This window comes from Apteryx rowi, unplaced genomic scaffold (genome assembly GCF_003343035.1).
Source record: "Apteryx rowi isolate R43461 unplaced genomic scaffold, aptRow1 scaffold_28, whole genome shotgun sequence".
Lineage (NCBI taxonomy): Eukaryota > Metazoa > Chordata > Aves > Apterygiformes > Apterygidae > Apteryx > Apteryx rowi.
Genome location: NW_020449196.1, coordinates 3,655,361 through 3,727,449, shown reverse-complemented (window position 1 = coordinate 3,727,449; position 72,089 = coordinate 3,655,361).

Below are 72,089 nucleotides of genomic sequence, written 5' to 3'. Positions count from 1 at the left end.
TTTTATTGTGTGGAGCTGCTGAAAAAATTATGGTGTACAAGATCTTGTGTGGCAATTTGTGTGACTCTGATTGTTCTCTGGTAAGAGTAGTAAAGACAAGGCCATGACAGTGGGTCACTACCATACAGCTATGTCCCAGTCACTTGCAGAAGTTCCAGGTGTACAATGTGCTCTACATTTGCAAACACTATTAAAAAAAAGGTATTATTAAGATCATTAAAGCCTCCCCCAGAACTCAGCAGAAAACTGACTTTTGTTGTAATGCAGAATTTGAAACTACTATTACTACTTTAAATGATACTAGTATTTTGAACAATTTCCTGAATATATTCTAAGATAAAAAAATATGGTCCAAATATTTGAAAGGAAGAAAGAACAAAAAGATAAAAAGGCTAAGAACATTAAGGTAAACTTACATTCAAATAAATCCTTCCCAGTACATCACTGAACAGCCATTATTCTAAACACAGTACACTTTAGATCACTACTACAATATAAAGATACTCCTTGGCAAGTTCATTACTGTATACACCTATAACCAGACTATCTAGGGCTAAATCTGAACACAGAAATCAGACACTCCATAGCATTTGATGTTTAGAAAATCCTTTGCCCTTGTAGTATTCATCATCCTATTATGTTAAATTTAGCTGGTCAAATTCTGCTCTTACTCAAACTTCACATCTGTCAACAGAGAGTGTACGAGGCATACATCAAGGCAGCATTTAAGCTCAGCATAGGGAGAGATTTGATATTTGAAATACATTTTATCTTTTGCAAGCCATACGTTCTTCCAATAATAAATGTTGAAAAAAGGTTCCCCAGGGTCAGGCAATTTGTGTTCTTTCCTACTCAGCCAAAGACGATACTAAGGAGCTAAAATAAAGAGAAATATTGTCATTTGGTTATAGCAGCGTAATGTGGTTGATATCATTCTTCTGACACTTTGGACACTTTGTTTAACAAGGAATTCAACATGAGCAGACGAGCTGCTGAGTACTTCCAGGTTGAGAGCTTGTGACAGGACTGGATTGTCAGCTCAAAGGCTGTGTCACCAAGCTGATAAACACGCACTCTCTATAGAGCGATGGAGAGAACTGGCTGCCTGGTGAATGGTAGACCTTTAGCAGCTGATAAAACAGCAGCACTGCAGGCAGCTGCTAGCCTTATTTGGCAGACAACAGCTGCAGACATCAAAGAGGATAAAAGAGGAAAAGGAAGGTGGAAAAACTGAGGCAAAAAAGGAATGTAATCTGTACTGCGTTTATGAAGTAGATGCGTTACTTATTTAATGATATAAATATATTCTAATGTTATCAGTTTCCCTAACTTTTAAAAATAAATATTAAAAAAAGCCTGCAAACATTGGTGCCTGGAGCGCTATTTCCTCAAGCATCCTATTGGGAGAGCCAGAGGGTAAATCCCATTAAAAATACTGGATTCTATTGAAACAGATGCTCCAAAAATCTCAGGTGAAATTTTAAAGTGACTTTTGCTCAAGTAAGCATAAAACTTTGGAGCAAGTAAAAACACTATAAGCAGTATTTACTCTGTCATTACAATGTGCTATCTCTTCTATAATATGCACGGAAATAGAAATCACAGCTGCTCAGAGTGTCCAAGATGAGAGAAGTCATCTTGTAAGGTGATTTAATTTCTTCTCTGGCCCTTTACAGAGGTGACCCAAAATAGAATACGTAGGGGTAAAATATGCTAGTTCATGCCTATAACATACACTGGGTATGTGTTCTGGAGTGGCGCAAATACAGTAGTTTCTTTTGGCTTTGTAGCAGAGAGCACAAGTTACTAACCATATAGTAACCGCTTCCATCAGCTGAGATGCTGAAAGACATAATGACTGTAGGGTGTCAGATGAGAGTAGTGTTGAAATTCAGTTTCAAATAGTCAATCATTGAGTAAGCAATGAAGGAATGGTGCATATTCTTTGCCCAATTTTCAAATATACACACAAAAGGCCCAAATTAGGTCTTTTGAACTGGCTAAATATACACTTATTCAGAAAAATTCCAATCATTTTATTTGAAGCACTTTAAAACATTCAGTTTCAAAATTTGCTGCCGTTCTTCAAAACTTTCAGTACAGAAACAAGCAGATGGGAATAACAGAGCTAGCTGCATTTCAACTTCGTGATCCCATTGTCTATAGATAAACTTTAAAAAAACTTTATTTAGCAACAAAACGGAACTTGGTGAAGTGTTTCACTGTCACATACGTTTACTATTGGAAGCATTTTTATTTTAAAAAGTACTGGAAAATGGAGTCAGATTTCCTTTATAGTTATTTTAGTCCACATAACTATCCCCATAGCTACCTGTTCACTTAAATCACAAGCACTTGCACACCTGAACTTGCTCTGTACTTGTTTGATAATTTATCTCTTTATTATTTTGTTTTATTCAAAGATATTGTCCCCCATCAAGTAAAGCAACTAAATAGGTGTTTGAGCAATTCCATTGCGATCAACATGATTTTATGCACAAGTTTAGGGATATTATATTTCAGTCTTTTGAAGCTGTTCAAAAGCACTAGTCTTGGTGTGTCCAAAGCTATCAGTTGAAACATTGAGATTTAAATTTTAAGGGCTTTGAAAACACAGGTGAAAATACTAGGATAATTTTAGCAGCTGTAATACTGGAGTGTGCGTGCATACAGCATTATATACAATGTCAGACTGAGATTCTGACAATTGTCAGAAAATGTCAGATGGTATATACAATGGCTTGTTTCCCATCTTGATTCTCACAACTACCTCAACCWAAAATCCTAGGTCTATTTTTTCCACTTTGTACTTTTGCATTTCTAATTGTTTCCAATTCTTCATAGCAGCACTTTCCATTCAACCATCTAATACAATGTAGTATACATAATATTTTATAAGAGACAGCTTCTGCAGAGCAACTACCTTTAGGCTCTGGAACTTGACTTCACAATGGTTTTGATTTATTAGAAGATAAACCTTTTCCAATGCTTTTTCTTTTTAAATAATGAACTGTAAATAACCAATCCAATATGAAAAATGCTAAATAGCTCCTTTGAAATTCTAATGGAGACTGGCTGCACTTACGATATCATTCACTGCAGAATCTTTGTGTTGATGCTTTACCTGCATATGTTGAATATATGCATGTATATTTCTACGTTGGACTGCTGGGACACAGAAATTTGGGTTGGGTGCAGCTAACATGTTAAAGTTGGATTTAGAAACGTGAGATAAGATTATTTTGTAATATTCCAGCCTTACAGTTTTTACTTGAATATTCAATTACACGTTTGCTGTTAAATGTAATTCAACTAATAGTTTTCCCTCTGTCATCTTCTCCCTGTCTTTTCTCTTATTGGCAAATCTCTAATTATTTCAATTCTGTAGTCTTGCTGGTTCACTCTTCCTGACCATCAAATCATCACTGAAGAAGCCTTGCTGCAGAACTTGACTCCATCCAGTCGTCCTTCCCCACCTGCAATAGCACTCTCTGCCTACATTTACACTGTATGGCCTGTAAATATCATAACATCCCCTGAAGGCAGCAGCCTCATCCAGATGGAGCCAGGACTGACTGGGACACAACCCTGGATCCTCAGGCTTAGACGTCTAGCTCTAACTCAGTATTAAACTCAACTCCAAAGCCACTTAGCCTTCCTGATTCCTCAACTGTTTTCTCTGTTTCCCTCCAGGCTCCATCTCTACTCCATTCTACCATTGAGCAAGCTTTGCTCCATCAGGCTTTATCCTATAGGCTATGATCAGGGCATGTAGCAGAGCTCAGAATCTCTTTTCTCCCTGGCAGCCTTCCCCAAATCACTTTTCCAGGCTTGCTGTTCCTCAGAACCCTGCCCAGCTTTGCTATCACCAACCACCATTTCCAGAACGCAGTTAAGTGCTTATCACTTAAAACTTTAAGTGCTAATTGCTTAGTAATGAAAACTTTAATTGCTGGGAGATTAAACCTTTAATTGCTAAGTGGCTGGCGGAGTTCCAGTCCATAACAACGAAGATTCACCAATATAACATTTTTCTAAATGCCCTTTCTATGAAAACTACCCTATATCCAAGTGTGTGCAGGCCTAGACAGTTGCAAGAGGGTTTTGTTAAGTATTTCCAGGACTGAGAAAAAAAAATGCGGCTGAATTATCAGGAGGTATTACATAAGCAATGGATAATTTGGGATTAAATAATATCTTAACGTTCATTTTAGAAATGTCTAGATTATCAAAAACAATTCCTCCCTTTATTTCACCTGCATGTGTTCTCAGGTAAACTGATCCCTCTAAAAAAATGCATGTATCAAGAGAAACATACTCAGGTTCATCCTGACCTAAGGATGGAGACTTTGTTGTGTTCTCACTGATAGACCTACTACTGATTGCCAGAATTACTGTGTAGCTTAAAGAACCTTTCTCACCTTCTAGAACAGTATTGCCATCTTGATTTTCATAACTTCAGAGGAAATACTGCCAGGAATGAAGCAGATCATCCCCTGTAGACCATATATTCTGCTCTTTTACTGCAGGTGGTGGTGGAGCTAAGTAAAGGTTATACTTATACTGGATTCTGAAAAGGGTAAGGGGATACAGGCAAACTGATAAGAGTCTCATTAGCTGCTGAACTAGAAATTGGATTGGATTGAATTCTTCAGTCTGCTTCCTAGTTTCTAGAATCTAGGGAAGAAGCATCATGAAAATAAGTAAAACAGAACATTAACATGTATTCTTTAACATCCTGTCTTTGTTTTTAGGCCGTGTTCAAAATTCCCACCCATTTCTTTTAGGTCTTTTTCATGTCACAAGAGCTTTGCAGGGGGCTTGAACAGCGTTCCCAAACACAAAACAAGGATAGTGTYTCTTGCTTTTACCTTGAGAGCCACAATATGAGAAGCTCCTGGCACTCTGATGTTGTGTCAGTTTTTAATGCAAACTCTGGAAGTTCATGGAAACGACGCTCCACAATCTGAAGAAGATAAATCACAGTTACTTCAAGCCATCTGACAGCAGTTTAAGCAGCTGCAATCATCAACCACCAAGGGAGTTTCTTCTTTTATCTTACTAAATGCAAAAGTATACCAGGAACTGGTAATATCACTGGACTATCAGGAGTCCTGCTTTTACATAAATATCAGCAAGCGGTAAGTAAATTCTGTTGACGAAATGTAATAAAACAAAGACGGTTTCAAATATGACCATTCCCTGATGCATTCTGTAGCCCCGTCTTACTCACTTATTGCATGCTGCTGAGATTATAAGGTTTGCTTTTATCTGTCAGAAATCAATATTTCAAACATCGGATAAAAGAGGAAATTGAACTGGGAATAGGCTGAAGTGCTGTAAAAACTACAAAGCACAATTATCAAAAAGCACTTAAAGTACTTAATAGGACACACATATAAAAATGCTCAAATTAATGTCAGGGAACTATAATGAGAACTTTTTCTATGCTTTTTGATCCAAATGCAATGTAATTCGAGTGCAGCCTGGTCAGTCAATACAGTTTTCAATTTATATGAAACCCTAAGGATTTCTAGCAATCCATTTGCTAGAACTGAACCATTACATATGATTGGTTAATATTTCAATTTATTGAAAATACATTATTTTGTGTAAAGTGTTTAAGTTGTTGAGGTTCAACCATTATAAACAGTTATGATAAAAATAGATCTTTGGGTAAACAAAGACTTTACAGTCAAGCTTTTAATAAACACTAGTATAACTAGAAAATTGGATTTTAAGAGGAGTAGACATCATAAGGAAAAACTGCAGATATGGGGTGGTGAGATGGGAGGGAAATGTAGTATATAACTGATGTTTATCAGCATGCATTAAGCTGAGAAGGGACATCTTTGTAAAATGTTGGAAGTAATGGTTATTTTATGCAAAAAAGTTCACTATTAACTTCGATACTTTCCCCTTAGATTTATATTTTCATTTATCATCTTTAATGCTATTGAGCTGGAGGTCCTTACAAAATATCTATGCCAGATCAGAGAACACTGCAGACTATGTACATGGCTGAGTGCACATATTAGCATTTACAGAAAATAGACTGTGTGGCCTTACATATTTTGGTATGAAATATGAAGAACTGCAATACACATAGGAGTTACAGCTGGGATTTGAGCAACAAAGGCCCATACTAACTAAACAGTTGTATTAAACTGTATCACTCTCTTCTCTAACCTATACCACATATTTTAGTACGGATAAACAAGAGTTTCTTAGGAAATCGTTCTTTGTGAAAAGTTATTCTTAACACAGACTTCACTTTTATACTTCAACCACAACACTTTACTTTTTTCATAAGAGGGATTTAGCCCAATCACAATTAAAATGGACTTCTTTCTTATTGGAACTACATATAACTCCTACTAACCCCCTGTGCTTTGGATCAGACTACGATTGCCATTAACAGACAAAATGTTCTATCAGCCCAACATCTTCCCACTACTTCCTCATCACAGTTTTCGGCCTAATCCAGTGCAACTTCTTGGTTAAGAAGTCTGACTACTTTCTCTCTTTTGCTTCTTTCACCCAGGCTAAGTCCAAGCTTTCTTTCTTCTTCCATTTCTAAGATGCAAATTTTAATTTCAGTCCTTAAAATCCTGGTTTGGGCCATAATCTACTGCTTTAAATTCCTCTTCCTCATCCTCTACAGTTCCTCATATGTCTTACCTTTTCCTTCTTTTCTCCTCAGCAGCCTTTTGTTTTGCTCTGTTCTTTTACTCTGCAAACAATGCCACCCCAGCACGCCATTTCATTTGTTTCTTATATGCCATTTCCCTGTTTTTCTCCTGTTTATTTTGTATGTGTTGGCCTTCATAAGTCAGTCTGTAAGCTTGCTACCTTTCAATATTTCACAGCTTTCCTAAAACTTGCTTTTAGTCTAATGCCAGCAAGAAATTCCATGAGCTACAAGGACTAAGTGGGTATGCAAATGAAAAAAAAGTAATAATTTTTCACACAAAATATTATTTCTATCTTTTGTTGACCAACATTTTAAACACACATAACCAACCACAAAGTATGCTTGCAGTCATGCAAAGATAATCTATTTGCATACACAAAAAGGTAACTGAACACAGAGCCAGAAACGTTTCCATATGAGATGCAATATGTGGTTTACTATCTGCCAATGTGGCCTTTATATTTTCACACAGCGTTACAATTACATAAACCATGTAACTGCTCGCTACCCACGAAGCTGGATAAGGCAAAAATAATATGGGCCAAATCCTRTAATCCAAACTCTGGTTGATGACATAGAAGTTTTGTTTGGATAACAGAAAAAGAAAGGCTGGGAGTTGGGATAAGTGTATCTGTATTAATTCCAGACAGCTGTTCTTTAACCTGTTCCTGCAGATCTCCAAAGACAGAGACTTCACAACATCCCAGGTAATGTATTTCAGTGCTTTATTATATTACTATTATAAAAGGTTTTTTTTAATGTCTAATCTGAATCCTTGCTACTGTAATTTAAGCCCTACTTCTTGGCCTGTCTTTTGTAATGAAGAACGGGTATTACTATTCCCTTTTGCAGAAGACTGTTGAGTATGTGCAGACAGCCATCACACTTTCATTCCAATCCCATTCTTTCTGCCCTTCCTCATATACCATTTCCAGAAAAGGACTCACAGATCTGGAATTTCATTACAGACAGGAAGAAGAATGGCTTGGGGTTATCACACTGAGTGAAGATTCCTCTCTCTGCCCAAGACATCTTCTGCAACTTCAGAGAAATTACTCCCTCATTCTCTGAAATGGGTGTAAAGTTTCTGTTGCTTCAGATTATGTGGTTTTAGGTTTTTTCAGGCCATAAAGCTTTTTTTGGAGCATACAGGCTATGTGAATAATACAATTAGGCTCTGATCTTGACAGTTAATGATATATGCAACTCAACAAATAAAAAAAGAATAAAGAATCTCTTTTAGTTAAACTGCACGATATATAGCCAAAATCTGTTTTCTATAATTCTGGTCTTGTGCAAATTAAGCAAAATGTAACACTTAGAGTTAAACTGGGGGAACTGGGAAAGAAATCCTCCCACCCCCCAAAACTGAGTTTTGACATCCAAAATGCAATGTTAACAAGACTAAAAATCAGTCAATCACTTCAGCTGGATACCATATTCACTTGAATTCCTTCTGGTGGGTGTCTTCATTTTTCAGATTTTCTGAATCAACAGTGTATAATCTTTTCCAAATAATAAATATTTCCAAATAACAAAGTAATAAAGAAATATTTTGTTTAAAAACAGTCTGAGTGGAAACCATAATATGATCTGCTAAGGCAATTGTAGTTATGGCAGTTGTAAGTTATTGCATAATGTATTTCACAGAAGCTTCCTCTATTGGACCTTATTGTATTTTTCCTTCAATTATTAAATGTAGAGGCTTAACCTCAAAAGCAAATGCACTTGTCTTTACATGCACATGAATTGTTACTGCCATTTAAAACTAATCAATGTTTTCTTTAGTACCATAATAGCTTGTTTGCAAAGCACCTCTTTTAGAAATATTTGCACTGTATTCAAGAGGAAAATGTGTTTCACATTCTAAGAAAAACTCCACATAAGGAGAAAGGGCTTGATTCTTTTCTCAAAGTTTAGTTTAACTAAATTAACTTCAAGAGCTGAAAAAATTGTGCATAAAGGGAGTTGCTACTAGAGCACACCATTGTGCTCATATCTATTACACGGAGAAATAATGTGCTGTACACTATGCTTACATCCCTAGAGAAGTCAAGGAAATAAATTTGAAAGGGTTCAACAAGTGAATATTAGGTTCTAGAATATATTAGGTATATGACTATTTTAGCCCAGTTTACTTTCATTAATGGTAACAGGGGAAAAAAATGGTTAAAATCTTATGATTACCAATGTTTAAATACACATTCTTTGGAAATATTATACCATTCGTAACTTGGATGTTCAACTGCATAAAACTCATAGGACACTAAGGTCCCATTCAGTGGTGGAAATACCAAGCTACTCCAGTAAAGTCAATATATGCACTCAGATGCAGTTTGGCACAAACAGGAATGTCTGCACCACTTTCCTCTAGGAATATAATGGAGGTTTCTAAATTAGTCTCCCTAGACTCCTTTAGAAAGAGGTCAGAAAAACAAAGTTAAGCAATGCAAGCACTCTTAAAATCTCAAATTCTGCAGCTGTTCAACAAACAGAAGTCTTAATGAAGGAAAAATGAAGTTGCATAACACTCACAAGCAGGTTTTCTTCATTTCCAAATATAAATATCTACTACTTGAATAAACAGATCAACTCCAGTTCCAGCTATGCTTGTACTTATCCACATACAAATCCATTGTTTCCAGTAGGGTGGCAAGTGTATCACTAGGAAGAAAGTTATAAAAACTAGTTAGTAAGAATTATAATAATTGAACATTTGTAAATAGAAAAACTATTAAAATGCCTATGATTAGAACTGAGAAGTTGATAAGGTTTGTCCCAGGCATCTTTTTTGGCTTTATGATGATATCTGTCCATATAGGTCTGCAAAATATTTGTTTCATTCCTGTGTGGAACACAGGCTTCTCCAGAATAAAGGTTCTGTCTCATGCCACACCTTCTGCCTAGGCTTCCAAACCCTCTACTCCTACCTTGATCTATGCACTGTTCTCAGTTGATTGGTAACATTAATAGCGGCAGCAGGTGATTTATTTTCCAGTATTAGACATGGGAAAGATGCAGTGCAGGGCAGCTCTTCAAAACTTTGCAGGTTTGCAGATGCGTTCAAATCATGCAAGGAGCTGAGTGTCTTAACTAGCATAGCTGCAGTGCAAACTAGGTAACTGCATGCAGAGACAAATACAATCAGCAGTTGAAGAAATTAAAGGTCTGTTAGGCAAACAATTGCCTGTCTAACATAAACCAAGCTGGGAAGCAAGATTATTTATTCCCCTCCTCCTCTACATACAGCATATTTTTGAAAATCTGACTCTGTTACAAAATTAATGAGCAAACTGACAAATTTAAAAGTAAGGATGCAGACTTTGAACCTCAAGGACAGGATCACCTGAACAGACAGAATTGCTCACCTATGAAAATTATGGGGTTCAAAAATATGTGCATTTCAAAATGAAACAAGAAATAGACATAAAGGAATTAACCCCCCCCCCAAAAAAAATCAAAAGTTTCAACTAATAATATAAATGGATTGAGGAATACAGAGTGCCAATCCTTACCAAAGAAAAAGAAATAGAATTATAACACAAAGCATTGGACACAGTGAATTTCCACAAAGTAATGAGACACTATGCCAAAGCATTTGCCACCGATTTATTTGCTACTGAAGACTGAGGAGACTGCAGTCTTGCTCCTTTGCTAAATTACATGTTTCAGAATTAATCCTGTAGCCTGCAGCAGGTAGCAGATGCTTTATAGGGCAACTTACAGCCGACAGTCACCTACTACTGCTCATTATTTAATAGCACTGCTTTAACTCTACTGTGATTGCCTTCACCGTTGGATAGTTTCTCTTACAGGTTCATGTTTTCACAGTTCTCTTCCAGGGCTTTCTGATGAGATTCACACCTGCTTCCAGAGTGTAATATTGACTCCAGTTGGTCTGGTATATAACAAGCAGCAGTTAGGTGAAACTTCCCGTATGGTTTATCCTAGATGAACATAAACTATAAGCATGGATTTCTTATTATCTAATGATCATAAGATCACAGTTAACAAATGTATTCATGTTTTCAGTATTATTTACTGTCAATTGCATGCAGTACAAAAGGAAAATATGTAACTTATGACCAAAAAGCTAACAGATTCCAAGATATAACTAAATCATTGTTATGTAACGGATAAACTAATCATGTTTCTAAATTCAAAAACAGGTAAAAGTAGCAATGTAGGGCAAAGTTTTACAGATGCCAGCAGAAAGGACAGAGATTACAAATTTTCTGTGTATTTACTGTATCTAGAAACGGACACATTGCAGAGAAATTGCCACACCAGTGATTCATGCATTATCGTATCTTTGTCATTGATTTTAATCAGATGCTTAAGTCAACGGTTATATCATAACTTATTTCTCTCTAATCCACTTATCCTATTAATTTATTTATGGTTTAGGTTTTCTCTGCTGAACTTTGGAGGTTCTGGTAATCATTATTATACATATTTTGAGATGAACCCTTCTTTCAGTCCCTGTTTCCTACTGGATCCATTCAGGGAACAGTCTAAACAGTATGATGGGACTTTAAAAAATTTTAAAACTCTTTCTCATATTAATATTAACAGAGGATGCATTTTGTATCCTTTCTTTCTAATAATAATTTAGCAGTGAAAAAAAGCCGAGGCAAAGCCTCATGCAATTAGAATTTACTTTTTTTTTCTGAGCTTAATTTCTTCTTTAATAATAATAGATTTTTTTTCCTTTTCAGTGACTCTCAGTATTTCTGTGAACATGATTTTGATTTGCTTCATCTCTGTGTATTTACAGAGATCTCTGGAATGGGAAAGCTCATCTGTTTCATCAAATTTGAGGAACTCCACTGAATTCAGTAAAGTTATCCCATTTTTCATTCTAACTGGCAACAGATCTTGGTCCAGATTCTTTTACAGTATCAAAAATCTGTTAAGGTAACAGCTGTCATGTTATGTATAATATTAATTCCTGCAGAAGTTTTAAATCATATTGTTCAATATACTTGCATGCATAAATTGGTAATCTATTAATCTTTTTATCATCTAGAATGCATGGCCAATATTTTGCATTTGCAATTTTGAAACTAATTTAGTAGGGGGTAGCAGAACAGTGTTGCATTTTATCAGTATACTGTATCTAAATGTTGATGATTTATAGACCATACCACAGTGAGAATTCTGGTTTGGCTTGGCTTACATATGGTTGGTTACATATGTATCTCATAAAGAGTCCTGTACAATTTTATCTCGGTATTTCATTCTTAGCATTTAATCAGTATCATCGTTAGGTTGTGTAAAAAATAGGACAAATTGAGAATAGGCAAAAATCAAAATTGTCCTGGACATCATATATACATGGAAATGGGTCTGCGATGCTCTACTGAATTACACTCCTGATCTGGGACCTCGCCTAAACGCATGAGCAAACCTGACCTTCTTGCAAGCTCCGTGTGAAACATCTTCTCCTACACGGAAACAAAGATTAACAAAGCTAACCACTCCCCGAAGCAGCCATTGCACAGCAGTGTACATTACAGAAATCAGTTCATCCCCTGATTTCCTTTTATTCTCCAAGATTATCTTTCCAGCTGRCCTTTAATTAAATATTTCATTAAGGATCATTAAGGAATTGTACATACATACTTCATAGTTCCTGTTGTTAATCATAGACACTTCACTCACAAGTAGCAATGAATCTGAATTTTACCTTCCAGTTTTACTACAAAGCCTTTTTAGAATAAATATAGAAATAAAGAAAACATCTCCATTTACAAAAGATAATTTTCTAATTATATTCATTTAAAATAATCAGGCATTTCCGGCAATTAAGAGAATTTAAATGAAGTGACTGAGAAATGAATCCAAGCATTTTTCCATTTTTCTCCACTCTGGCTAAAATAAAGACAATTCAAAAGCATAGATTATTTGCTCTCTTTAAACAAGGTAGAAGGTAGTGAGACAGTGCTGGGTACTTGCATAGTAGTAATGGGTTATGCAGACTTTCTCTCCTGGGTCACTGGTATGAATCCGATCTGAGATAGCAGTGACAAAATGTCAATGTCTTTTTATGGCTCTTTGCATGAAATCCTGACCCTGYTAGGTCAATGGCAAAATACCAGTAGTGCCAGGATTTTCACCTTTCAAGTCTCTAGTGTGCAAAAGGAATTAGAGCCTGACTCAGCATCCATTGACTTTAATTGGAGTTATATTAAGTTCAAGGTCTAGATTTTTAAAAGGCTTTAGGTACTGCTTCGCTTTGAGCTTAACAGCTGGATCTTTCAGGTGATTTAAGCACTTAAAACCCTAGTGTTAAAACTATAAACTTTTATCCTTAAAGTGGAATGCTCTGATGGGTAAGATAATACAGTGATGCTAAACATACACAATATCAAACAATATCCACATGCTGACTGCATRCCCTGCTATCACTCCCGTGGCCCAGCATTAGCATAGCCCCACAGTGCTTCTGTCCAAGCTCCCACTTCCCACAATTTCTCTTTCCTCTTCTAAGATCTGAGAAAACATTTAAGACCTGCAGGGCTTCTCTGCTCCAGGAGTGAGGAGACCAAGGGGTTGGTGGACACTGTACTACCAGTGCTTTCTCCTCTCTGGCCAGCAAAATGCATTTTTGTGGAGGGGGCTGTTATTGGGAACAATTCCTATACTGACGTGTTAAAAGGTGTTGCCCACCACAAGCATAAGCCACATCTGGTCCAACCTGGGCTCCCTCTCAGTGCACAAGGAGAGCTGAGCATCTCAGAGGTGATCCACAGCAGCTGCCTGCTGAGCCAGCCAGTGTCAGCATGGTCCAAAGGCCCCTGCCTAAAGCTGTAAGCAAGGAAACACCAAGGGAAGAAGCAAGCCTTTAAATCCAGTTCCTTTCAGGAGCAAAACAGGCTCTCTCAGCCACTTGGAAGCCATGGTTTGAGATTTTCATGAACAGAGGCCTATGGCTTATCCATAATTGAGTAGAGCTCAGTTTTTAAATTTGCAACTGGAGAATTTGTTGGCAAATTCTCTGCCATATGTGATGCCAAACTATCTTTTTATTTAGTGATTTTACCAGCCAGAGGAAGTGCAAGACATCATTGTTTTTTTTCCCTCCGTTGCCTGATGACACAGATCCCCTCCCTTCACTGTCTGGATTAATCCACTCCACCAGGCTGAGTGAAGGATAAGGGCCGCTTTCACCAAATTTATTCACTTCTCTTGCTTCCTTCTCTCAAAGCAAAATTCTTGTCCCATACGACAAGCAATACAAAACCTCTCAGATTACCATGTTTGTGGCCCTTGAGAAATTTAGTGCAGATTCTGGCTTGTATCCCTGCATTCAGCCTAGTTTGACTCAGCAGGAAGTGAGCATTCCCAGGAAGTTCATTACCAGAGAATTTGAGGTCTCTGTAGTACAGGAATAGTAACTCTTCCTTTGTATCAAAATGACTAAACTAACAAAACAGGAGAAGTCACCAAATATCCCTTCTTGAGTGATTAATTCAAACAAAATACTTACTGAATCCCTGAAAGAAGGCAGAGGTGGCTTCTGATTTCGTTTCATTCCCTTCGTTGGAAGTTGTTTTGTAGAAAGGATGTTACAAGGTGTTTTTAACCAGCAGTTGCAGGACACTAACTCTCAAGTATTGCAATTTTGCTTGCTTGAAAGTATTTGAGTCTGAAAAGGCAGCCAAAATAGAATCCCAATGAGCAGTCAGACTTTGAGCATTTAACCAAAATGAAACCAAACTCCCAATATTATGCCTTACCAAAATATTAAGGTACACAAATGTAAAAACTATGTCTGGCTGTAATGCACACTTTCCAGTGGTATTTCACTTGTACAAATGCACAGTTCAGGCATGTGTTCTTTAAAGTATTTAGCTATGCTGAAAACCACCCAGGAATTAAACTGGATGAAAGCATGCTTAAGATGTTGTTGGAGGTTTAATTACCTTTGCCTTTTTTCTCTTTAGTGGGAGTTCTGAATTCTGGAGGAGTAAAACTCCAGTCTCTACTGTATTGAAATGATATTTTTTTAGCACTCCAATCATTCTCTCTACTTGACTAAGACATTTCTGTGCTAAAGCAGGTGCATTTACTTTTCAAGTATTATTTTACTAATCAATTGAAAAATTACCTCCATGAATGACAGAAGTGCAGACCTTTGGAGTATTTCATTAAAAGGAGCAAACATTAATTACAAATCCAGCCCAACCTTTTGCAGACATAAATTATGGGACAGATCTATTTTCTCCATGCTTAACTGCAGGCAGTGACTAGCTCTTTAAATTATTATCTCCAAGGCATGAATGAAATTAGAATGGATTTGATGATACTCTCAAGATGTATTTGTATCTAAATAACTTGGCCATGTACTATCTGGTGATATAAGAAAAGTAGGTGAAACACCTTTGAGCCACCAAACGGTGGCTGAGATGACCATGAAAGATGTGGGAATTGCAAAATGGAACTGGAACCATCAAGTCTTTACAGAGAGGATATTCTATCTGCAGAAGTAACAAGGAATAGTCAATACTGCCCAAGCATTTTTATTCTAATCTAAAATCTTTAGTTGCTCATAACTTCGTAGAATATTCATGTTTCAGATAGAATATTCCAGGCAATATCCTTACTGGAAGGTAATATTTAAATTTTAATAAAACAACTATTTTTCTAGAGAAGTAAAACATCCTTCCCACAGAATATAAAAGGTAGAAATTTTAATTTAGGGACAGCTACAGTGCTGACATATTTGTGATCAAATTGAAATCTGCCAGGAAAATAGATGAGTAAAATGCCTTTGACTGTTCTGCTGAAAACCAATTTTGATTTAGCCATGTTTGTAGATAAAAAGTAGAATTTAAAAGACATTCAGCAATGGCCAAATGTTCAACTGTTCGTTTTTCCCCACTAATGCATGTTTTTGAGCATGTTCTTTGCTTGATTTTTTGTCTTTGAAATACCAAGAACCTGTAAAATCTTGTCTTTGTTTGTGTTAGTGTACTCCAAAACTCAAGTGAACGATGAGGCTATTTTTCCCAAGCCTTTGTCAGTAGTTTAAGTCATAAACACTGAAAACAACCTCCCCTAATGTTAAAATAGGCTTTACTAAAACTCTCTCTTTACTGAGCTCTGCTCTAACTATACCAGTTTTACAACTCCACCTGTTTTGCAGAAACAGGAACTATTCAATAAATAATGCTGATCATGGGAATGACATATTATTATTATTATTATTATTATCATCATCATTATTATTATTATATAATAAAACTCCCTTTCATTTCTAAGAACCTCTCAGCTCAGTGTGTTACAAAGAGAAGGTGCAAAATAAAATTAAGAATTGAACATACCTAAGACTCAGATAAACTACCACAAATCTATCTGATCAGCTCAAGTGTGAGGCAAAACCTATCTTGAAGTTTCAGGATATTTAAGATTTGGAGATCTTCCAGTCTTTCTCAGATCTGTTTCCAAGAAGTTAAATTATCATTGCCACAGTATGTAAGCAATACTGTACATATGTAGATGAGAGTAGATGCAGCTAACTGTGACAAGAGGTGAGGAATAGATGTAAAATAAAAGGACTATTTTTAACACAAATAAAAACAAATAAAAATATTGCATGGAATCATTAATTATGTAATTAGAATAATTTTATGTAAAGAAAGTTCCCCAAAGGAAAAAAAAAATGTTTTGGAAATAGCAAACCTTCCTCTGTAAGAATTGTGACTCTTCTGTACCATACAGCACGGACAAAAAAGTTTGAACAAAGAATCCGAATGGGTACTGCCTGCCCCACGTTTTTACTCTCCTTCCACCAAAGAAGTTAATCATTTGGCACTGCATACTTAAAAAAACAGATAATGACTTGCTTGGAATATAATTTACTTGTGTCATGATACGATAAATACCAAACTGAATTCTCACAGTATTAATTATTAACCTAGGATAGGGCATTAGCTTAAAATGCATTCCTTCATCTTTGAAATATTTCATGAACATATTTGTAGGTATTTTAACAACATTTTCAGATATGCTGAAGTGATAAACAAGTCCAAGGTCCCTCAAAAGCCAAGCTTTTTGGCACCTTTTAACTTTTGGAGATAATACAACCACCCATCTCCATTGCCAGGATTAAGTTTTTTTTCCAAGTTTTCCATTCTGACAGACCTATCAGCCCATGGCACAAAGTTCCTGGTGCTGAGTTGAAGACTCTGCAACTGCATTAGAATATTACCCGAAAAAATAATATTCTCTACTGGAAGGCTAGAGACTGATTCAAAGAAGTAGAAATAACTGATTCAGCACATAGAAGAATTCACGGGCTTCATAACTGTAAGCAACTCATTTAGAAGAAGGAAGACTGAGGAATCCTTCCTATTTGCTCTGATTTTGGAAGTAGTTGTGTTCCCTTTTTTTCTCCTTAGAATTTCAACCTAATTTAGAAGTGAGGAGTTAAAGATTGATTTGGAGCTTGGGAAAAGCACTCAAGCAGAGGACCASTGGGGACAGAGTGAACCCTTTAACCATATTGCCTGAGAAAGTCAGTGCTTGGCAATCCATTCTTAGGAATGATAATATCATAGGTAATCTATTTGCTTTGGAATCAAAACCACAGCACTACATTTAAACTACTTGCATCTAAAATGAAGGTAAATGTTGCAGGGGATCTTCTCACCTGAATGCAGTGAATCATTTTTTACAGACCTGGGCAATCTCCTCAATCTTAATAATATACCACTTAAATGATAACAAAAATTAAACAAGTGTGGTGACTATCTTTATTTTCCCTAAAACCATCCAATCTTAAAATCTGATCTAGACCTAGTCATTAAACAACATGCTCTTTATACTTCTTTAGAAAGAAAAACATCACCAATAAACAGAATTATTGGTTTTAACACCTTGCAACTTAGTATATATAGTAGAAAGAAACATCTTAAGAACAGTGTGAATCTAACACCAACATAGTTTGTAAAATGTGATAAGCTTGGAGTAGAGAAGTCACAATATTGGTTTAATGTGAAGCTTGAAAAATAAGATTTTTTGTTTATCGGGGCATGAAAAGAATATGCAGGAAGGAAGAGTATGTACTTTTAATCAACTGATACTTTTTTTTTTCTGAAGACAGAATTTCTGAGAGAACTTTAAGAAAAGTTTCACAGATTATTAACAGAAATGTTAAGAAATCATGATTTCCATCTAAGTATTAAACACTGGTCTAGTGCCTGGTKCCTGTTTTATAGTGTAAATCTAGGGAAATGTTTATTCAAACACTGCTATAAACTAAACCAACATGCATTAATTATAGCTGAGAAATAGTGTGAACAAAGACTGCTGTGAGCTAAATGCAAAGTCGCAAAGCACGCAGGTATAGTCCAGCAGTGTAGTCTGTCTGACCCGTGGATGCTACAGCATTTGTAACATGGGCTGCAGCACTTCATGCAGTGGACCATACCACACTAAGGGGTGAAAGTCTCAGAGCAGCATAGAGCAACAGAGAGTATGACAGCAAGGACAACTACATGTGAGTAATGAGCAGTGATCCTACATCAGGACTACAACATGAGTCCATTTCACTAGAGGATCCAGGATGACTGGTGCAAAGATGGGCTGCAACCTGAGTTCACAGCAGGAGAAGTCCCCAAGGCAGATCAGCTCATCTGCAATCTGGTTTTAGCGCACTCCAACAGGTCACTGTGCCTGGACAATAAAGGGATGGGGACAATGGAGCTTCCCAGGGCGTGCTTCTGCCCCACAGCATGGACACAGACTAGGTGATCAGTAACAAGACTGTGGTGATGCAAGACCTGCTAAGCAACTGCAATTTTTGGCTGTGGGAAAGATGAACTAGTTTGCGTCATCAAGGCTAGCATAGCTGGGTTGCCCACACCCTAGCATGACCCATCCCATACAGTACCGGAGAAGCCCCTGCAGAGAGGTGTCCAGGTAGGTGGTGTGCAGCCCATGGCCATCAGCCATGCTGAGATTTCAGCACGCAGCTTGCAGGATCAGGAAGGCTGGTCACTCTGATCAGTGGTAGTCAACACATACAGAGTTATGGACACACAGAGCTGACAGAGGTGTGAATGAGTATCACACTGTGGGCCACAAAACACAACAGTACGTTCTTGTAAATTATGAGTAGTTCTCCTTCTGCTCTTTGCTCCTTTCTTTCTTCAGCAAGTTCTGAAATAACATATAAGAGTAACATCAATACTAGATCCTCACAGATGAGAGAACAAAATGTGTTTGGAACAGGGAGATGCATCTGTTTAGTGATTTTGAAACATGTTGACTCCTGGCTGTGTCACCAGTCTACCTTATCTTCCTTCACTTTAGCTTGTTTTGGGGTATTTACTTGAAATATGACACAGGAGAACAAAATATTATTATAATTATCATTATCATTATTATTATTAATGATCCATTTGAGCTATTCCAACAATTTATATATTCAGCCAGTTGTAAATTATGAACAACCTTGTTGCACTTTGTGTAATCACTGCAGGTTGAATGCTTGTAGGATAAAGGCTCAACATGGTTCAAATAGTTGTTGATCTGTCTTTTTCTGACAGCAGAATATGAATAACAATTAATTTTGGCTAAAACAAGCAATTTGGGGTAAATTTATGTCCTTCGTGGGATATCTGCCATCACAAACAAGAAGGGGATGTAGTTATAAGTATCAGTACGTTCTAGTCAGAAGTAGAATATCTTAAATCAAAAGTTACAGTAGGCTGAAAGGTTGCTGCTAAGCCCCTCTATAAAATCTTCATAATAAAGTGACAAGTTAGAACTCATGTCTTTTGCTTTATTAAAAAGGGGGCAACCACTAGGATAAAATAATATTGAGAAATAAAATTTACCTTGGATTAGTTTCATGTAAACATAAAAAAATCAACTTCTCAGAACTCACATGAAAAACATAATGTAGTTAATATTAAATACAATGATTATGCAACCTATTACTTTTACAGTTTGTGCTCCTGTGTCCTTGATTTCAGCCCTGTTTTGCTTATGATTAATGAATGACTCACCTTCAGTACTCTTTCATTTATTTCATACCTCCTTATGAATTTGGAAAGGCCATTTGTTATTTGAAAATAGCAAACAAAACCTGCATACAAGCTGAACAGTGCTCATAAACACAAATTACGTATTTTTATAAATAAATTACTATTGCCCAGTAATATATCTTTTTAATAATTTATATTTTCAAACTGCTTCTGATATAATTCCAAAGAGTGTACATGACATGATTCTTATTCCCACAGAGTACCAGGTGATAATTTGTGCATATGTTCTATATGAACATCAGGAGTATCTGTGCACTATCCAGTCGTTCTCACACACAAATCCTAAAACGGCACCTGGTGTACTTCACTGTTTTCTGTTTCAACTATTCAAAAACCTACCCTACAATTTCCTATGCTTTCTCCTTTATTTTGTTTGGAATTTCTTTAGCAGGGTTTGATACTTCATGATGTTATGCAATTATACTGTTAACATTCAAGTAGGAATAAAACCTTGGCTAGAAGAGTTAATAGAAGTTTTGTGTATATTAAACTCATAATTGTTAAAGAAAAAACACTAAATTATTTACACAAAAAGAAACAAAGTTGCATACCACAGTTCATAGTAATTTATTCATTTTGTTATATCCTTTTTCTTTTTTGGTAATTACTTTCAGCAACAGCATTTGGTAGTTGCAAAACATTTTCTTGAGCAGAAAAATTTGGCTTAGGTGACATCTATCCTTAATCAGATTCTCTGGAACTGTCAAAGGCATAAACCAAAAAGTCCATCTTTTCTCTTAGTTTACTGGAAGTAAATCCATAAATCACTCGTGCATTGCTGCCATAAGAAGACAGGCATCAACCATATGAAAATACCTGTGATAAACTGGTAGTTTGAGGAGTAGATTATGATATCTGCAGAAGCTCATGGTAATGCCATTCAACAGAGTCACTGCCATCGCTGGGGTGCTGGCCTGGGGAACTTCTCAGTGGCACAGAAATCTCCTTTTGAACAGGGGGCAATTAATATTATTCAGTGTTCACCTCTAGGACTATGCAACAACAGGGCCTGTTTACAGAGCAGAGGCCTATGGACTACACTACAGACCATGCAGATATGCCCTGGCTGACTTCGAACTGGCTGATTTATGGCAGTGTGGCTGAAGCTATACATACTTCAGTGGGGGCTAACAGTGCACCTCCAGAAGACTGCACAGTCTGCTCTTCACTCACCATGGCAGCTACCTTGTCTGCAGGAACAAGTGGAGTTTAAAGCCATGCAAAAGGGACTTTTCTGTATAAAGGCATTACTTCTTAACTCCCCAGTGACAGGTGCACCCAGCCACCTCTGCAGAAGATAGTCTCTCTTTATGCCTTACCCTTTTTGGAGTCTGGCTCATAATGTGTAAGCAGCAGTATCTGCCTCTACTATTTTTGCCCTGTCATATTTGCAGCTGCATTATGGCTGTGAGGTTTATTCAGGTGAGGTTTATTCAGGCTGGATGCAGAAGCTATGTTTGACTGAGAGTAAACCAGAGTCCATGGACTTTATAAACAGAAATGTAAAAATCAACCACAACCAATTGCATACTTCTTCCCCCTGCACAATATGCATGGCTGTGTGTGGTGCCAAGTTCAATAGCTTAAATGTTGTGTCATCACTAACAATAATATAACTCTGAGCATGGTTAGTAACTGCAGGCTGACCTTCAGCCTTGGCTTTGCTTAATATTGCAGCTTTATGTTTTCCCCTAATTTGTTCAGAACTCTTTGTACCACGGATTATTAATCTATAACTAAACATTGTCCTTGGTGTTCATCTAGCTGACGATATCTGGAACTAAAGCAAATGTATTATCTTTTCTTTGAATTTTGTAAGCATGTTCATTCCAGCCCTTTATTCAGCTTCCTCTTCCTACAAATTTCAGTGCAAACTGTACAAGAAAAAAAGTGATTGCTTATTTAGGATTGTTGCTTAAAATCACATCCCTCCTATGATGCACTTTAAAGTTCTGTGAAAAGGTTCTCCTTAAAATTAACAAAATCAAAGTACTGATCCCAAAACTGTACCCTTATTTCTGCCAAGCAGTATAGTAATTTTCAGTGTGAATAAAGGAGGGTAAATCTCGACAAATGTTACTAGGTAATATTAAATGGTAAATCTGACATCAGTTAGGAAGTATGTTTTACTAGTGAAAAAAATCAAAATTCCTGATGCTGTAAGAAAACCTGAGTTTCAGAAAAAATGAAGCTATAAGAAAAAATTGTGGCCATGGCAGAGATCAGAGAAAACCACACAAAGAAGGTCTGAATATGTTACTACAATGTTTGAGTATCATCACCAGTATAAAGCCTTTGAAACCAAAGCATATACACCATGGAAGAACAGAAGTTATGCAATGAAGGATTTCAGCTTTAGTAAGTGGCTTCCTATTTAAGCAATGGGATAACCTATTTTCCTTACTTTCTAGAATGAGAATTTACTTCCCAAAATGAATGCTTAGAGATAACTATAGACAGCCTTAAACTTGCAGGCATGACTTCTGTTACTTGCAGAAATGCAACTATTTTTAAGTACCATTTATTCCTTCTTCAGAATAAAAATGCCAAGAAAGATTTTCAGAAACTATCCAGTCTTTATTTTGACACAAAACACTCAAAATGGCTTAACTGGATGCTTATGCTAGCATTTTTATACAGGTTTGAAACTAGAACCTATGGTAACTCATTAGCCTAGCATTTCTACACAGAATTGTGAGTTAGCCATTCTCCCACAAGTCCGTGAAAAGACTGAGCAAATAGAAGCAGGTAATTTTCTGCTGTTTGCAAATCCCTAGAGAATGAAAACAAGTCTCCTCAGACTATCAAGAGCACTACATGTTTTTGCTTTACTGTTAACATAACAAATACAATTTTCCCAAAGCACTCTTAAAAAAAATTCTCCATCTTATATTTCCTCTGTAGAAAAACAATGTGTGTATAAACATAGTGAGAAGGGATGATTGCTTCTTTCAAGTGATAAAATCATACAGTAGCAATATTATGACCCTCAAATATTGGGATATTTCTTCTAAATTGCATTTCTGTGCTTACTATGGTCCCACAAAACAGATGGTATAAAGAAAACAGCCTTTTAAAAAAATTAATCCACTTATCAGCATCTGGAAACATGAAGTGCAAAACTAAGGCTGAAAGAATCTTAACTCCCTCCTTGCCTTTCCTTCCCTCATCTCCACCATGGACACTGATTTTCATGTGTGCAGGTAACACGTCAGAAAGCCTCTGAGGGAATCACAGTCATAGTTTGGAGCCCTAGGAACAAGAACACTAGCTCTTGTTTTACAAAGCTCTGAATCACTGAGTTCTTTAAGTGAGATGTGTGGTGATCCCCGCACTGCTGTCTTGTTCTGTGGCTACAGACTCAGTGTTTGCTTCCCTCATGAGCTCAACACTGCAGAGAGATTTACTTTTGGAAAACATATTCCTGCATATTCCAGAAACCAACAATGTTTTCATGCCGCAGCAACTGACATAGGTAGTTACAGAAGAAACATTAGAATACATAAAATTAAGAGAGGAGAGGAGAGGAGAGGCAGAGTGACCACTGCCACCTACTCCTATCAGGCACACATTTACATTGCAGGCTACTGCTTATTGACACCCACCGGGCTCCCACAGCATTAGGGCAGCCCAAGCAGAACATGGGTTATATAGACTTAACAAGGTGAAAACATCAAACTGTCATAAACATCATAATTGTTAACTGCAAAAATGACAGAGGGCCAGATTCCTCCCTAAAGCTCTAGTGGGGCAAATTCACCAGTGGTGTGACTTCAGGCCCAAACTTAAATTTGAATGTGTAAATCATATCTTTGGCACTCCCAACTAACAGATGCCTGCAAAACTGTGCGAGCTTAAGCTACTGTACAGATGATTAGATTCAATTTCATTGCTTTTTAAAGACTAACTTACTACAAAGTGAGGATACAGACTACATTAGGCATTCAAAAAGGAGGTCTCAAAGGAAGGCAATGCACTTGAATGTTCAGCACATTTTAGGGATAGGTCTGAATGTACAATGTGGATTTTGTGCAAAGGAAAGGATGAGGTGACTGGCAGTGAAGAACTCGGAACTGGAGCAAATGTGACGGTAAAACAGAATCGAAACAGTGAACCATCTGCTTTCTAATGAAAACAGCTCTACTTGTCAGCAACATCTAGAAAAAATGATTTCTTAGTTGGAGTGTGTAACCGAGGGAAGTAGCTTTTTTGCTATATGAGGTAATACACTCGAATGATGTATGACTTAGATAATAGTGTGGGTTAATGATCTTCAGCTGGATCAGGGAGTAAAACAAAGTAATTTCATAATACAGAACATGATGGATTAAATCATGTTAATACTGGGTATATACATTAAAGAAAATGATCTTTCTGGCATACTAAATGGCAAAATAAAAAGCACTTTTAGTAAGTTATATGATTAATTAGTCTGCCCTTTTATTTATGTACCATGATAAAGTAAAATGTACTTCTTCTGGTTACCTCCCAGGCAATTATTCTAAAAGTTATATTGAATGCACCAGCTTCATTGTATTGCACCAGTCCATCAGGAACAACAAAGTAGGTCCCTGTCTTTGTTTTAAACCGGGGATTTTCTTTTTTCTCTCCCTTCCCTGTCCCCCTTGCTAGAGGTTTGTTGGTTTCTTGTTTATATATTTTTCAACTCACAGAAAGATGAGTTAGAATACAATATGTAACAATAATGTAAACAAATGGTTTTGTGTGGAGTATCACTAACTGGAGGGATTGCAAAAAAATAAAAATGAATAACACGATTTATAATTCAGATGTAACACAGGCAATATTTAAATATGGGAATGTGAACACTCCTAAGTCCATCTAAATTCTAAGCTTTTTCATTTCCTGCCTACATGACTAGCTGAATATTCTACAAATTCCCACCAGATTTCCAGAGGATCAGTCTCATCCAAAAATCGCTTGGAAATAAGTTGGAGATGGATTTTCAAATGAGATTTCAAATGAAAGTAAAAATCTCAAATTTCAGAAATAATGGTAGCAATAGAGGGGCAAATGCTATTTTTGAAAAGACAATTGTGTTCCACCCAGTCTCATYTTACATTATGGCAAGGATGTAAGGCACAGAAGCTTCCTGTAGTAACAAATTTACCTGGAAGGAAAAAAGGATACCACTAGCACTGAATTTACCTGGAAGTGTAACAATGACAATTCCTAAGCATATATATGCTCTGTCTTGAACTCCCACTGGGACATTGTCCTCCAAAACTGACTACAGCTGTTCTTTGGGATAGAGGGTCCACTTTTTCTCTTTCAGTAATGCCTTATGAGCCTGTAGAAATTGATAAAACACAAAAGATAAGCAAATGTTCATTTTACTTCTTATTTTTTTTAAATCTTGACAACATGGACAATCTGAAAAACCACAGACCTGGGCAGCTCTAAAATGCTAAATTCAAAATTCAGATGGTAAGTGTCTGACAGAAAGTAAGTTGTTTCACAGGACAAGGGGCTCGGACTTTCATGGGCTTACCCTACAGACATGCATGGAGAAGTGAGTCCTGATTTTAAAACATTAGGCTGAAGGAAATGACTTTTAAAAAAAGAACCATCTAAGAAGAACTACCTCTTTTTTTTTGTTTTATTTTAGCTAGTGACAGACATCCATCTACTACAGCAAGTACTTCAAATTTCCACACAAAATAACCCTGGTGCTCTAATCCTGGATTCTCTCACACAGAGTCCACCCACTGGTACAGAGTCAGTATTTGCTGATTAATGTTTTGTTTGCAACACCACTAATGCTTTCTTCCCACYCTGGGGTTTTACCTTCTCCACGTGATGTGAAGCATGTCTCCACTGAAAATAAATTAAACCATAGCAAATATAAAATCCATATATTTTCAGCATTTGTTTCATCTGTGCATTCTGAGCTTATGTACTAGCAAAGGCAATGCTCTGTCATCAAGCTGTACAACAGCACTTTCCATATTATCTCATTTTAGCATGTGTGAGTACACTTAGGGCCTTCATTCTCCCTGTGCTGCTGTCCCTACATTTAATTCTTATCAGCATTCATGGGAGTGCACTGTGCAGTTTGCAGGCCTCTCAATTTGCTGTTTAGTGTAGAAAGAGGCCCATAAACTTTCCTCTTGTCAAAGGAATCTTGTTAATATCATTCTTTTTTAACAATCGCCACCCCCAAAATTATTCTGGGCACCTTTATTAAATGTTCCTCTTCATTTCAAGGGAAATATTAAAGGCATTAGCCAAAAAGACTTTTACATGCTACTCAACAGTATAACATCTGTGCTACTTTTTGAAGGGTGCAGATTTATGGTAAATACTAGCTTTAGCTCACCAAATTATTTCAACAAAACCTACAGCTGTTAACAATTTTTTTATATATTTCTAAGAAGCTTCTGAGCCTAGAAACACAGAATACATACAGAAGTTCATAAATAGAAAAGATCTGATCACCTATATTCAACTAGTAAATGAACTGTAAAATATATTTTTTAAGGCATATGAATTATTAATTGGTGGTGAAACTGCTGTGAGAATACAGAAAATGGGTGAAATGTATCATAGGAAAACAGTGTAGAAGCACAGCTTCTCCAAAGCGTTGGTCTAAAATAACATTCAATTATTGTTACATTTTAAACTTTGTAGGCTATAACACCATGTAGAAGTGTGATTTTAAAATTAGTGTTTGCAAGCGCCTGTGATGTAGGTGAGGGTTTTTAGCAAACAGCAGGTTTTGAATCTAAAATTACATTAATTTATTTGCTGCAAAAAATTAGGTTGATTAGTTATTGTTCAAACTAATTTGTTAAACAAAAGAACAGCTTTTGTACTACAAAAGAAAAAAAATCTGAGAGAAGAGCAGTGTTGGTGCTCTTGTACTCCATTACTGTTCATAAGACTCAACTAGGAATGCAAGATATGTATAAAGAGTAATTTTGTCTCATTAAACGACAACACTAGTGGTTCCTCTTCATCTCCTTAATTCATTTCTTATAGTTTTTCTTGTCACATCCACTTGTTTTATGGCTTACTAACTTGCAAGTTATGGTTGTAATTTATGGTCAAAATTGAGTGGTAGCAAATCACAGAATATTTTCATTGATTACCCTAAATTGTCTAATCTCCTGTATGTTTTTAGGACTTGATTGGGTGGTATTTACTGATTGCCTTCATCTAATTTAAAAATCAATCAATAGCAACAATGAGAGGTGGTGGATAAATCGAGTCTAATGCAGCATAACTGCAGCAAATATCCATCACAGGCTCATTCTCAATCAAATTTGTGGGAAGTTTTAATACATAAACCAAAATGTCTAAAAGCCTTACTTCTAGAGCACATCATTTTATAACTGTGCTCTGCAATGTGACATCTTATTGCTCTTATGCTGTCTATTTAGGGTGATTTTCCACTGCTAAAATGAACATATTTCAGTACAATAAAACTGTAGCAAACAAGAAAAAAATGTGATCAGCTTTGGTTTAAAGGCACTTTGTTCCATCTTCCTCAATATTATCTGTGTATAATAATGGGAATTAACATAACATCAGCTTTTCTTATAAACTGTGTGCATTTTCCCAGAGACAAACATTCAAATAAGTGTCTTGATGGGAAATGTGTTTTCTAATTTGAGAAATCGATTCATTAAAATTGTTTTTTTAAGCATCATTTGTTTCCTGAAGTTTTGGATAGCAAATATGAAAGAAACTGTCTGGAAGGCAGTATTTTAATTTCTTGACAATATCAGGGCAAAGACGTATCATTCAGCAAAAAAGGGCAGAAAGCAAAGGCAAAGCTTCTTTTCTTTCTCAAGTGGTGGCAATAAAAACTTAAAACATATCTTTCTAATCTGACATGAGAAAAGAAGATACAAAATATCATTTTTATTTCTGAACTATGCCTGGATCTCAAGTTTACATTACCTTTGTTTTCTATAGGCACACGGAGGCAAACAGTTAAATAAACTGAGGTCAGAATTCTGCCTGCATTTACATCAGGTTGAGGAGCTCGTTCAATAGCCTGGAAAAACAAGCTAAAACTGGCTTCCATTCTTGAAAGAATTTYAATCCATACTCAGAAACAGCTATTTAGTATAAGAATTTACTTAGTAAATACTGAATGTATATAGTTAAGGGGATTCAGCTTTTATTTCTTGACAACATGAGACATACGATGCTACATATTCCTTGTGCAATGGGAAGTTCTGACTTGTGCCTCCAGGTGTTAATACACGACCAGTGAGGGAGAGGAATTTGGAGCTTTGGAGCTTCTTTGCAATTCTGCAGTTATTTGATTTTAATTAGAGTCAAGGGTGCTCACTGCTAGATAGACATTCTTTTTTACTGTATTTAAACTCAAGCATCTAGGGGACCAAGTACAGTCAGGGAGCAAATTCTGGAGCATTACATATGAAGTCAGAATTGTATTTCACCAAAGATGTGCATTGAACAGAATTTTAAAAGAGAAAGCATATATCCTTTCCTAAAATATTAAAAAAGGACAAGGGTTCTGGATTAATCAGAACAAAAACACTGAAATTACACACATCAAGAAGTAGAAGTTCCTTGTTTTGTCTTAACTTTGCAGCTGACCACTCTGAGACAGGTGTCAATACCCGTGGTACTTAATTTTTGCATTGTCCAGACGAAAAGACAGAACTTTTATCCTCGTGCTCTATCACAGCCATATTTTCTCTCATGCCAAACTAGATTGTCTCATATTTGTAAAGATTGCTCCTATTAATTCATCCTCCTCTACACTTTTTGATTTTGTCTGGGATTAAAAGAAGAATGGGAGAGTGCTGAGGTATTAAAGCAAAGGCATTTCTCTCAAGTCTGCTACGCTTTCTAACCGAAAGAGGGAAGTGTAAGGCATCTTATGAGGTGGTTTTCTCTCTTGAGAAAACAAGGTCCAGGAGGTTTGGATGGATCTGAAATGAGATTTGAATGAATATTGCATATTTTGGTACTTACCTGAAGAAAGTACAAGTTACCTGGCTATAATCCACCATTAGTACAAACAAAACTGCGGGTGTGCACCAGATCAGGCAAATATCACCACTCTGGAAAGGAATTCTCCTGCTCCAATCAATTTTAAAGCATCCTTTTTTGCTAAACACTCTTAAAAAATCTCTGGTCTAAGCAACAGATCACAGTGCACATTACAAATATAAAAGACAACCACCAAAGAGAACCCTACCAGCAGTCCGCTGTTTATTAAAATTCTGACATTCTGAGATATCTTCTTGCCAAGGGCCCTCTTACAATGACATCTGTACACTTGTCATTACATTGCAGTTCACATTACTTACATAAACATGCCACAGGGAAACCATGACTGATATAATTTTTATAAGATTGAAAGGTAGCCATTGTGATCATTAAAACAAACCTGAGAGAGCCTTCCTGATGATGGAATAGATTCAGTTACTTCTTCCTTCTCTGTGGGTCATTAGTTAAAAAGGGGAAGGTGGGGGAGGAAGGAGAGAAGGCCTTATACTGCAGGTGTTTTATCCTTTGTAAGGAGACTGCACTGAGACAAATGATTCTAGCTGGCATTTTGTACACACCGGAGATTGCTTATCGATCCAGATCAGAATATTCAGGCTGGCCCCGGGGAAAAGGCAGAGTATTTTCTGAGGGAGTTAATAACCTGGCAGCTGAGCTGTCTTGTCCAATTCACTGAACCTAGGGCTCTAATCAGGCCAGAGTTTCTTATTTTGAGAAATCTTGCCATATGTGTCTGCTAGCTGCCTTCCACTCTATTGGACCAGTGACAGTGATTGAAATGACAGCCTATAGATAGAGCCTAATCAAATTGTTTATTATCAGCCTAAATCAATATGTATAGATTGTTGAAACATCACTGTCATGCTGTGGAAAAGTCATACTAATACTACATGCTGCAGATGTAATTCTAAAATGTATTTTTCCATCCTAAATTACATCTGAATTTAACAGAGTAAAAGAAATTATAATGGCATATGAGACAGTGAAAAATATACATGTTTACACATTCCAATAAAATAACATTAAGGATTAATGCTAAAATGTCATGTTGTGCACTGCTTAAATATGTGCTTTCAGTACAGAAGAGAGGCAACAAAGCTTTAGGATGGGAAAAAGGGATTAAAAGGAAAAGTATTTTGCCTTGTGTGTAGAAAGGGAAAAATCTCACACAGGTTTCTGTAAACACATTCTGCAGGGAGAAACAAATTTCAGTGCACCTAAAAGCAACTTTTGAGGCATCCACACTACAGAAAGGAAAATACAGTAACATGAATTTCTTCAGTACTACAAAATATTCTTCCCAAAAGCCTTCAAAAGAGCTTGGAGCATGAAGTCTAATGATTTGATAGGGAGTTCATCAGGGCAAACAACTTGCATTCTGAATTTGGAAGAGAGAGACTGCAATTGCAAGCATCCAAAATTTAACGCAAGAGCTGGTTTCATAAAGAAAGCTACATCTTCTGAAGCCTCTTGGGAACTCTTTTTGCACAGAAAAGCTATAAATGCATTATATGGTGAACACTAAAAATTATTTAATAACATGAATGAATCAGATTCTAAATGCTTAATTAACACCTCAAGGGGCTCAAACACACACAAAAAAATTAGATGGAGAAGGGATATTCCTGGTGGCATGGCACTGGATGGAACTACCTCAGCCTCAGGAGAAGCCAGGTAATCATTCTGGCCCCATGAAACTCACCTGAGCAGTATGAGTGTGAAATTCTTCTCTAGTGTAATTGACCTGAAATGGATAATCACTGGAGGGTTTGTGGCCCCGAAAGAGTCTATTGTGCATTTTATAACTTCTGAAGTCAGTCTACTGGCTGAATTTTGCACTACCTAATGTGTCCTGTAGAATAATTTATTGCCTTGCCCTGCAACAAAAGAATTTTAGAAACTATTTTGAAGTACTCTGACAAGGTAAAGGGGCCTTAGCCTTAGAGTAAATTATACTTTTTGCCCTGAAGAATGATGTAAAATAGCCTTCAGATTAATTAATATTTGCAGTGTAATATATTCTTATGTGAATATCATTTGCATTTTGTGATTATTGGATTGAGTTACTTTGTCAAATATGTAGCTTCAAATGTAAAACAACTTTCAGCATTACAGCATATGTGTGAATAAAAATAATATTGCCCCATAGGTTGTACTGATTTAAAGTGGTGTGTTTTTCCTTGGATAAAATGTACTTTTCTTACTGTGTGCACTCAAAGCTCTCCAAACAGCAATTATCTTTGGCTGACTGATTCTAGGAATTTTCCTATTACATTCAAAATAAGATTTTTTTCATTGCATTTTTAAGAAATAAAGGTACTTATTCAGCATAAAACTTTAGCATATAACTATTTCTAAGCATATGCTTAAGTCCCTCCTGAGTCAGGAAAGAGGTTAAGCAGATGCCTAGCTTTAAGCATATCCTTAAGTCCTAAATGACTACARTGGGACTTTCTCTTGTCTAAAGTTTTGAACATACTTGTGGCATACTCATGGCTACATGCACGACATGAATACAGGTGGCTGAGTTTCATCCACAGCTGGCACAAAAACAAAATTAAGCATTACTTTTAAAGTGTTTTGACCAAAATCCAGCAAAGCACTTAGGTCTACTCACAGTGCTGATTTAACTATCTCAGTTTATAGTTACACTGGTGCAGTTTCCTAGCACGGACACAGTTCTACTAGTATTTATCTTGGCATAACTTACCACGACACTTTTACAGAAATGAATGCCACTGAAAGTCATAGTAGGATAGGGYAAACCTGCAAGAGATAAAACCAAAATCCAATAAACTGAAAATGCAGCAGTCAGAGGGGCATCAAGAAATGGAAAATATCTACTAAATGAAAATTTTCTGTGACAGCTTTGTGTAAATGCATAATGAAATTCAAAGTCACATATTCTCTCCCTGCAATGTCCACCCTGTTCCCTACATGTGGTAGACCTTCCTGGGGATGTATTTCAATGACAACCAAACTAATTCAGCAGCTCTGCTGCAGTCATACTGGTGGCATCTAACTTTGATGTGGAAGTTAGAAAATCTGCAGTGAATGACGGTGGAAAAGTCTCATGATTTTCAGCATGGCTGTTCAACCATTGTAGTTCAACACTACTGCTGAAAACTACATTTCCCTCCCTCTTTGGCAACAACCTTTTTACAATGCTGTAAGAACTTTGTTCCTTTTTCTTCCCTTACCACCAAGGGACAGGCAGAATCCTGCCAAATACAACTTTCACAAGAAGTCACTCACTAATCTTGTACTCCTCTTTTCTGGGTCTCTGGCTATAGACTGCATAGGTAATGCTAACAATAAAGAATAAATATCAAAAGCAAACAATTATGTTCCCTTGAGCAAGCATTCTAAAATTAAACCTTTAGCATTTCTGCCTTTTTCCTTCACTTTTCTCACCAAGGAAAAATGATATGTGATTTAAATAGAGAGAGAATGCTAAATTGTCTGCAAAAGAGGAACTTTAGCGCATCATTCTTTTCAGAACTGGGCATTTCCTGTGAAATAGATATTACATTTTAACTGTTACTCATTTCAAATTAAAGATGATTATGGCCTTAATTTTCCCTTGCAGTTCTGTGCATGAAACATATCCCTGCATCTAACACTGTGGAAATAAATTCATTGCTGCTCATGAAATAAAAACACTTGACCAAAAAACTTCTGATCTACCCCCAACTGTACTGGACAAGCACATTTGACCCATATTTCTCAAATGCTGGCAGTAAGTGAGATATTTTTATTATTATGCATGACTGTTAAAATGGTCTTTTTAGCTTTTGCACCTTGAAGTCTTTTATTATCCAGTTCCAATATTTGAAACCCTTCTTAGTTAATCCTTTAAAATCTTCCACAGTCCAGTGGTGGCATTTCCAAGCACACTTTTGCCAACATGCTGCTATTCATATCTGCATTGGTTTTGCAAATAGTAGCTCCTTCCTGGGAGCGTTGATTAAATGTCTAAATTATATCTTGTATACCGTAAGACCCATTGAGCTAGATATACTCTAATTGTTGGGTTGATATGTGGAAGCCTATTTTAGGTTCTGTATGGCATGCAGTGAAATCCCCATTACAGTTTTCTGACTCTGATGGGAATGTATTATTTTTGTATCGTTTGTTTGCTTTTGTTAAATCTTAATGCAGCCAAGTAACTCAAGAGAACAGAATGCACCATTTTTTTCATTTTTAAACGATCTTCAAGGGAGGAGTTTGACCACAAAGAAGGGCAATAAAAATGAAGAAAGATTACTGATTTTATTAAATAGTATTTATAATGCTTAATAGTGGTCAACAGTGACACTTTCCAAAACTTATGTCTCTGTTATGGATATTGTGTACTACCAGGAAATATACATAATAGACTAGTACTAGCTTGGGGAAGGACTGTGTCCAAGACCACCTCCTATAAATCCAGTAGAATTCTTATTTATACCACACTTAATGCTTCAATCCTTCAATTTCCCTAGGTCTGTTTACTTTTTGGGGGGGTTCTTTTTTGGTTTCTTTTATTTTTATTATGGGTTGGTTTGCTTTGTTTATGCAGTAAAATGCGATGTAAAATTAGGTACTACTGATACAAGGTCTACAGGTTTATTTGTTGCTTCCCCCCACCCTGGTTAGTAGAAACACCAAACATATTAAAAGAATATGTAAGATGTACATCATACTGACTTCTCATCCTACTCAAAGAACATTATGATTGCAGATTAAATCCTTCCAGAAACACAGAATGACAGTATTAGAGTCACCAGTGCAAACTTTGTCCTGACCCTTCTTCATAAACATCTCAACAGTCATTGCATTATTTCCCTTCTTGCAATATAGAATTGTTGGCACCTTCCGTTAAATGCATCACTGTATTTTAGTATATGGACCTACTCAATAAGTGAGTATTAATTCCCAAATATGCTTTTTTCTAACTGTACCTAAGAGTAGAAAATAAAAATATTTTTTAATAAGTACTTACACTAATCTTTCCTATACCCTATGCAATTGCTATAATTTTCCATATGAAATAATACTGCTGAGATAATATATAAAAATAATACTGAGAATAGCAGCAGTTTAGTCTGTTTTTCTGATAGCCTCTGGCAATCCACTGTCAGTTTTCTTGGAAACCATAAAGAATTTAACAACTTCCCTTTTTGTCATATAAACCATACAGCCAGTGACTCTAAGATTAAGCAGATTTCTCCACTACCAGCAAACAAAGCCCTATGTTGAACTATTTCTGGTTTTTCAGATGCATTGTGATGTTGCTAAATAAATCCAGTAATGTCACTACAAAGCCTTACTTGTGCTCAGGCTCACAAACTTTGCAACCTAAATGTCAGAACTAAAAAATTACTATTTCAGTGAGAAGGGGAAACACAGCATAATTTACCCTCATGCTCTACAAAACCTCTACACATAATTCTGTGTCACTGCAGAGGCACAAATAATTGATGCACTGTACAAATCAGGCCTGCAAATATGTGTGCCTTCCAAACTGTGCTTCAAACCTCATTACATTTAATAGTTCCGTACCAAAATGCCAAGTCCCTCAACAAAAATTCTGGCTAGATTTATGTACTTAAAAAAAATAGTACCGAAACAGAGCAATACGGAAAAGTGTAATACTAGAAGGTTCTAAATTCAAACTACACTTCAGCAGCATAAAAGGTGGATTAATCAAGAACTGTGATGGTGAACTTCCAGAAGATAGGGTTTAAAAAGTGAAATCCTTTCCAACAGTGCAGAGTCACGCTGCTAGTTTTCATTATGGCATGTTGTCTCCATCAACTGGAAAAACTGTTGCTGTGCTTCTTTGCAGAAGGTGCTGGCAATCATCCTTCTGCATATTCTGCACTCCCATGCTTTGCGTGGAGTTATATTCAGGAGAGATAACATGTGATCCCCTGGACAGTTGACATACACTTCTGGACAGCGAATCCTCTGCTGACCCCTTATTTTGCTTGAACATGAGATACAGTGGTAGTGAGAACGCTGATCTAACATGTTAGGGTAGATCTGTAGAAGTGTAAACCAGCCCTAAATTAGCATCAATATACTTTTACTTCTTACCAGAAGAAGGTGGGTACAACTTTGAAAAAAATAAATAAAAGGAGACTTCTGAAACACTTTGTGGAGCTTACCTGTGTAAACACTGAGAAGAGAACCAGGGATTTTGACTGCAGAGAGAAAATTGCCTAAATTGTCTGGAAAAAATCATTGACCCAGTCAGGTTGTGTGGAGTTTGTGATCAAATACAGCCCCAGGCTCTCCTGCCTTATGCACTTGTGCATCTTGCTCAGAACATGTAGCCCAATGAAAAAAAAAAATTAGTTTACAAAAATAAACACCATGTAGGATTGTGTTTGAATAGGCATGTATGAGCTGCTCTTCTTTAAGGGTCTTGGAAATACTGCATTCAAGGTTTGTTAGGTGTAAATTTGCAGACAGCACATGCAAAGAATTTTAAGGTTACATTATTCAATTATTTTAAGTAGAACACTGAGTACATCAATGCTACAACAATACAAATTAATCAAACAGGAAAAAGTAAAGTAATTAAAGCTGAGCAGTGAGACTGATGAATTCAGAGGGAGAGAAAACTTCTGCAATGCATATTCAAGAGCCTGAGTAATTAGGTGTAGCTGTAGAAAGATTGTTAGTGTGCCCATTATTGCATATCTATGAAATCTACTTCACTGAGGAATCAAGTACATTGTTTTTGTGGTTCACTCCAGATAACTACACAAAATCAGGGAGGAAAGATGGTCTTGTGTTTTTTTGAGCATGGAACAGAAGATATGAAACCTCTTGAATCTTATGACTTCCTATGTGACTCTGGGAAAATGACTTAATTTCCCATCTGTAAAATAGTTTAAAAATCCTTCCTGTGCTGGGTGTGCTAGGACAACATATATATAAGGAACCTTCAGATGGATAGCACAGAGATGAGTATTATGGTTCTAAGTATACAGCTACAAAACTCCCCATGGCCACAAGTTTTTCATATAAACAAAACTGGCACTTACATTGAACTCTGTCCCCCACTATCAYAAATATGTATGTTTGCAAAAATCCTGCATGTGCTTCCTTGCTATTACTAGGCACACACTTATATTTCTAGTCCCTAGAGAGCCTGAACAAAATTCTCAGATGGGCCTCATCTGAGGAAGTACAGCTCGAGAAAGTACGTACTCAGCTCTGCAGTGTTGTCAGTATTGTCTGTAATTGTAAGTATAACTGTTGTCACTAATTGTTGTAAGTATTGTCAGTGCTCGTTCCATTGGAGAGGATCTGAATTTCTGCAGTACCTTTGAAAATGAGAGAAGGGTTAAGTTTAACCTTGTGAAGTTAGGAGCTCCTCCAGACACTGTTTCAGAGCATCTAAGTCAGGTCTTTCATTTGAACTGCATTCCTAATTCCATTTTTTGCTCTTTTTCTATGCTAACTATAGCAAAGTCAGGATCACTAAGTATAAATTACTCTTTTTGAATACTTACCCAGTTTCCCAAGTCACTTCTCAAAAGTTGGCATATAAATTCATTCCAGCACTCCAAGTTGGATAAATCAGACTAACAAAATGAATCTGATGAAACTGTATTAAGTTATGATAGTTTGCTTTCTTTTAAATATGGATTCTGATTTACGGATTTGTCTCAGTAAACAAACTATTTAGTAATTAAGGTATTCCTCCAGTGAGTAAGACTCCTTATGAGCCCACAGAGATTCACAGATCAGCAGTATGCAACAGTAGCATGTATTTGCAACTCTCTGGCAGAGTCTAGATTGTCACATAAGTAAATATTTTAAATAAAAGTCACAGTTTCAACTATTTATCCTAAGGTAATATTGCAATTAGGAGTGGTTTCCACTTACTGCATTCTGTCAAACATGGGTCTAGGCTGTCCCTCCTTTGGGACAAACATGCTAAGTGATACAGAGCAGATGAAGGGCAAGGGATCAGTGTTAAAACATAGAAGAGAGCATGATGAAGATATTATATGCTTCATTTAGTAAACCTTTTCTGGTTTATACTTTTCTTATGAGAGGGGATACTCAAGGTGATGAAAGATAAATCTACAGAGACTAACATACATGGTAGTTGAACTATACTGAGTCATTTTTGCTTGAATTCTTTGTAATAGACATGGACAATGACAACTTCAAAAATATGAGATTAGCACTAAGATTAAGCATATAAGGAAGCTTGTGTAATAATCTTATCTAGTGAATTCAAACGATACAAAAACAAAAGGTCACCTTGTCTGCCTTGACAATAATGTAGTAAATTATTGTTCTGACATAACAACAGAATGAAATAAAAGAAGAGCTTAGAACATTAGCTTGAATTAAAATACTGATGACGCAACCTATTCATAAAAGAAAATGATCTAATTCTTTATGTCTTTGAAAATATTTAGTGCTCCTCCTCCCTCAGGCTTCATTTCCCTGCAATTATTGCAATTGTTTTTAGATAGAGAGGTAGTCAGTTCCACTCTCCCCCACTACCTGATGCTTAAAACTTCCAATTTTAAAAATATTTCACTCAATAAAGCACAGTGATCAAAGCATCTTACTCTGTCTAAAACATTTCTTCTACCAGTGTTTCATAATGGAAAGTCACATAAAATCCTTATCTGAATGCACATGGATTTGACTAGATCTTTCAGTCTCCAAGGTGTCACTGTATGAATGGAAGATCAGTTTTATGTTTGTCCTCTTGTTTCTCTGAAACTGCCAGTGAGCCTATGAAATGGGAAGCGAGCCACATAATTAGAAAATTATCCAGTGCAAACTTTCTGTTACTATATGACTTTTCTAAAAGGAACAATACAAACACCATACTGACAGTACTTCAGACAGCTAATACAAGATGCCCTCAAGAGTTTAACATAGTCTTCAAAATAAATTACAAATATTAGATAGTTTCTAATATGGTAGCTGAAGCTAAGCCTTTTAAGAAACAGTTAACCTTTGAATACTTACTATACAGTACTAACAGTGAAAACCATAGTGGTACAGTTGTTTCTTAGGCTGAAACCTTTCCTCTTTGTGTTGAAGGCCAGCCAGGTTCCAAACCCATAGACTAGGGCTTCAGTCTTCATAGAAAATCGTATTTCTGTAACAAGCATATTAACAAGAGACCTTTGCCTCTAGGCTCTCATTGTGTGATTACTCTGCACATTAGATTGTCACAGAAAAGACTTTTTACAAAGTAAAGTATCTGAAAGATAATATCAGCAGAAATGATATACAGTGARCTGATGGGAATTTGGGAGAAAGTCCACAGGATACAATTCAGGAAAAAATGTAATAATATTCTGTAACAAAACTCTTCAAYGTTCAAGACTCTTCATAAAGAGGGAAAAGAGGATTGTCCTCATGAAAACCTAACAGCTCTTTAAAGGTTCCTGGTTAAAAGGATCTTTTTCTGCTTCACTCACATCAATAATATTAAGTATTGCTTCTGTATCTCCTTAAGGAATTTCAGTGTTGCAGAGGTGCTAATCCAACACACTGTGAGAAAGTCATGAAGATGTCTTTATCTTTCAGATAACTAAGTCATAGAGGTCCATGAACTCCTGAGCTCTAGTTCCAAGGGTGGAGTGGTGCTCATTGATACCAACTGGAAATAGGACTCGTGCCTTTTCCCTTCATGGCCACAGTTCTGTCAGCTGGTGAGGCAGAGCTGGGACCACCATCAGGTTTTCTGAAAATGGTGTCAGCAACTTAAGGTATCATTTCCATTTCAAACACAACAATTTAAAAATCAGACAATGAAAATCATACTGCTGTCAAGAAAGTTTTGGTGAAAGGTCAGGAAAATGTCTGAGGAGGACATTGTAAAAGGAACTGAAAATACATGGCTCCATATTTTCCATATGGAGCCATGTATGGAAAATTCCTATTCCAAGCCAAGGATGATGTGTAGAAAACACTTTATAGAGTTGTCTGTCAGCTAATGCTGTATCCAGTGTGATGGACTATCCTGTAGCACCTTCATGCATGTTATTTCTAGTTGCATCACTGTATCTGCAAACAGATGATTGCATGCGTTGTATCTGAGACTCCAGGAAAATTATTCCGTGTATTTTTAACAGGCTGTGAATAGCTACAGATTTGTACTTTCATCAAAAAGCTGAAGTACTGCATAATAATTATTTGCTCCTGGATTCATCCTACTGTCATCTGTTTATTTACAGCAATGTAGGGTTTACCTTGACCAAGTAAGTTAAAAACAAAGCTATGGACTTTCTACTAGAATTTTGAACATGTCTCAGAAAGTACCAAAAACACATCAGTTTTCTAGGAACAGCATTCAGCACTGTGGCTATTTAAGCATGTTCCAATACAGTACTTTTCCTTAACACAGACCAGGCTATAGTGGCTCAGCTGTAGAGTCTTAATTTGGATTGAGAAATCTTGCTTCCCAGCTCTTATTACCTTCCCTGTTGAGGCCAAGCTACATAGCTTGAGAGGTCATATCCAGCTTCTGCAACAAACTGCAACTGCTCCATCCCCTGCCCCTGACACTGTGCAGTGCTCATATACTGGGCAGGGAGCTACCAGGTGATTCAGCCTAAAGTATTTTCTTGATGCTTGGGTGCTGATAGCAGAGTTCTTGCATTTCTTTGCTGAGGTGCTGTTTATGTTGCTACTTACAATAATGTGTTTGGTCTCTTATTTTCAGTGGCCCAGGCTTGCTTTTTTATTGGAAGTCAACTTTTGCAGACCCCAAGACTTTCTGAACCGGTATCTTTTCTGCTACTTACATAAAAATAAGTAGGGAGGGCTATAAGGGAGTACATGTCACAAGTCACAATGAGAAAGTTAATTTCACTTTGTTCTTGGAAATTCATAACTACTGCAGGGGAGAACAATATCAAAAGACATTCTAAACTGTACGATTCCGAACAAGAGACCAGAGAAGAGACTCACAGAAAAAAAAAGGGAACAGAAAAATTCTCTCATCTAGCATTATATAGTCAAGGAAAACAAGAAGACACATTCTTAATTAAGTTTTGAAATGGATTTACTTTGTAGTACTCCATATAACTATACCACATTCACACCATAATTATTAAAAATAAATGGGTAAAAAGTAAAAAAATGCAACTGCCAAAGGAAAGGTTATTTATGTTCAAATTGTACTTGAGAAATTAGTCAAGGGCAATTCATGCATGTGAAAATATGATTTGTAACACTGCCAAGGTCGATAAGACCTTAGGGAGTAAATGCTGGCCATACAAATCAAAGATGCCTAGAGGCAGTTTTGAAGGTGAGTGGCGAGGCTTTAACAGTTTAAAAAAGCCTGGTAATAGTCCAAATGAACAAGCAATGATACAGGAAGAACAAATAACTTGTTTATGACAGGAACAAATGATTGCTGCACGTCTTTTTCTCCACTAACCGGATTGCCCAAGCCCCAAATCACATGCATTTCCTGCATTTCTTTTCTGTCCCACTATTGCTGACATTATACCTACTTAAACCAGAAAAAGGAGGGGCACTTAATCAGGCAGTTGAAGGAGAGTTCAGATGGTTCACAAGGTTTTCACTTGACTGCCTGAGCCTACCCTGCCATTTGCCCCATGATAAGGTCCCATCCCACACACTTATGGTAGGAGTATCTTCAGAGGAGCATCTGATTGCTCCTCCCACCCAGAAAATGAATAAAGATGCCACCAGTGTGACTGCAGCAGAGCTGCTGAATTAGTTTGGTTGTAAAAATATTTTAACAAAAAGCAGCTTTGGCAACCAAAATAATATTTTTATAGGAACTTTTCAACTTTTCCCAATGTAACTGAACAAAAATCAATTTTATCTGAAAATGAATATTGAAAAACATTTTTATTTAACTACTTTTTCACAGTAAATGAACAAAAAGCAAGTGACTTATTTTTCAACCTGACCATGACAATTTTTCACTTTAACCCCAGACTCTGAAATAAGAGAGTACTTCTGATTGGTTGACTCCAGATACTCCTTTGGTATATCCAAACTTCTCATAAGTTTTATGTCGTCTTCTGAAAACATTGCATAAGGTAGAACATAAGTGTTTCCCACACAGATCAGATAGTGTAAGATACACATATAGTCAAAGATATTTGAAATCAAAATGATTTTTAAAATTAACTTTTTGAAGCAACTCAGCAGAGTCGTTAAAAATAGCATGAATTACTAACAGAATGCGTTTGTTTCTGAGTCAGACCCTCCAAAGCCTAAACAAAGATGAATTCAGGATAGAGCTGGCAATTAGACCTCACTGTGTATTTATTCATTTCTATTAATAATTAATAGTAGGTTTTTGAATGCTCTTGTATTGTACCAGGAATTTATTAGTTTCTTATTGAAGAAGCAAAAACCATTTTTGATGTCGCTTCTGTGTAGGTGAACTGTTATCCTAACCTTGCACATAACTGAATTTATATATGCAGAAATCAACAGTATTTCTTTAGGTTACATTCAGAATTATAAGTGCACAAATAGGCATGTAAAATTGGGTGTCTAATATGTGCATACAATTAAAGCGAATGAACTTCAGTCAAATAACAAGTTAGCAGAGAGCCATCAGAACTGATCTAGAAACCATATCTATATTATGGAGTTTTACCAGCAAAAGTTTTGCTGACATGCAGATGCTGACATTGATAATTTAACTTGGGGGTTCAGCAAACTGTAGTCTCCTTCACTTCAAATCAGCACCTCCCAGTTATGTGCTGCAGGTTGCAAGACAGGCAAAAACACTCCAAAATGCAGTTTTGCAGCATCCACCTGATGGCACCCTTCTGGTGCCAGTGTATCTCAAGAAATGAGGTGTGGTACTATGGATAAGTACCTTTGTATCATCTGCCCTGTCACGCTGTTGGGGATGCAGCACTCCTCCCAGCAGTCAAGGGGTTAAGTTACCACAATCTCTTTCATTTCATCACTCTTCTCCTTCTCATGCACCTATCAAAAATGGCCATTGCTCCTGTAATCTACCTCTCTGCTCTTCTTGGTGTTGATTTTAATGGCTCTGCCATCTTGCTGTCAGAACTTAGGTTGACTAGATCTTCAGATTTCTCTGGTTTAGAGACAGGGTGATTAATTTAGTATTTTCAGAACCTCAGCATGTGCAAGCAGCAAAAGTGAGAATAATGAGAAAGGGAGGATGCTGTGGAGAGCAAATCAGCGCAGGTACTCATTGACCAGCTGAATACAGACAGCAAACTGCAACCCAAAGCCAAGCAGCCAATTTAAATCTGTTGGAGGCAAGGGCAGCAGGAAAAGAAGAAAGGCAGAGAAGGGAGCCATCAGCTAAACATGCAAGGCCACTGCATTCTTTTGCATTCCTCCTACAACTCTTCTGCATGAATCTTTCCTGTCTTTTTGGCCTTTTGGTCTTTCTCTGTTTTCTCTGGCATTCATTTACTCCATTCTTCAGTCTCAGGGCTCTGGACTCAGAAATTAAATAATCTGATTAGAATTTCCAAAGGGGTTACAGAGTATTTGATCACAGAAAAGCTGCCATCTGCAAGGGTGGCAGTCATCAGAAGGTAAGTGCCATAGTCCCCCACTTTTTTTCCCCATGTAAATCTATCCTGGCTACTACTCCTATAAGATGGTGTATTGAACTTAATAGAGAGGAGGTCTTCACRGTCCTATAGCTCTGGAGAGGGTAAGAGAGCTGGGTAAACTGCATGGAAAATATAGTAAGACACCATTATGCTTATTCCAGTCACTGGTTATCCTGGCAAATACATCACTGAAGAGAGTATGGAAAGCCTGGGAGTCACAGCTGCTCAAGATAACTTGCAGCTCTTGAAACTAGACCTGTACACAGCTGATTCCTCACATAAAATTTCCACCTTCCTCCCTTCCTCACTGCAAAGAAGGAAGGGAAGCTGAAAGAGGGTACTCTTCCTTGAGATGTGTTGGTAAAGATCAAACAGTATTTGCTTGAGGTTTCCAGTGAAATTTTGCGAGAGGACAAAGGGCTGTGTAGGCCAAGATAAACCAGAAGCTTTACAAGTGGAGGAGGACTGTGTTCGTTGGCTGAGTTTGGGAATCAGTCAAAGCCAACAGCAGCTGTTTCTACCTTTTTTTTTTTTTTTTGGAATCTCAGCACAGCATGCGAGTAATTTGTTATGTGCTTGAACTGGAAAAGCCAAATATAGTATTATGGAATTGAAATCCAAAAAAATATTATATTTCAGATTAGGAGACCTGCAACTGGTAAGCTGGCACCATTATTCTTGCTTTCATTCCATTTTCTAGCTTGGTCATAGCACTTTTTTGTATCCTGATGTATTTAATTTAAATGCTCAGGTATTGTTTCATATTCACTTCTTTGGCTCTTTTCACTCCATTACAAACCTGTTCACAGCTTTTCAGAACTACCACCAGACTTTGTTTAACAGAGTGCAGTGAGTGCTTCTGCCCATGGATGCACTTAGAATGCTTTTGATTACAGGAGGAGTTTGCTGACACATTTTGCCTACTATTGCCAATACATTCTCATAAAACAAATCAGCTACTGTAAGAAAAAATTTCACTGCTCTGTGCTTGCACATACTCAGTCACCATTTTGAAAGGGAGAAATGATGAAGTTTTACAGGCTATGGATAATATATAAACAACAGGCAATCTATTAATGGGACAATCATACTTACTTGAGCCCCTCTGCATCTGTTAGGGTTGACTGTCCTGGTTACCCTCAAACTCTCTCCTCAGTAAATCTGTCATGTGCCCATAGGTCTGGTAGGTTTTCCCACAGGGAACACAAGAAATACATTGCTCTCCACATACAGGCTAGAGGCCTATATGCGGTATCTTCTTTGGAGGATCCATATGGATATTTTTAATCCTGCAGGAATAGGAATTCCTCCACCATGGTTGCACTGTCCCTCCTTCCCACAAGCTCACAAAATCCACAACTTCTTCCTGGATATGGCAGCTGCTGAGTGTTAGTTGACGTGGTCCTAAATGCAGCTTTGTTTGCCCAAAGAGACAGGCAGAAAGACAGGTATTTCCAAACAATATTCATYGTTACGGTAACTAATCTGAAAATGTTTCAGAGTTACTTAGAATAGATTTGTAATGAATTCAGGACTAATGAAAGGAGAAAGATCCAAAAGAAACATAATAGCCTGTACCTTGCTTTCTTATTTAAGGCCTAAGTGTCACAGAATATTTTAAATAAATAGACAGGAACAATAAAACCTAAGGGGCATGACCAATTAAAATAGTACATTATTTTAAGAAATAAAAGGCAAATAAATTTAGATGATATTTCAATCAATATACAGACATTTTCATTAGCTGAGTATTTGTCCTTAAATATTAGAACAACAGTCCTGATACTTTTTGTTTCTAGATTTTAAAGATGCCTTGCTGTTAAATGGTATAGGGTAAGAGAAACTCTACTGCATGCTGCTTCTGGAGATAACACAGCTGTCACCTGCACCAAAATCACTACACAATTGGTCGGGTTTTTAAGAAGGCAGAGTGAAGAATAACTACCTAACTATGCGCATGTAGGCAATTTTAGCTAAGTCAAATACAATTATACTAGCTAGAATTTCTTTTGGACACTATTAGCAACAAACACCCCTATTCAGGGAAGTGCCAGGAAATTTTAATTGACTGGGTATCCAAGGTTGCCATGTAACACATCATCTGAAAGATGAATTTAGTGGGCCTAAACTTAATTACTATGTAACCTGCATTCTGGTTTACAAGATGGAATGATTTTGTTTCACATGACAGTTATTGGGCCTATTTCTACTTGCAGTTATGCCAGTGAAAATTTGGAATAAGTCCATTAAAGTCAATGGCTCTATAAAACCAGGATAAAATTAGACTCAGGCCTACCACACAATTTAATAATAATTGATGTTACAAACTGGGCCAGTCTTCTGCTTTACCAATTGATAGCAAGTGGAACCAAGCACCAGATATAACATACTTCTAAGCTAARAGGTGATTGTATTAAGCCTGGGCCCTTCCACAGGGTCCCAGGCTCATATCCTTTGTCTGTCATGATACGTAAGGCACGCAGGCCACTGCTACGCTCACTGCTCACAGGTAAGTTAAATGACACTATGGGAGGGAATTCATCATGAAAATGTGGAAGGAAAGTGAGGAATTTAGAAAAAAAAATTATTCAACAATACTTGCAAATCACTTAAGAATTATAGATTTTTTGTTAACATCAGAAGTCATGAGCCACTTTCTCTTCTATGGTTTGAACTTACCTTTTCTTGTGAGTTCAAGGCTTGTCATAGCTTTAGACCAGGCAGAACTTTGCCTGCTCTTTTCTGGCTCAGCATGCTGCACAGAATGGAGCTTTGGTCTTTGTTCGGACTCCCATTTTTTTTACCATTTTTTCAAACCCAAAAGCCCCAGACCTTCTTGGGGACAGCAGCACCGACCCACGCTTCATGAAATGGGTCTGCTTCTGGGGTGCTTTCCAAGTGGATGTCCTAGCCAGCAGTCTTTACTTCTCTGCAGTTGAACATCCTTGTCATTTTTTCAGAAATGGAGAATCACAGCTTAGACCTCAAGGAAGAACAGAGAGGTAATCAGCATATGCCATAGTACAAAATTAACAGTTTGACAGACATTACCCCCTTCCTACAACTCAGCTTTTACATTCCCTAAATACCAAGTAGTAAATATATAATGAGTGCTAGTCAGATACCCTACGTGATAGAAGCTGTGCTTTTATATCAATCATTATATTATGTACTTTTCTAATTTTTTTATTATAATACTCAAGTGAGAAGCTCAAAGATATAAGAGGACTATAAAAATACTGGTAAGTGAAGTTTAAATTCAGCATCTGGTAAAGATATGCTCTAATGGTGCAAACTAACAGGAGCGGATTTTTTTTTAACTGTTGCTTTAAAAATAGTAATTTTAATCTAGACTACTCAATTTGGAAGCATTTGAATGGAACTAGATATACTGTACCATTCATCTGTCCTGAACAAGCTGAACCAATCATTAGGTCATTGCACAAACCACTGTACTCAAGCACAGCTCTGGGCCAGAGACAGAAGGCACAGAAAGGAGGTGGAAGGGAAAAAAGACCCTGTGTCAAGCTACAAATATAGGGATTTGTTTGCCTGCTTAAGAAATGAGCCAAGTTATTAGTGCTTTCTTGGAAGATTCATATTTTGAATTGAACAAATACAACCCAGTGACTTTTACCCCTTCCTTTCTGTTGTTGGTGTTGCATTACCACATATTGCTCATTACTTGAGTTTTCAGACTGTAAACTGTTGCTAACCAACAGATTTACAAGGAATATATATACAGGAAAACAATGTTTCCCTCCCAAGTTCACAGAAAACTGGCTAACTTGAAAAAGTCAGTTTCTGTACAGGTTGATAGCTTTCAAATGATCCCACTTATATAAGAAGCAGTAAAAYGATATCCTATTATTTCACTGAAAATAAAATGTATTGAGACATTTCACTTCGTTTTTCATCTTCCTTCTGTTTCAATATTCTTTTAACTTTGATTTGTGCCATCTAACTAAAAGTTACCCCAAATAATTGTTGTATATTACATCCATTACATTAAAGATGATCTCTGTGTTTATAAAACTAGATTGTTTTATGAATAAAATGCTTTGAGGAAATATAGCTGTCTCAACAGCAATTTTGTCTGTTAAAAATACAGTGATATAGCTAGAAATTCTACACTTCAGTGCCTCTCATGAGGGAGTGAAATGCTTATTAAATGGTAGCATACATTATTCTCCAAATCTTCTTTTATATGCCTATTTTAAGCACTTGATTATTGCCTGGCTAATAATAGGTGCTTCTTCAGGCAGAGAACAGACTGTAGAAGATAGTGTAAATTGTAGCATATAATTGTTCACTGACTGCCATTGAAAATGCTTAGCTACTACTGTATGACAATCTTCCTCTGATGTCAGCAGCCACTTTATCATGTAACAGCAATTAAAGCTGTGGGACTCAGGAAAAACCCACCCAGAGAGCAACCCCATCCTGTCTATTTTTAAGTGTGTGAAGTACTCCAGAGTACAGGCAGGCCCAGTCTGAGTCAGTGAGAAGAAATCATWTTAGTCATGGATTCATCAAGGGCAGGAGACGGGCGGTGAAAGGGCTGTAATCCCCCCAGCCCCACAGCAATGCATAGCATAGCTCACTCCTGGTCTTTCCTTCTGCTCCTTCACCTCCACTCCCACCGTAACCTCCGTCCCCCACTAGCACAGAGCCATATTTTGGCTGCATCCTACCTTCAACAGGCACAGAACTAGGTGTGAACTCAACTGAGAAGGGGCCAAGGATGCTGGTTGCCAATAATTATTTCTGAGGCACATGAAAATATGTCATGGAGGAGGACCTTGAGAGCACAGCACTTTGGCAAAACAGAGTGGTGAGAGGCTGCCTAGCCACTCGCACATGCACCGGCATGTTCCAGGCGTGAATGGACTGCCCAGAAAGCAGCAAAACATGTGAAGGAACTGAAACAAAGAGTTACTCTTGCAGCATGATGATTTTATTTCRCAGCATATTCAGAGAAAATTGTCAAGGGAGAAATAGAAAAACCTACTTTCAATCCTTTTCAATTGAAAAAAATATGTGGCTCATCCAAAAGCCTCCAAAGATTTTAATGAAGTAATTGGAGACAGTCCCATACAGCACAAAGCAGCAGCTTTTCAACCACTCTTCTTCCTTTATAGTGTCAGAAAATACCTCAGAACTAGACAGACACCACCACTAGCTGATCTCTGTGACAAAGACTGCACAGGACACTGGGGGAAAGAAGCAAATAGGTCCCTTTCCTTTCATTAGCACCAACTCACAAGTTTGCCATGCATGTTCATGAGGATGTTATTTTTCTGAACAACTACAGGTGCTCAAACCAGCCTGCCCCATTGCTTCCTACCCCATCAGAACACCCACAAATTATTGTGGGTAATTGTGCAATTGGTCAATTGTGTTATCCAGCACTTTAACACTTAGAGTAGCCTTTTTATCCAGCAACAATGTAAGAGGTAAGGTGCCAACAGATCCAAATGGACTCTAGAATGATTTATTCATCCTAGGCTTCTAAGCCCCTTTACCTCTGTATTAATACTAAGATTAATGTGTCCCATCAGTGCGCTGCCAACAGGAACTTTAATAAAGGCAAGAACAACTAGTTGGCCCAGCTTTCTTTTTACTCAAGGTTAGGACATCATAAAAACAGTAGCCTAACAAGGCTCCCCTTTTATTTTATTTATTACTTTACAAAATGAAAGTAATTTCATTTAAATAAAAAAAACACAGATTGCATGCACATAAGTACATCACTGCTTGAAGGAAATTCATTAGCCAAATGTTTTTTTAAAGGATAAATGGAATATATTTGCATATTTTTGAAATAATGCATATGTATCTTAAAACTTTTTGAAAACTTAGTATTGACAGATATATTTAAACATAAGCAAAACACAGCCTATACAATACATATGAAGGATGCCAGGTATCTAATCACAGAGACTGAAATTCATAGAGTAAATGAGACGTGGGATTTATTTAACGACTAATATGGAAGAATTTGTTAAAGGTGAAGGAATACTTATTTGTATGAATCTCTTCAATTCCTGATTCCTTTCAAGTTTGCTTATCCATATATTTTAACATGGGACAATAAAAAGGTACAGTACTGATGATACTGGCAGTGTGGACACTTACCCTTAATTTCACATATGCCATGAAACAGTCTTCAACTGCCAATGAATCACAATCAGCTGGGCTAGATTTTGCCCAGAGTGACCTCATGCTGAAAGGCTCTCTCTCTTTACCAGCCCTTCAACTACACAGTTTCTAGACCCTAGATCCTCAAGTCTGCAATTTCAAAATTCAAACCCATCAAAGGCTGTCCAGAAAAGCTTGAAGAACGCACCTAAGGAATGTTATTTGAACATAAGGCAAAATATTTGAGGACACTGTGTCCAGACTTGTTGAGACAGTTTAGTGAAATTCTAACATCCTGCAGTGTGACAAAATCACATAAATGGACTGTGAAGGATACTGCAGACTGTATGTTCAGACTAAATTGCATATTTGAATGCAAAAAGTGTATCTACTTGGCTTGTAACATCAAAGCTGCCTAAGACATTTAGATGTAAGCTTTCATATTCCATCCTGATCACATAGCTAGAGTAGAAATTGTCCCCCTTTCTACCTGAGAGATGTTTAAGTTGTTTTTCTTATGGTCATCAAGCTTCCTGTCTTCTTTCATGAAAAAGTGTGAGTGTGTGTGTGCGCTTCTCTTTTCTTTCTTCTCAGCCCCTTTGCCAATTGTAGACCTGGATCAGACACAGAACCTGCAGAACTGCCGGGTGGTGGTGATGGGTGAATGGAGCATAAACTTCATTTCCCCCTAAAAGGCAGAGGTTGCTAGAGGGAAAGCACAGAAAACCTTTTTATTCCTATAAAGACAAAAGCTTTTCATAGTGAAGATGAAAAATATTGTATCTGAATCCTAGGAAGACCCTGTTCTTCCTACAGTGGAAAATGGTCCATTCACAACAAAATCTAAATAGCCTTTAGCTTTTCAAATATCTGCAACTGGCAAAAAGGATCATTCACATCTATTTACATTTATTTTTATTTTTAGAATTTTATTTTATGATCACAGTATGTATGTCAGAATAGAATATTTCACGTCATTTCATTCAAATGAGGAAGTCAAAATTTCTTAAGTATCTCAGGCACTTAGATCTGCTTTTTGGCTAATATTGCAATGATAATACATTCTACGCTTTGACTTGTTGTCTCTTATTTTTAGTCATTACTTGTGTAGTGTGAAGTACAAAAAACTGCAACTGGTAAAAAAAAAAAAAAAAAAAAAAAAACTGCCAGTGGAATTTATCAACATCTAAAGGTCTAAATGAATATATACAATTGACAAAGATTTGGCCAAATTAATAATGGTATGGTATTCAGTGACCCCCACCTTTCCATTCTATGAAATGTCTTGGAATCATTTGCAAAATCCTCAAATATGTTCAAAAACTACATGCAAAATATAATCCTTGAATTGCAGATAATTTGGAATTACAAAGGGCAAATGCTTGCAGACTAAAAGAGAGAATTTGTATGATGCTGGTTGGTCATGTAAATGAAGTGTTATATTTCTAATCCTTTATTAGATGTATTATGCAAATCAGTCAACACAGCACAAACTGAACTGTAAAAGGTAAAATTGACATTTAGCACAGAGAAGTTTCAAATGGAGGTAATTATATAAATTCTTTAATCAAAGGACACAAACAATATCACACGACACATCTAACCTAACTGTAGAGGTGCAGATTTGGTTAGGAATATTTACCTTTACAAACAGAGTTCTCAGTTTATGCTGTCCTGAGTAAATATCAGCAAAATGCAAATTCAGAATGTTACAATCAGAAAAAAATTTCCTGCATACAAGCAGTCAAACTTGCCATTTTAAGTTTTACATTTTATAAAGACTCCCACTATTAAGCTTTTCACTAATTATATTAATGAAGAGTGGCTGATACATATCATTGCTGATATGAGTTAACAATAAACATCTGGTTTTGAACAGATTTAAATAAGAAGTACRACTCTGTTATAAAAAGTCAGATGGAAAGGTAGACCCATTAGCCAAAGCAGATTGAGTTATCCCAGCTTCTGCATAAGGAGATTTCAGATAAACTGCTTGAGAAATCAACCTACTGAATTTTATTTCCCCAGCTAAAAGCGTGACCAATGATTTCTCATAAAACCCTATGCTCATCAATATTTGAAACAGAGAGCGGCCCAAAGCCTGGTCTTTTCTAATGGCATTTAACTGCCAGCTTCCCACCTTCCTACATTAAGCTGTTTTTTGTTACAAGTCATTAGGCTCTGTTCGGAGGGGAAAAAATGCCATCTACCCTGTCCTGCTTCATTTTCCTACCTTCTTCACTCCTTCTCCATTTTACTTTGCTATTGTTTCTTTTTGCTCCTTTGGGTTTCCTGTCTCACACTACCTTCGAGTAGCCGCAGAAGACAACTTGTCCCAATTCAATACTCCAGATTTTGAGGAAGTCTGAATGCAGATCCAGAGGTTCATAACTGGCTGAAGCAAACCACCAGCGTCAAACCCCCCAAATATGTGACAGTCCAGGCTGAGATACCTTATAGTGTGAGCCCACTTGCTCTTGAGAGTTGAGAGCAGAATGTGGTTGGCACCAATGGGATTATTTTATCTCTGGAGAACAGATCATGTAGGCATCTACCCAGGGTAAGGGGGAGCCCTACAATTATGTTTTTCTGAACTGGTTAAACCATCTCTAATTAATTATAATGGTTTCAGCTAAAACTTTCCAGATGAGTTGTTCAAGCTGGACTCAGCACTGAACAATCATTGTGTTACTGAAATACTCTGGTGTATTCTAAGTCCTAACTTTTTGTTTCATGAAAATAACAAAAATGTGCAGCATATGTTATCTCAATCCAGGAGATTTATACAACACAGATATCTTGTTATCGTATTGCTACTTTAGCAGAATAAAAATTCCTTTCCATCCCCTTCAGTTTTGCAAAATTCCCCCTAGCTCTGTCTTAAAAATGTCAAACACACTTTACTGCTTCCAAATAAACACTTCATTTTTGGCAGAATTAGTAGACAGGAAAGGTAGGGGCACTGTTGTTACAGGAGTTCATATAAAAAGCAAATTTTAATGTTTCAAAATTTAAGACTTTCCTCAAGTTTTAAAATACATCCTCCTTGACTCCATCTGTACTATTGTCAAAACCATTATGAAGTGTCCCATTGGAAAAGTAAATCTGATTAACTAGCATCAGTCTCCATTGTAGAATTCAACAGCTATGTAAACAATCATGGACTTTTCTTAATAAGTATTCTATTATGGCTTTCAGCATTGTTAAAACCTAAAATGATTTAATTGTTTAACCATTGTTCCTTGCATCGTCTGGAAGGTTTGTCAAATAAAAAGAATTTTCCTTTCAGTGTTCTAGAAGGATACTGAAACACACTTTTTCTTCAGAATTGCTCTAACACACTACACAAGCAAGATTGTTTTTAAGTGGGAATTCTGCATATAAAGGGATGAAATAAAGCAGAAAAACTGGACACAAATAAGAACACAAAAATGCCAGAAAACATAGCGCTTCCACTGCAGTACTCTACTGAAAGTTTGTATCATTTGTGATTTCAATGAGATAAAAAATGCTGCTTTCATAGCTGTTTTGCAAGAACAGGATGGTTTCAGCTGCAGCAAAAAAACAGCATTATATGGTAACAATGGTTGGTCATTGACCTTGGTGTGGTGGTTTAGCTTTTGTGCAGCAGGCAACATGGATGGGGGCCATTGCCCACAGAAATMCCAATTCACAGAAATTATTGCTGTGAAGGCACTACTGCTCCACATCCTTGCCGATCTCAGTTCAAAGCCCAATCAAGTAGGGCAGCAGCTCTTAGTTGGCAGTGATGCAGCCTCTCAGGAAAGGGATCCACATCACCTGCTCCTCCTGGTGCCAGCTGAGYATGGGCCATTAAGCAGCAGCTTACTGTACATACTATCTAAAGTGCACCAGCTTGATGCTGGAATTGCRAAGGCTTCAGTTTTTAGTGCTCTCAGTCTAACACCTGTCTTTAATATTAACCTCATACAAACAATTTCAGAAAAGTCCCCTAGCATTCTAAACAAGTCCAGCTAATATATAATGTTATTAGGAATTAAGAAAAGAGAGCAAAAATATGTGTATTTGTCTACTTTCCATATTAATAGCTGCAACAATTCTTAAAGTGTGAATTGTAAATGTAAATCTAAATCAGAAAAAAGTAAAACCAAAAAATAACCAAGCAAACCCTCCCAATGTTTACCTGTCTGTAATTCATAAAGCAGAATTTCAACATCCACCAGAGCAACCATAAATAATATAGCCATCCATAATTTGGCCTCCAATATCTGACCAACCTTGATTTATCCACAGACAAAAACAAGCACCTCTAATTTGCTAACCAATCACTGCAATTCTTTTCTTACCAACCAATAATTCTGCCATCTCTAATTCACCAATAAATAATTCTGCACTCTCAAATTTACTAACCGATAATGTGACCAATTTGCTGACCAATGATTGTGTCAACTGGTAATAGTGCCCCTAGCAAACAGTAATTTGCCAAGCGATATTTGGACCTTTTCCCCCCAGCAATAAAGAACTTCAGCAGTCTTTGATTCAGTATCTATTACACTGCCTTGAAACTGCTTAATGTGGAGAGTGAGTTGTTTTACTAAGTATTTGCTTTCTGTGGGAATCTTCTATTTATTTACATCGACTGCTTTGAAATTGCACAGGTCTCCTCAGCTCCTGTGAGCTAGAATATTGTTTTCCCTTTTTGCAATACTAGCCTTTGAGAGGAAGCATACTGCAAACTCCTCTGTTGGTACTGTCGCCATCACACTGGGGATTTGGCAGCAATTCCCAGTACTTGGACAACATGTGTTGGTAAAGGAGTGACACCGCTAGCCAGCTCTGTCACCCTGCCCTTACCACCCAAGTTGATTCTGTCTGGGCAGAAAGTTGAGCAAAAAGAGTTCATATATAAAGCAATGGGATTGATCTGGCTTTTCTAATTTCACCATCCTTTGGCATGAGTGAAAAACAGATCTTGAATTTTTGGCTCCTTTAAACAATAATAATAGCACTGCGAAATCATGTAGTAACTTTGCAGTCCAAGGTTGTTACCTCCAAGAAATGTTACCGGTTTTGTGTAATTTTAATAGTCCGTATTAAGCCATTAGCTAACACAACATTAACTCAGTGAATGACCACTCTAACGTCCATTTTACAAGGACACTCTGCAGTGAACAAGGGCTTAGGAAGAAAAGGGCATAGCAAGAATGACCATCAGTGCTGAAATTATTATAAAGAATTTCCCAGCTCCAAGCTGTTGACTCAGACAGCTACAGAAAATAAAATACCTATAGAATATGGGGGAAATCACTGCAAAAATATATGACATAAAATTTACCAAGAGCTAGACTGTGACTTGGACACAGCTCTAGGCAAAAGATAGACTGCACCAGCCCAGGATATAATTCCTTCTAACCTACCTCCTAATGCAGTTCACTGATGAAATTATTGCATATTCCAGCAAATGATTCAAAGCAATATTAATTCCAAAACAGAACAAAATTTTGAGATCTCTAGCTCTTAGAAGTATTAAAAAACCCTGTATTTGAAATTAATATAAAAATATTGATTCTGTTAAAATTTCATCCTGGAAGTAGTAGACCAGAAATATATTCTAAAACTTTGCATTGCAGGTCCATTTCTTTCTCTTTTTCCTCTCCCATCTGATGGAGTAAGCAAAAGCTGAGCAGCATTGTTGCTTCTCATTTTTTTCTTCCTAAAGTTTCCTGGGATTCTTGAAAGAAAATGCAGAAATGCCATTCTGGGTGGCTTTTTCTTTAGAGGAGATTGTGAATAGGGAAGGTTAGCCAAGAAGGAAGAGGAGTTGGCCAAGAAGGCAGGAATTCCCAGAAGGCCAGAGGTTTGGTATGGGCAGTTGCTTAATGTTCTCTTGATGCTAGAGGGAACAAGCATAATACGAGCATAATACAACTGAAGCTGTACTAAAGCTGATTTCCTGAACCTAATTATATGACAAAGGTAAAACATAAAAACCCACTACCTGGATTTTGAGGATAAATAACAGCTCTGATGATAGCTTCAATAGTATTTCTGGCAAAGGTTTCAAATATTCATAATATTGTTGGTTTTTTCCACAAAATTATTTTTTACAAGCTTGGACTTACTAAATTTTCAGTGATAAACACTTAATTAGCCAATACTGGCAAGATTAATTGGAGTAAAAAAGGCAGACTTGTCAATTTGGTGAGCATGAGAAATAAGTGTGATAAGCTAAAGGCACCAAGAATGTGTGTATATGCATCTCTTCCTAATGTACAGTGAAAATGTCATAAGTAAGAGGTGAAAATTGCTGAGGCTTAACATGTGACTGAAGTATACGGGGTAGGACAGGACACAGTGAACATGAAAGCAAGAAATTTCCTATTAATGCAGTAGAACTAGTGGAAGGACACGAGATGGTCAGAATGCAAGCGACAGAAAGTAGGAGTGTATCTGTACCTTTACAGATGGGATGTGAGACTTTCTCTATGTGAGTAGCTCCCTGTGTTTCTCTCTCCAAAAGCGGGCATGAAAGAAGAAAAATGCATTGTTCAGAAATTTGTTTGGAGTATGCATTTGAATACAAGTGCAAGGTTATAGAGGATAGTACAAGGAGGGGTGCCAAAGGAAAAAACACATTAAAAGCATATAAGCATATGCGTACAGTGCAAGTATAGTGGTACACACTGGAGGGAGCATGAAGATTGATGCACACGGGCAAGAAGGTTTTGCCTTGTCTGGTTAAGTTTTCTACATTAGAGTATTATTGATTTTCCTAAGTATATAGGATACTGTATATACCCCATTCTGCTACCCTTACACAGGTTAATTCTTTTATCCATTTCAAACCCAGTCAAATCAATAACAGTGATCAGGTAGGTTGTGAAATTGCCTGGAAAACACATCCACAAAGTAAACCCAATACAATGGCCTGTCTATGTGACTTAAAGCTTAGCACAGCATTGAAAATCACTAATAGAACACTGTGCAGTTTGTTCATGCTATGAGCAGTCAAGAATCATGCATAATGTAATAGTGCATCTGCTAACAGCAGCTCACACAAGCTAATTTAATCTTGTTTTAAACTAGACACAAGGAATTAATCTTTGAAGCAGCTCCTGTGATTCTCTTTGGCCCTTAAAATATCCAGGGTCTTTCCACCTCCCCATTTACGATACTGTAAAGGGAGGCATTTCAGTTATCATCATATATTTATACTTCAAATATATTAGCTGGAAAATGGATGCAACTCCATAATTTATCAGTCTTAAAAAGCACATTGCTGGCCCAGTCCAGAAGCTGTGTTTTGTGCTGTCACATGAAAGAACTAAAATTGGTATTCAGTCTCAGCTCCTATTGTGGAAGTTACTCAGATGCCCTAAATAATTCATATTTTGAAAAGAAATAAATTATATTTTTTTCTTTCTGCTTGAGTTTGGTTTGGCTGTGTTAATTACATGAGACTGTTTTGCAGCTATTTCTGGTGTAGAAGTTACTTTTACTATTATTATTACTGTATTAATTATTTGTATTGCTACAGCACTATTGTGTGTGCTAGTGAGAAAACACTGAAAAAAGACWGCCCTCACCCCAAATAACTTATCATCCAAGAATAAAAAAAGATACAGGCAGACTGGAGAGTACAAGAGAAAAAAAGTCAATACTGATGGGAGTGACAAGAAAYAAAATACCCATATATAGCAGACTTGACTTTGGCAAGATTTCAAGGCGGGGGCTTGATTCTGAATTTTTGGACCTATAGCCAAGAAGAAATTTTGATAGGACTTTGAACAACAACAATGTGGATGTTAATGGCAAGCTACTTGTAAGCATAAGGGGAAGCACAGAAGAAAAATGCTCAGAGCAAAAAGTAATGAGGGAGGTAGAGATGGTCACTCATCAAAACTGGTGAGGCATATGATGTGATATTGGGTGGAGAATGACAGAGGATAGGAAAGGGTGAACATTAATAGTATTTTATTATTAATGTGATGGAGCTAATGGATGAAAAACAAGGGAGGAGAAAAAGAAATAGCCTAGGTAAATAGGCTTTGCAAAAGGACTCTGAAAATGTGAAGCAAGACTGTATATTTCAAGCAAAGTTTATTTTGCAGTAAGTAACAGAGGATGATGAGAACCTGGAAGAGAGTTTATGATGCACAAGTGGACAGGGCAGGATCTCTTTCAGAAATGATTTTCCAAAAGAATCAACAAGCCCAAGACATGGCCTAGATGTCAAGACTCAGAAAAGGTCTTAGCCAAAGTCAAATAGTGGGTTTTGTAACAGTTACAGTAAGTGACAGAACCATGACGCTGGACACTGCAATCAACAACAGAGATGCTGAAAAGAAGTTTGGTTATTGTAAACAGCTGTCAGCAAAGGTTTAAAGCTCTGCTTTACCTGTGACGTGTTGAATATTCATGAAGAAATGTTAGATGGTGATAGGGCAGTATTTTACTTTAAAGAAGGGGGAAGCAGGTCTGTGAGGTTTCTGACTAGGCATAGTTGCTGAGTTTGCATTTGTGAATTATCTGTATGCCTCAGATACAATGTATACAAAAAATAGCAAAGTGGGGGCAAAGGATTCCTTCCTGGAAAGGAATGAGGACAAAGAGCCAGGAGAGGACAAATTCACAGGAACCAAAGAAGGATGCCCATTCAAAAAAAGAGAAGAACATGGCTTGATGGAGGACAACTCAAGAAGGATTGCCATGGGGTCTGAGCTCTGGCTAGGAAGAGGCCATGAAAATCTGGACAGAATTACAAAAGCAGATAGGACAGAGCCTGAAATGGAATTAGAGAAGAACTTCAGAAAGTAGTTCAACAAATCTTGAGTAGAGACAGAGAAGGAAAACGAGAGTCGAAGTCCTAGAAGTGAGGCCAATAACATTTTCTAGATAGACAAAGTTAAATCATGTTTGTATGGTGAAGGGTTAACCCAGTATAGCAATAGATACAGGAGAAACATGGTTGGAATATGGACAAGTACGAAAAAAATCAGCAGACAGGGACAAAGTTAGAGGAAGTGGAATAAAATAAAGAAAAAAATTGTCATGCACTTTGAGAGAGGAAGAAGAAAATTTAGGGGAAGAAGAGAGAAAGTAAGCAACGAAGGCAAAGAGGTGGTTTCAGTCTTCCTTGGGAAAATATGAACTCAGACAGGATTTTGAATAATGACTCAAAAGATCATAGAACAGTGACTTCGTCTGTTGGCATAGGCTCCTAATAAAATGCAGAACAACAAAATGCGCTTTATGAAAGCTATGTGCTTTCATATCTGGTAAAATCTGATATTGATTTGATATTGATTGAGAACAAGCAGCAAACATGACAGAACGTGCCTGTTAGGTCTAGAACTAGGGAAAACACCGTGCTTCTGTGGCATATTAAGCTTGTACGAACAGCTGAGTTAGGTAAATGCCAACCCTTCCACAATTTTCAATTTCAATTTTAGATTCAAGCCACCCTAGCAAATCCAGCTGAAACCCTCAGGTTTTATTCTGCATCCTGAGATAAAGAAATATTGCCCAGGTCTGTTGGGAAACTATGAATTGGTGTCTTTTGAAACTTGTTTAGGACTACTTCAGGGGTAGGTGAGGTGCTGCAGCCAGTGCATTCATCAAGGAATAAACCTCATGAAACCACATGAGATTCAAACCTAACTATTTCCCCCTCTGATTTACCACAACTGTTTAACAGACAAGTAAGAAAAAAGAAAAAAAAAAAGAGAGAGAGACATTCTGATAGGACAATCTTTATCTCAGAGAAAGAGTTTTTCTAAACCCATTAAGACTATTTCTTGTCAACATGCATTAATAATATTTATTTACATGTTTTCTAAATACTTAGGGATGGTGCTGACCCTAAGGAACTCACAATCCAAAGACAGTAAAGTAGGCAGTGATTACTGGAAAAAGAATAACAATAATAAAATTATACAATTTATACCTGTCAACTTGATTCATAATAAGCACAGGAGATCTTTAAAAGGGACTTAAATGTTGACAGGGTGTTATGAATGAAAGGACAGAATAAACATCCATTATGTTACAGAGTATGTGAAAAACTGCATAGAAAATAGAAATCAGGTTTGATTTAAGGTTATGAACCCATAAATTCACTTGTACTTCTTACATGTTCAGGCTGTCTCATATAGTACTTATTATTATTTCTGAAGGAAAAAAAACCCTAACATCCTGTATAATTATTAGAATTTACTGGTTCCTTGTGTTTCCAGAATACACATTGTTGCCTCCATTCTCATTTATAATTAATTTTAAGCTCCTTTACTGTTTGTTTTAAATGCATCTTAGTAAATAATTTGAGCAATAAAACCTCTTTCTGTATGTACACATATGCACACACAAATGATATATAATACACACATCCCAAAAACCAAAAGTGTTCATCTATATGGCCTTCATGCCTTTTCGCTCAGATAATTAATATAATTTTAATACAAGATGTTCAATATAAGCAAGCAGTTGAAAATAATATTTAAAAAAAATTTCTTTAGAATTAGACTTGAAGCTGTGAATGAAGCCTGAGATGCAAAGCTTCTTCATGGCCATAAATGGAAAGTTTAAGTAAACAATACACTGTTTTTATTAAAAAAAAAAAAAAAGAAAAAGAAAAATCATCCCATGCCAGGCCTAGTCAAAATGCATTATTATGGTGTCCAGGAAATTATAGCTTGTGTCCATTAGTCCTTTCAGGGTTAATATTGATGCAGATATTATTTCTATCCACGGTACCATTTATTTGAAATATTATGACTGGGAGTAGCTGCAGCAGTGAATCAAATCAATTGATAGAGCAGTTAGCCCCGCAGTCAAGGCTGCCTTTACACCGTGCAGTGAGCATGAAATATTATGGAGATTGTTCTTTAAAGTGATCACTTTATCATCATTTGTCTGCAGCCCAGGCTATTCCTTCCTGCCTTGCTTCCCTGTTGGGTTAGAGCTGTCATAACTCAATCAGCCGTATAATGCTGTTCATAGCACCTCCGTAGCAGGTATTGAACCTGTCAAGGGCCACTGAGGGAATTATACTTATCCATTTTGACAGCTAGCAACACCACTCTGATATTTATGTCAGTTTATATATGTATGATATGTATTTCTTAAATGTAATTAGAAGCCTGTTTGTGTGTGATATATCTGAATTGCCCAGAGCTGCCCATGATTAAGACATTGATTTCTAACCTTGTGCATTACTAGAGAAGGGAATATGACAAGCTCCATCACTCAGGGGTTGCAGCTAACATAGTCTGTCTATATACATCATATGAAATTGTCACTATTGTTTATCTGTCCAGCAAAGTTGACTACAAAGCAACTGTTACTGTACTTTGTTAAATAAACCGAAAGACTGTAAAGCAAACCATCAGCCTTGTCCCTCCAGAGCACTTGTGTTTTGCAGAAATGTTACTCAGACTAAGGTCACAAAAGCAGACCATGCTCCAAAAGCTGTGTGAAGATCGCCACCATGTTTGCTATGTTGCTCGTTTTAACTGTGAAATACTGTAATGTCTCATACTTATTTATAACATATTACTTGGATTTTAAAGTGACATTTTCATATATTTCTTATGTACCAAGCAATAGAAAATATACTGGATTTCAGCTAGAAAAGGGATAAGGACAAATATTAACCACAAAATAACAGCAGAAAAAGCCTCATACTTATTCATTTATTTTGGTATGGTTTCAGGCTGAGATTGTTACATAAAAGGTTTGCTGTATGAATGATCAGACTCTTGACTGTTTTCAGTGTTTTAATATCCTACTAGTTTGAGGAGGGTACCCTCCGCAGAATATTCTTTCCCTCACTGCAGAACCAATGCTAAAGTGATCTTTTTTTAATTTCTGAAAAAATTAAGTTAGGATCTCTGGATTCTAACTTAGAAAAATCAGTTTATGTGGCTCACAGGATATAATCTGTATTGATCTTTGACTGTGAAAATTCATATCTTTACTCTTACAGATTTTCAAAAAATCTGTATTTTTAAGTGAACGCTTAGGTTTTACCTCCATTTCCTTCAAAAGCTGATCCTCTTGTAGACATTTAAAATAATAGCAAGATTTGGAGTCAAAAGTTTTGGATTTGGATAGTTTTAAGAAAAGCATCTGTACTAGATTATGTTTTGAAAATCCTCTCTGTAGCTCTGGTTTTAAAATATAGGATTCTAAGCATTTCAAAGCATTATTTTAGAAGATCAGACCTTTCCATGTCTTTAGATGTACAGAATTTCAACAGTGTATGTGGACAGTTTAAGCTGTCACTGAACAGATCATCATTAGTAATTCCCATTTTAAGACTCTTTGAAGCTTACTGAGAGCAGAGAATAGAGTAAATTGTATGATTCCCATTTCTGGTTTTTTTTAAACAAACAACAGCTGAACCCAAGAAAAACAAGAAGTCTGCAAACACTGCTTGCAAAGAGAGGCTAATTTTTGAAAGCATAGCCAGCTTTCTGGAAAACCTCCCTTTGTAACATTAGCTGTAATACTAACAATACACTAACTGCATTTCATTTGGAGATTCAGGTGCTTATAGCAAATGGAAGCAGAAACTGCATTAAAAGGGCCAAAAGGATCAACCTGGGTCTCCAGACATCTCCTGTGGCAGATGCCTGGACAAAAATCTAGAAAACATCCACTCCATGCGAGTCTCCTACAACAAGCCTGACTCCCTTCTCCCAGAAGTCAAAAGATATCAAAAGCCATAGCGTGCCATGGAAAAAGCCCAAGCATTCAAGGTCAAGCTCAAAATCATTCAGATGATATTCTCCTGGCCTTCCCTAAACCAAATCCAAAGACCTCTGCAATCCAAAGACCTGTGATGAGAGCTATGTGGTTTCTTTATTACGAATAGGGCTTCCAATYGAATTCTTCCAGACTGTTTAATTTATAATGAAAATGGAAATATACAGTTTTGTTTTCTGGGTTACAGCATGATGTATTTGTAGCTGATGACTTTTACATAACTAAAGAAAAAAAAGACCTCAAAAGCAAAAAAATAATATTCCTTACTTCTGTAAAATAAGATGGTTGTCTAAAATGTGTATTTTCCCCAATTTATCACATAAAAATATGGTAGAAGACAGTAAAAAAAGATGGATCTACCAAGGAAAGCAAACTAAATGAATATTATCTAGTAGCAAATTAGATCTTGAGTCCGAAGGACTAAACATTAATTGGTGCAAATCTGAAAAGCTTGCTAATAACTTTTGTCGAGCTATATCAGGCACCCTAGCTAAGGATCTTGCCATTAGAAAACAGCTGGATCAGTTAAGGGTACAAAGCCAAAAACCGTATCTGTCTGTGTTAGCTTGGGAGACCAAATATTTACAGTCTATAGCATCAGATGATTCTGACCTCAGCAATGACATGGGCCAACCTGTACAATTACTGTCAGTTGCTCCTAAAATATCTCCAATGTATTAAGACATAAATAATTTCCTATATATTTTGTTATGCCAGTTTTCATTTTCAATATTTTTTTGAATAAGTAGAAGATCAAAGATGCAGTTGAGAGAAGGAAAATCACCAAACTCACTGGCAGCCAGTTCAAAATGATCTTTCTTATATTCTCATATGGAAATTAAACAAATAGAGGACCTTTTAACTACTTCTCTTTTAAAAAGACTTTTCCAAAAAAGGGCTCCAACTTTTGAGCATTCAGACTAATTATTCTGGTCCTGGCATGCAAGGACAAGGATGTGCCGAATTCAGAGTTATGCTCTACTCTTTGGATGCTGAAAAGCTTGCCCCTTCCTTCCAGAACATCTTTCAAGATGATTATAAGTGTACCACTTAAACTGCTTTTGGAATTAGCTTTCTTTTAGTTGAACACTGAAGCTGTTCAACTGTGCACAGAAACAATTCACAAGGGATAATGAGGAATAATTATTTTATCTAACACATATAACACAAAATTATATTTTGGAACATATCTAAATCATTAAATATGTCACCTGATTTTTGATAACTTTCATTTGACCAGCTATACAATTAACACTTCCCCAGAGAAAATAGGTGTACAGAAATAACAAATTGTCTCAGCTGGAAATGGCCTGAACACTAGTGTTAACTAGAAGCACCACCCCTTCTTTAATAACAGTGATCAGGACTCTCATYTTACATCTCCACGAAGACAGTTCGCCTCCAGCAGCACAGTGCCCCTTTAACACTGTTGGTTAAGAGCTGATGCAGAGCACAGAGTCCCCCAGCAATGAATCACTCACGCTAATTCTATGCTTTGGTTGGAATATCAGACAATTTCATAGTGCTATGTTATCAAATTGTTGTAATTTAGTGTGTACATATAATATTTATAATGCATTTTACATCTTTAAAGCACTATGCAAATATTAAACTGAGCATGAAAATATGATAAGAATTATTATTTCCATTCATATGAGGAAAGAGAAACAACTGAGTCAACAGCACAGCTGAGAGGATTCCTTGCCCTGAATTTTGCCAAATAGACCTAATGGACAGTTTCTTGGGCAACACTCGTAGTCTAATTTCAGACAAGTTGAACTTGATGGTGTTGCCCCTACAGATGCCTAGCGCCATTAGAGACACAGCTGGGGATTCAACTGCTTCTCCAGTGGCTGGTTCAAAACAGCACAGTCTCATAGCTGCCTGCCATGAAAAGATTTCTTGGATAACATAAGGGATTTCAAGGGCTCCAGGCACCTATGATTAGGCAACTGAATCAAACCCACTATGCCAATATTCTGTGTAATAGGTTTCTGAATGTGCTGAATTTAGCAATATAATTTTAAGATAGGTCCAAGCCACCACTAATTAATCAAACCTTTTGAACCCTTTTGAAGTGCAAGAGCAGATATAAGAAATCTTAATCAAGATTCAGAAAAAACAACACTGTGCCTTCCATTTATCATTTATTATCATCTATGGCTTCAAACATTTTCATTCTTAAGAACAATTAAATTTCAGGGGCCTTTTCTAAATGCAAAGATCTTGGCCTAAATTTTTATATAAATTCATTGCAAGAAAACCKAATTAAAAAACACTGTTCTGCATAACTGTGAAAAAAATTTTATGCTGGGGCTGCRCTCAAGATTTAGATCTGAACTCAAGAATTCAGATCTGCTATTAGCAAAGATCAGTAGATTTCAGATTTGAACACAGGGTATGGAGGGCCAGGAAAGCAACTTCCAAAAGGCCGACCATTCATCCTTCGCTCTGCTTGATACACTTCATGCAGCAGCCCCTTGCATATTAGAAACCAGACGTTCCTACAGTTCAGCATAAAAACAGGTGACTGACTGGTGAGAGGAGCTAGAAGCAAAGGAATGGTGAACTGGCTGCCTAAGGTCTGTGTTTTGGAAGGGCGTACAAAACAGGCAACGGAGGAAAGACTCAAACACAGTGGTGCACATATGAAACCCTGGCATTTAGGTTACTGACTCATCTGCCCTATTTGAGCTCTGCGAGGATCGCAGAAGACTTCAGAAGGGATAGGCATACACAACATACAAAGACCACATACGGAGACTGCAAAACTTCCTTTGCAGGTGGAGAGGGAAGGGCCCGTGACTGCTAGGGAACAAGGTGTTTCTGCACATAAACTGCATGGTTACTCTGGCACTGCACACTTAGCAGTTTCAGGGCTGTAAGGAGAAACAACATTTGGCAAGTTAAGAAACTCTGCATTCTACTAAGCCTGTACAAATTAATTTTCCATAATGTCTGGCAACTTTTCTTGGACAGAATAGTCTGTCAATAAAACATGAACATCACGGACATTCTAGTAACATAATATCTTAAGTATCCATTAACTGATATGTAAATATAGAAAAACACCTATGGAAATATACTTAAGCTGTTACCAACACCACTTATGCAATATTCATGATTATTTTAAAGCCATTTATAACTGTGTACTACTTCTTTCCTCCCCCTTTTAGCTCCTCCATTCCTACAGATCTTTATGCATAAGTGTCTTACTCTAAAGGGACTCTTTTTCCTGCCCCTCTGAGAGTATCTTTATTCAGAAAATAAATGTGTTTTTATAAGCTCAGTGAAATCATTATATCCAGATGCTGATGACCTAGATGGGTGTTTTAAGACCTGCTATTTCAGCTCAGCTGACACTGAAAAAGGAAAAGGAATCACATGTGAAATTTTAATTCACATTCAGATTTTGAACTCCCAAAGCCTGGGGATCTTTGGCTCAGAATTTTCTAACTAATGGATAGAGTACTGGATGGTGACTCAGATATTTCTGATTCTGTCACAGACCTGCTGGGTGGACTTAAGCAATATTCTACATCTGTAGAATATGGCAATGATAAAAATAACCTTTGTAAAAGCACTCTGAGATCTTTCCGTGAAAAGAACAACAAGAATATTACTGTGATCTGTTTTCACTGTAAACAAGGAGATGTCAAATAACAACTGATCTTTTATTACTTCCAATTTCTTTACTAAATAAAGTGTTTTATCCAGCTTGTCTCTGACATTCTGGTGTAGGCATGTGAGGGAAGGCGGGGGAAGAGGAGAGTGAATACAGACTGGTACTTCTGGGCAACGAAATTCATCACTGGCTGTAAAGGCTTTGAAGAATGCTTCCTAGACCTGCTTTGAATAAACAGGCACTGTAGTGTATCTCCACTGGCAYTGAACATTAAAATCAAAATTTAAAAATAAATTCAGCTGCTGCTCTAAAGAGCTGTCAAAATGAGAGCTACTGACATCCCGATCTTTTGCTAGAATGTGGACCTGCAGTACCTAACTATAAATGACACTAGAAATAAATGCAGATATATCTGCTAAATAGCTGCAGCTTATCTCAGTCACCTTTTCCTTCCATGTTCCAGGGGATGGAAAGTGTGCATATGTTATGTAAAATCATTCTGACACATCTGAATTCATTCTGGCCATGCCATTTGTTTTACACAGCACAAATAACAAGCAGTCAACAAAAAGGAAAAAAAGGAGACGTAACTTATCACAACTATATTCAAAACCTGTTCTTAGAACCTTCCTGCTCCAGCCTATACTGATTCCTGATTACCTCTCAAATTAAAAGTACTAACTTTTGCAAACTCTGTGATTGGCACAGGGGTGAAACATTAGAGCTATTACTGTTATTATTACTAAAAGCATCAGACTCTTGAATGCCAACCTACCATTTCAAAAAGGGTTGCTATGGGAGAGAGAGAGCCAGAGAACAAATTCAGGGTTTTTTTCTGGGGCTTTGGGATTCACTCCTATATTGGTCTGTCAGCCAGTCTGCTGATCTCTGAGCTACTCTGCCTCCCACTGAGTCTGATATCAGGAGTGCCAGAGTGGCTGAGAGATCAATGGAGCAGCTGAGGGAGCCAGCTGGCAGGGGAAAGGAGCAATGGATTGTAGAAGGATAAAGAAATAAAGGGGAAAAGAAAAAAGATTTGTTGAATTAAACAGCAATGAGGAAGGGGCAGAGGAACACGCTAGCCCTTTTAGAGGGGCTACATTAAGTCTGCCACAAAACCTAGGGCCCTCTGGAGCTTTCTAATGATGCAGATTCCACTTCCACCTCTTGCATGAGCTGGGCTGGGTTTTTTGTCTCTTTATCAAAGGAAGAATTTTCTAACAATGATACAATTCGCAATGCAGACATTTCTAGAGTTGAGGCAGTGCTGATTTGCTGAGATAATCATGGTCACACAACACTTCTACTGCTTTACTACAGAGCAGTCTAGCATGATCCTGACAATCTCAGACATCATAAGGAGAGGCAAAGTTTGCAGGGAAGAGGAATATATTTTATTAGACTAACTGCTATATTTGAGAAAAAACAGATAAGCTTTCAGGCATAAAAGAGTATCTTCACACCTGAAACAGAAGCAACAGACTTGAAGCTAAATATAGATTGGAAACAAATGCTGTGATTTAGCTTCATTCTGTTAATCTGTTAGGTAATTTGAGAGAAATGGGTAGTCTGAATCTGCAGAACAGAGGGGGATATTAACAAGGAAGGGAGTGATAACGGCATTAGCCCCTGCCAGACAGAGAGAAGAGGGGAATGTTCATAGTTGTGGAAGACTAAGGAGTAAGGAAAAGATGGGGTATGCACAAAATATTGATTCATCACAATACACTGATATATATTTCACATTCTAAATTCCATGTACTGGGTATACTCTCATTATGCCTATTAGGTGGCTGATCTGATAGATGAACATTCATATGCCCATGTTTACATCCTGCAGTGTACTACCTTAAAGACAAGACAACTTTCAACATATACATCCCTTGTGGGAAGGGAACATTCACAGCCATGAGTTAGAACATGGGCAATCAGGCCTGGTGAAGATGCAGTGGCTCTTCCTCTGGGACATCTATCGATTAACTAGCTGAAGAGTACAGCTGTGATGGCTAATGGCACTGTGAAACACTGGTTCTGCAACTATAACGATGTGATGGTCTGTTTACTTGGGTGTATAACCTACATCCCTTAGTCAGATGTATGATCCTTGTTGCCAAAGGGGGATCATAGGAATGCTTTGCACATGCCTTAATGTTGATGCTAATAGTGGGAGATGGCAGAGATGAGTCATATGAGGAGCACATGCTTTACTGTGCTGGCACATGCGTCAGCTGATGTGTTTCCTTTGCATTAACAGAAGTAAAGGAAATGGATTGTCCCATCATAGGTATCTGCTGAGGTGTAATGCAAACAGAAACTACTAAAAATTTTTTTTTGAATTGGAAACACCACAATTACAATGACTCTGCTGGTATCACTGCTAGAAATCTGTTGACTGACAGCTCATATCACTGCAGGCAAGAAAAAGAAGAGCCTCAAGAAGAAATACCTTTCTAAAATAAACTGGGATGGAAGCACTGAGGCCAGGAAGGATGAAGGAGAGTTTATTAGCACTAAAACCTTTGTTCAAACAGGAAAGTGCAGGTGGAAGGGATAATGTTCATTACGTGAGATGGCAGTTGGACTAAAAAGAAGACAAACTTTACTTCTGTAGTTTACAATGAAATATTTTGTTTAAGATAACCTGACATGCCTGGGGACAGTTACAGTATAATTACTAGAAGGCATTGTCACCACAGGTTTTATCCAACAGAGCAGTCAATAACTTTGTTTTTTGAAATACTCAATGCCTCCACCTTTAATATTAAAGAATTAACTAAAATTCATCAATAATATACATTCAAAACCAACTCCTATTTTCATAGATCATTTTACAAGCCCTCTCTAAATAATTCATGCTATTTCCTGTAGCTCTAACCAATCAAGAGCAAACACAGTTTCAAAATACATGCATTAGTAGCATGGATTTCTATGGAATATTAAGGAACAACAAATGGATGCAGAGTGTAAATGAAGCAGATGTGGCATGAGACATGGGATGACAGGCATTCCTACCAATATGTATAACATGGTTGAAAAAATATGGCAGGTTGCTTCAGGCTCTCAACTGCTGAATAGACTATTTGGGAAATACCACATATATAAGCATATATAATCAAAGAAGAAGTAAAAACCTCTAAATGTCTGCAGCACAGGTGAAGGAAATGCCTATATTCATCCACACTATTTCACTAAATACTAAAGGCAAGGAAAACATCTGAATTCCTATAAAGCTTACATAAATGGAAAAACTATGCTCCTTTCTTCTTTATAAATTATATGCAAAATTTGTCAAACTGTCCAGAAAAATGTCTACATTTAATGTTATCAGGTTGTACAAGAATGTGATAAAATTGACATTTTTTTTTTTTGCTTGAGCTGCAGTAATGTTCATCTCTCTCTCCTACATCTCAAGTTGATGTCCTCATGTTTGATATTCTGACAGAATAAAATCTCACTGGTCCCAGGATAGATATCGGAGGAAATCCACATGGAGAACACGAAAACATGAGGGGATAGACCTTACTCAAACAGAAACCAAGACGAGTTATTGCCCTCTGCCCAGAGGATTGCAACTTGTTATACAGAATCAAAAGATGTTTCACAGACCATTGCTCTAGATGCACTTTCCTGGATTTTCAGTGTTTCCTTTCTAGAGGCTTATCAGTGACCTACAGTTTGATCTATTTCATTGACCTAGTTCATTCCTTTGCTTGGAGCATGTTCCTGTGTATGTTATTGATCAGATATCACACAGGAGGTAACACAAAGGCAAATCTTGTCCCTGTCTCCATGCAGAGAAGTACAGTATCCACCAAATGGACAAAGGATGACAAGTTTAAAATTACTAAACAGACTTAGCTGAACTGGCCCCTAATCTTGTTGTYTGGGTAATTCAAGAAGCGGTAGCCCCAGGTTAAAGCCAGGAAAGGACAGCTGGAGAACAGTGTCCTTTCTTCACAAAATTCCAGGCACCAGGAATTTCAGCACCACTGTCATGCTATTGCCATCCACCCCCCCCCCCAAAAAAAAAAAGAAAGAAAAAATCCAGAGAACTTCAGTTCACGGATAATATTTATCTAGGCTACGTCTTTTCGATCTTTGCATGAGAATTATAGATGTAAACATACAAATCACATTGCTCTTCTGACACCTTTTTGGAGGTCTCTATAACACAGCACCTGGCAAGCATTACTTCAAGGGCTCACAAGCAAATTAAAAGGATATTCCTACACATGACATCTGGATTCTTATCCGCCTTTTCATCATTCACCTAATTTATCTAATACTGCAGTGAAATAATTGCTTTGTTGAAGAAAATACCACAAGAATATCATCCAGCTTTCTCCGCCAGATAAGACATTGACACAGAGGAAATTTCTCCATCTGCCAATGGAATACCTTAAATAGACATCTGTGCCTCAGCTTCCCTTTCTCCAAAGGGTGAAGGGAAATTTGTTTCTCAAATTTTCCACCTGGGACCAGAAAATATGTAGCAGATTTAGCTCAGTTTCATTTTACATTTTTGGGTTCATTTGATCTCAAAGCTCAAAAATATACAAAGCCACATGACATTTAATTTGGAATATGGTGTATAAAAGAAAGACTGCACAATACTCAATAGCAAAGTGATGCCAAGCAATTGCTTGTAATGAAGAAACAATAATGGTACAATACAGCTTTTTTCACTCTGAAAACAACAAAGAATGGCCATCAGCTTACAAAATGGTGCTACAAGAAAAATCGGTCTAAATTGCTAGGCCAGAGGAAGTGGGTGATTTTGCCTTCCTTAGTACCTAAGGAAAGAGACTAGAATGGGGAAAACTGCAGAACAATGGCTGAAATATGAGAGACCTCAGAAGAGCACATGCTTCATTAATGAAAAAATCTGTTTCTTCACTATTCTCTTCTGGGAGAATTAATCAGATGTTGCAGTTTCAGATTTATAGATTGCTGTGGAAATGGGTAATCTGAGGGTAAAGCCTCATAAAAACTTAACAGCAACACAGAGATAATCTGTGGGCTCACAGTGGCCATGTCAGGGCTAATTGAAATGTTTAAGAGCAACACAGTTTCCAGGCTCCCTGTGATACATGCTGAAGACACGAATATAGACCATCTCTTTGTCTTGACTGGACATATTTTATCACTCTGTATCATGAGACTGTCACCCCAGACTTCTAATTGCTCAAACCTTTAGACACAGGGCACCTAATAATTGCAGTACCATGGCCAGCCTAATAATAAAGATAATTTACAGTTCAAAAGCAAAGGGTAATTTGTAATATGAATGGCTTTTTGTGTCCCTAAGCTCATTTCAGGACTTGAGGATCCATGCAGCAATATCTACAACCTCTTGCCTGTGTGTGACTTACTGGTTGGTTTATTTAGCCATTCGGCACCAGAGAAACACAGAAGCCACTGGATTTAGGGGAAATCAATGGGGTGGTCAGCACTGAGCAGATTCAAAACTGTATCTTTAGAAATTCCTCTTGCACAAGGATATCTCTTGCACAAATATCAATGCAAAAGATTTTGCCTTTGTACAATCTTCAGTTTTTTAAAACACCTGTAAGTGTTACTCAAGTGTAGAAGAGCAAACAGAAGCTTAAAACTCATTCATATTTAGAGCAATACCAAAGTCACACTTGTTTCATTATATTTACACAGAAACACAGGGGTTAGACAAAGCAAAACCAGTAACTTCTGGGAGGGAGAGGATCAAGGATTATTGTCTTTATCAACACCAGCAGGAGAACAAAATGCCAGAGAGGACATTTTATCTCAGTAGCTGCAAACTCCAAACAACTCCCACAAGCAGGTCCTTTCTAAGCAGTCTCGCCATGCTGCTCTGTCCCCTCCAATGGGCTCCAGGGGTGTCCCACCAAGACCCTCGAGTCACTCTCCTGTTCAGAGTTTTCTCTCCCACAGCGCCAGGCTCCTATTATACAACCACACTTTTTCTTTGCTTTTCTATAGTTCGCTCATTTTTAGACTCAGAGTCCATGCCACAGCCTTAGACCACTTCTGCCTTTGCCTTGCCACCCACATTGCAAACACCATGAGAACAAAGCCTCTGTTACTGTAAAACTTTAAGCCATGACAGTTTTCAAGAAAGTCACAGGGCTCTCTGCATAGAAGGATACCTTAACTCCTCAGTGAGAGCTTCTTTGTGGACGAGACAAAGAGCAATTAGGATGCACGCGTTTTCCTCATAGTAGTATAGCTCTGAACCTGATAACCAAAGACACAGCAAATCTGCCTCAACAATCGTTTCAGCATCTCATAACTTTTTTGCCATTTGCCCAGCATGTCTGATTGCTCTGAAAGTATCAAGCACACCCATTAATCTTGCAGTGGTAAATGGGTCTTAAAAATCTTGTTGATAATCTTACCACCAAGCCCATGTGCAATTCAAACTATTAAAAAAAAAGAGAGAGAAGCGAGCAAGAGAGAGAGCAAGAGCGAGAGAGAGCACAAGAAAGAAATAAAATACTAACAGGGACCTTCCAAATGCAGTCACACTGACAAGACAGCACTGGAATCTGGGTTTGTTTTAAGCTTACATTGTTTCAAAGCAGCAGGGGACTGAAATGATGATGGCATCATACTGACTGAAGGGAGGAACCTGAACTGAACTCTCAGGCCAAATTCTAATCTCAGAGTTCAGTTTCTGTATTCTTCATTAAGAAACTCCCATGGACATGGATGGGATTCCAGCGTGAAGATGGCTAAGTGAGCACTGCATTAGGATCAAAATCTGTTGTATGGGCACCACACATGGAAATGCTATCCACAATGTTTCTCCCCAGACAACAAACATCTCGAGAGTGCAAGTAAAGGAAAGCAACATTCATAAAAACAAAACCACAAATAATTACATATTTAGTTTTCTAATCAAGTCAAGTTGTGTGTAAGCCCTTAAACAGCATTTACAAGCATTTGATTTGTTTTCTCCATTGACTATATAAAAGTACTTGTGGGCTCACAAATCAGAACTTCTTATTTGATTTGTTTTAAAACAAGTTGACTTGCCATGTCAGGTGGGCTTTTCCTTATTTCTTGCTGTTTCTTTAGAATCTTGTAAACCAGGTCAATTTATTGAAATGTCAGCTTTTGTAAATATTCCTATCCAGCCAAGCCTCTAACTTAACACATGCTGTAATTACAGCACAGCCATTTATGGAAAGTAGCTAAAAGTGGGATAGCCCTTCTTACTCACATTGAGAAATATCCTACTCCTTGAG